This window comes from the organism of the source record quoted next, unplaced genomic scaffold, assembly GCF_019419815.1.
Source record: "Pyrus x bretschneideri cultivar Hongxiangsu unplaced genomic scaffold, Pyrus_bretschneideri_v1 Contig8, whole genome shotgun sequence".
In the NCBI taxonomy this organism is placed as follows: domain Eukaryota; kingdom Viridiplantae; phylum Streptophyta; class Magnoliopsida; order Rosales; family Rosaceae; genus Pyrus; species Pyrus x bretschneideri.
The window spans coordinates 3,389,967-3,460,701 of record NW_025999820.1 but is presented as its reverse complement, the minus strand read 5'-3'; the positions used below and the strand labels follow the sequence as shown (position 1 = coordinate 3,460,701).

At 36.9% G+C, this 70,735-nt stretch overlaps 3 protein-coding genes across 3 annotated transcripts; all 3 read right to left on the bottom strand.

The window, feature by feature from the left end:
- Nucleotides 1-8,942: 8,942 nt before the first annotated feature.
- Nucleotides 8,943-10,255, bottom strand: LOC103952660 (cysteine-rich and transmembrane domain-containing protein WIH2). The gene is made up of 3 exons (XM_009364314.3): nt 9,987-10,255; nt 9,736-9,901; nt 8,943-9,164 (listed from the first exon to the last, which is right to left on the bottom strand). The coding sequence occupies exons 1-3, from the start codon at nt 10,036-10,038 to the stop codon at nt 9,119-9,121; spliced, it is 264 nt and encodes an 87-aa protein (XP_009362589.1). The 5' UTR covers nt 10,039-10,255; the 3' UTR covers nt 8,943-9,118.
- Nucleotides 10,256-12,211: 1,956 nt separating this feature from the next.
- Nucleotides 12,212-16,330, bottom strand: LOC103952697 (the record flags this gene model as incomplete). Its single annotated transcript, XM_048575635.1, is given in 10 exon segments — nt 12,212-12,971; nt 13,299-13,704; nt 14,444-14,536; nt 14,621-14,683; nt 14,811-14,849; nt 14,851-14,957; nt 15,054-15,095; nt 15,098-15,204; nt 15,403-15,625; nt 16,189-16,330. Coding segments are annotated over 9 exon segments (987 nt in total), but the record flags the coding sequence as incomplete, so codon positions are not given.
- An 11,009-nt stretch (nt 16,331-27,339) lies between these two features.
- On the bottom strand, nt 27,340-31,340 carry LOC103952661. The gene is made up of 3 exons (XM_018648776.2): nt 30,426-31,340; nt 29,991-30,130; nt 27,340-27,889 (listed from the first exon to the last, which is right to left on the bottom strand). The coding sequence occupies exons 1-3, from the start codon at nt 30,679-30,681 to the stop codon at nt 27,731-27,733; spliced, it is 555 nt and encodes a 184-aa protein (XP_018504292.2). The 5' UTR covers nt 30,682-31,340; the 3' UTR covers nt 27,340-27,730.
- Nucleotides 31,341-70,735: the final 39,395 nt, after the last annotated feature.

The following is a 70,735-nucleotide window of genomic DNA, read 5'->3' as shown; positions in this document are numbered from 1 at the left end:
CAATATCTCAATGATGTCATATCAACATGAAATCTGAATGTGAGATTCTTTTCCAAAACTAATTGAGAATAAGAGGAGTAACTTCTTATAATGTCTTGCAAGGTTTTTTAACTTTTTTACATAAGAAAACACTTCACTTCCTCACAATATTGACATCTCATATGAACACGCTCTAGCTAAAGTGGAGCTAGACACAAACACACACAAACCATTATGGACCATACACAGAACTACCCCATGGACCAACACACGAACAAGAAGTGATGAGATCTGTTGCATGTGGTTCTCACTCAATCCCACTCCTCTATGAGTGAAGTGTGTTTTCCATGGGGCAGTCCTAACCAAGACTTACAAGTCAATGCATTTGGTTCACATCGTGGGAAAGTTCAAACAATGTAGATTTTTTGAATCAAAAGAAAATTGGTCACGTCGCAGGATATAATTAAAAAAGTTGCACTACAAAAGATGATGCGGTTGTATCCAGGGTCCCGCACATATCACCTCAAATTTGTTGACATTTCAAGTCACCAGGGAAGAAACCAAATGCAAACCCATGCTGGTTAACGCTGAATTAGGTTAATTAGCTCATATCGAAAATGGCGAGCGTAACTTTCTGTACAAGTACAGGGTCAAGTATTAAGTTGTGGATAGAGTTTAATTTACAATGGCAAAGGAATATGCTTTTTGGAAGAAAGATAAAGAAGGTACAAAGAATTATACTTAGTTAGATTACAAGATTCCAGTGGCATATACACACATGGAAAAGGATCCTCGCCTGGAATCCTAGGGATTCAGTGATCTTGTTCGTTCATCGTACATCGTGCGGTTAAAAATCATTTTAAAATTTAAAATTTAAAATCAAATATAAATCGTATCTAATGATTTTTGGCTGTACGATATACGATGAATAAACAAGATCACTGGATCCTTAGGATCCTCAAGAAAAGGATCCAACGAGGATCCTTTTCCCACACGCGCGCGCCGCACACACACACACACATATATATATATATATGTATGTATATATATATATATATTAGTAGGAATATGTTTTAGGGAAGTGTTATTAGCACTCTAAAAATCTCGTTTTACACTATTCACAAGTGTATTTTTCTTTCTAAATATAGAAAATTTGGAGAATTGAATGAGAAATTTGAAGTGCCAATAACAATTCCCATGTTTTATTCTTTGTATTAAGCTTTTGGGATTTCTATTTGGCGCATTTTCTTTCACTAGTTATAAACAGTTGAAACTAAATTGATTGAGATTTAATTAAATCTCAACCATTCACACATTAAAAAAAAATATATGCGAGTGACCAGGCTTTTAAGCCTTTGGGTTTCCCTTGTTGTATATTGTTGGGTTTTACAGCTCAAAATTAGGATGATGCAAAGAAGTATATTTGTGTTACCTATTTGGTTTTGGTGTTCTATTTGGGTTTGGATTTTGAATTCTTAGTTGTTTTCCTTGATGGAGAGATTTTGTTAATTACCTATTTGATTAGGATTTGTATTTACTTCCTATTAGGATTCTTATTGTAACCTAAGTCCTATGCACTATAAATAGGACCTTAGGGTTAGTGTATTTTGTGTGGCTCTTTTGTGTGGCAATTTGTTGAGAGTCAATTTGTGGAATTTAGGTTGTGAGAGTTTAAACACTCTTTTGTAATCTCCGTTTGTTTAGTGAAATTCCTTGACATTGATATTGGTACTTTGTTAGAATTCGCTTCCATTTGCGCATAAAAGTACATCAAGTGCTATCAGAGCCTAGTTTTCGGCTTGGGCTTTGCTTGGTAGTCACTATGAAGCCTTCTGTGTCTTTGGTGAAAGTTGATATTGAAAAGTTCGACAGTAATGACTTTGGTATTTGGCAATTGAAGATGCGTGCTTGTTAGTTCAACAACGGCTTTTAAAAACGCTAAACGATGTGAAGGCTTTGCTGAATTCGTGGACTGATGAAGAAAAATAATATGTTATGGAGCGGGCACTTGGAGCAATCCTGCTGACTTTATCGAATGAAGTCTTGCGTGAAGCTGGTAGCATCAAATCTGCATTGAAATTGTGGCTAAAATTGGAGAGCTTGTATATGACCAAATTCCTTGCTAAACGGTTGTATTTGAAGAAAAGTTTGCATACTCTTCGTATGGATGAAGGTACGTCAATTCATAAGCATGTTGATGAATTCAATAAACTTATGATGGATTTGAAAAGTGTGGATGACCAAATTAGTGATGAGGATTATGTGATAACTTTGTGGTGTTCTTTGTCTCCTTCGTATGAACAGTTTGTCGATACCATGCTATTTGATAGACAAAGTCTTAGTTTTGAAGATGTTAAAGTCGCTTTGAATTCTAAAGAGATAAAGAATAAAGTGTCTGACACACAAGATGGAGCTTTGGTAGTTTAAGGAAGAAATAAGGAAAGGAGCAAACTTGGAAAGAACATTTGTAGCTATTGTTATAAGGAAGGTCATTGGAAAGTAGATTGCCCTAAACTCAAGGGCAAAAAGAAGCCGTTTGATAAGTCTTTTGCTAGTGTTAATGCAAACATTGCAGAAGATCAGTTGTTTTGAACTCCTCTAAAGGTTTTGTGAGGAGGTGGAGCTTGGTACTCAAGCTCTTTGGGTGGAGTGCAATTCGCACTTTTTTGTTCATATGTTCAAGCTTTTGCTTGAATTTTGTTTCGTATTTGTTAGTTTCCGTAATGGAATTTGTTGGAGAAGGCGTTGGAGGAAATTTCAATTTTGAAGACTTTTGGATTTTTTTATTCTAGGTGGAGATCAGTTTCGAAAGAATTTGGTGCACATTTGCGTTTGTATTTTGGTATCCCAAATTTGAAGTTTGTATTTGACTTAGAAGTTTGCTAATTTCTCGCCGAGGTGGAGATTGTTGGGTTTTACGGCTCAAAATTAGGATGATGCAAAGAATTAGGTTTGTGTTACCTATTTGGTTTTGGTGTCATATTTGGGTTTGGATTTTGACTTCTTAGTTGTTTTCCTTGGTGGAGAGATTTTGTCAATTACCTATTTGATTAGGATTTGTATTTACTTCCTATCAGGATTCTTATTGTAGCCTAAGTCCTATGCACTATAAATAGGACCTTAGGGTTAGTGTATTTTGTGTGGCAATTTGGTGAGAGTCAATTTGTGGGATTTGGGTTTGTGAGAGTTTAAACACTCTTTTGTAATCTCCGTTTGTTTAGTGAAGTTCCTTGACATTGATATTGGTACTTTGTTAGAATTCGCTTCCATTTGCGCATAAAAGTACAACATATATAGCCTTTGAAGGCTTTGCTGTGCGGAGAAGACGAAGAAAGAAACGAAAAACAGGTCATTTGCACGGGCAAGTGTAGAAGACTACTAGGGGATGGGGAACAAATATCCTCTAGCTTTCTCTTTCTTGTAGGGTAGAATAAATTGTTCTCTGAAGTTGATTTAATCATCTACTTAAGGTAGACTTAAATAGACTTTAGAAGTGATTTAGTTCCCTTTCCTAGAATGATCGAATTTCCAACTAAGGTGGAAATTTACATCAAAATAGGAAACAATCTTATGTTTCCTAAATCAAGGGAAGATATTTAGACATGCTGCCTTTTCCTGTGAGTAACCCAAAAGGTGTGGAGGCATTTGTAGAGCGACAAATAATCAAGAAAATTATGGAGGCGACACATGGACTTTTGGGTGAAAAAAGACAAAATTACCCTCAAGGCACACTGAGATTTCCACACTCATGCAGCAGACAATAACGACTTAATTAAGGAAGAGTCAAAGGTGATCAAAATGATATTTGTTCAAAACCCTCTCATCACTCCTCATCAAATCATCACTCAAAGGGTAACTCTCAATCAGTCTATTTAAATTAGGATTGATTATCAGGTTAATTGCAATATATTATTTCACATAATATCTTGCAATTAACCTAAAAAAACTACCATAAGTGGCCGGTCCCTATTCTCCAAATAGGGCCAGCCACGCCCCTATATATAGTCTCATTTCTCCACCAAAAAACTAAGTTCATTCTCTCCCTAAAATTTCCTAAACACTTTCGCTCTCAAATTGTAACTTTGGCATCGGATAATCTTCAGCCAAAGCCCCCCCCCCCCAAAAAAAAATCATTGTGAGCGCGTGAGGCTCTTGGCCTTAATCTTAGGTATTATTGTTTTGCAGGTGCATTTTCATCAAATGAAAAGAATGTAAAAATTTACATCCACAATTATGTTTAGGAATTTTTACTTAAACTTTTATTTTCTCAAAATATGCTTCTAAAGGTTTGCCTCATCTTCACTAATTTTCTAGCCATTCACTCGCTCTAAATTTTGCAAGGGCTTATCGGAGTTCGGCCTTTCCTTGTATCCCAATTAATTTTATAATAAAATCTCAATTAACAAATGTCTTCCATAATTGTAATGCCTTTAGTAGTAGGGTCATTTCATCGTCAATTCATAGAGTAGGATAAAGCCAAAGATGCTAGTTAGCATCTAGCACTTATCGATAATTTGACCATCTCCACTAATTTGGTAGTAGCTGCTATTCACTAGCTCTATATTATATTTGATTGTGTCCTTAGACAAGACATGGAACGAATAGTAGCAATCCAGAGTGTCACTGCATTTTAAATAATCGAAATGAACAAATTTTGTGACATACTTTTGCGTTTTGGCATCTCTAATAATTGTGGTCGTGAAAAACAATCGCCATAAAAATCGAATTTGTTGGCGTTGGATTTGGGAGAGGGAGGAAAAGAAAAACAAGGAAACACACAAATGTGTTGTCTTTCAAAAGAATCTTTGATAAACAAGTTCGCAGGTTAAACGATACAAAGAGAGAGCAATTAATCAAGTTTTGGAGTGTTTTGGAGAAACTTTACAAGATAAATTATAACTTATATTGAATGATTATACTTCTAATTGTACTGAGGTTTTTTGTAATTAAACTAAACACTTGTCGAGCTATGCATGTGGTTAAGTGTAATTGGCAATAAGCCGATAGCCCGTCTTTAAAATCTTGACAAAATGAGCATTCATTAGCTGTGAACGTGCAAGAAAGTGTTTTCTTCTAGTGAATTTAAGTTAGTCAATTTATGAACTAACTATTGTTGGATATATGTCAACAATCTGTGATAAAATTATATATGTTAATAAATAATAAATACGAGTAGGAAATTAACAAAGTATGAACAAAACAAAAATATAAAACAGACAACTTGAAGATCAAGGCTTGCGTACCGCAATGTTCTTGAAATAGAAATATTGTCCCTACTCAGTGCTTGTAGTTCTACAGATGTCTGCTTCACCAGGATTCAACGATCAAGTTAGAATTTCAGCATCGAAAAACTTAACTTCTGGCAAATTTATGTGTGATTCTCTCAGTAAGAAGGTTTAGGAACGTAGAAGAAGAATTTGATAATTTCTGTGTTCTAAATGTCATGCAAACGGATGTATATATAGTGGGATTATGCCTGTTCGCAACAGGTATGAGAATGAGATGTGACATTCTCAAAGGTCCATTACTCCAATCACTATCTATAAGAGACAAAACCTTATAAAGTGAGGAAACCTTTTAGAAATGGCCAATGTGTGATAATGGAATTTCTACTCAAAATTTCGAACAACTATTAGTTTAATGATATGTCCCCTACACTTTATGGATCTTTAAGTTTAAATCGCCATTAAAAAAAAAAAAGTATCTTAATGGATAGCATGAAGCTATGTAAGATTCTTGGGCTAGAGTCTGCCTTGGAAGTATGTCTGCTTTCTCCTTCTGGGCTCACTGTTTGGTAGATTGGGAGCTTCCGGGTCTTTTCTTACAAGAGTAATTTGCTAAGCGTTTCAGTGCCGTTTGATTGAAATCAAAGGGGTGATACAGTAAAGAAAGGGTATGGCACAAGTGGGTCAAAAGTGATCTGCTACAATACATGAAGCGATTCAAATAACGCGAATGATGATATTAGTATCGCATACCGCCGCCACATTGACAACGTACATAAATGTATTGAAACTAGATATCGGGATCATATCAACAATATCAACATTCAAATTCGAGTGGATATGGACACTTTCGCCACCCACATAGACGGAGAACAAGTAGCAAGCTAACTCCATAGAATTCGGCAGATGGTAGAATTTCAACATGAAGTATACCCAATCAGTAGAAGGAGGAAGTCGGTAGTTCTCTTAGGAACTTGTTCCATCGCCCACTGATTAATCATATGGATCTGTTCATTTGCTAAGAAAATCGAAGGACCATAGCAAAGTTAGCAAGTTTTGACTGAGAAATTCTTTTGTACTATCCTTCATACATGTGCTCACGTGCGTGCAAAAGACATTTTTTTTTTTTTTTATTTCATTATTTTCTTTTTTATCACTGGCGCTACATGTAGGGATGGTTCGGTATAGGACCCCAAACTGAAAATGGGATCCTGAATCCCAAACCAAAAATTTTTGGGATGGAATTTGAAGACGAAACTCGAACCGAAATTTTGGTATTCCCAATTTTCGGGATTACTGAAATGTTTTTGGTATTTCGGGATGGATCGGGATTGTGTTTTGGGTTTTGGGCTTTTGGGCATAAATTTGAGATTTTTGGGTTGTGGCCTAACATTTGGGCCTTTGGGTTAAAATTTTGTTGCCCAATTTCACATCAATTGAAATTTAGGTTTTTAACCAATTGAAATATCAAAACTTTCTTACCAAGTCAAATTGATGTTCCAAAGTTCCAAACTATTTAATTTCATACTTCTATTTCTAATATAGTCTACTCTCAAATTACTTAAATTTAACATTCAACATGCATGCAACCAAAATAAATATACATATATATTTTCGGTTCAGTTCGGGATTCCCGAACCATTGAAAAAGTAATCCCGATTCTCGTACCAAAAAGTTCGGGATCAGTTTGGTATGGATCCCAAAATTTCGGTACTATTGGTTTGAGAATTTTTCGGTATGAGATTGAGATTTTTTTGGTTTGGTTTGGGATTTTCGGAAAAAATTTCCAGCCTGGCTACGTGCCTCTTAAGATATTTTGAACGTGTTTAAAAATAAAGAAAATAATATTTAATAAACAACTGATTGTATGATGGTTCGATACAACACTTGCAACTTTACATAATAAGTCATAGCTCTCATAAATTCAAAGAGTTGTACAATTGGACTAAATAAATAATATTAGAACATGCTAGAAGAAACTCGTGGATATTCCACATAATAGTCAGATACTAATTATAAAAAATTAAAAAAATAATAACTTAAAAAAATAAAAATCTTTGTTGTGACTAAAATTACCAAATTACCTTTGCATTATTTTTGGTTGCTTTTGAACTTTTTTGTTTGGAGGGCATTTCTATCCCATTATTATTAATTATAAAAAATTAAAACTCAAAAAAAAAAATTCTTTTTATGACTAAAATTACCTTTGTATTTTTTTTTTTTTTTGCTATTTTTGAACTTTTTTTATTTGAAAGGCATTTTTGTCCCATTATTTTTTGGTGAAGCCGCCCGTGACCCCGAATGGGGGCTTCCGGCTTTATGTATAGAAGTTTTGTTTGGTAACTATGCTCCTTTTTAAACGCGTGCAACTTACATGACGAAAAATTCTCATGGAATTGAGGTCAATGATGAATGCCTCTCAATTTGTCAAATTTTGTACTCGTTTTAATGATTTCTTAATTCAACGCCAAAGTTACAATTCGTTACTTATAACACAAAACCAATGCTCTCAGAAGAAAAAATAAATTGAAGAGGGTTTACAACAAGGATAATGTTACGGAGATCAAAATTTTTAAATCAAATGATGTAGTTGTAAATGATTGGATAATTAATTAAGTGGTGATTAAGATGCTTATTTCTTAATGGTGGATATCATTTGGTTTAAAAATTTAGTCTCCCTAACATTATCCTTACAACAAAAGACCTCGTTTACTAACTAGGAGCATTTCCTAATGAGATGTCTAAATGTCAAAATCAGCAATAACGGTAAAAAAAAGACTGGAGCAATGCTTTTCCAATTGAGAAACCAAATTTGATGTGGCATGACATGAAATAAAATATCTCCCCCATGCTGCCAAATTTGATAGCAGCTTCAGAAAAAAAAATTTATTAAATGCTTTTTTATTAAATTTTTTATTGATTTAAAACGTTTCGTTTTTATTTCTTTTCATTACCAATGCGATGTTTAAATATTTTTTTACTTTTTAATTCATTTTCTTTCATTACCAATGCAGAGAAGATAAATATAAATTTTTATTATATGTTCAAAATTTAAAAGATGTCAAAATATCACATAAAGCTATCAAATTCAAACCTTTTTAGTGTGGAACTAACAAATTAAACGATCATTTTTTATTTGATAAAACGATATATTTGGCGACTGTGCTTGGATCAACAATGATTTAGCATCGAACTCATCGTTCAAAAATTCAACCTAAGGCTCTTACTTAAAACTAAAAAAAATTGCTTTTCGAACTAAAATGCCCGTCGATCAGGTCGTTGATAACTTCATATCACCCAACCAACACATATCTAATTCATTCACATCGCCAAACATTAGAAAAGCACTATACTTGCCTGTACTCCACAATGGCACGAGTGGTAGGCCCATCCACTACCAAAATTCTTCTTCTTTGGGTGGGAAAAGACTGAAAGCGCTAGAGAATGCGTCCATTCTACGACAATTCATGGCATCCAACCAAAAAATAAACCAAAACATAAGACTTACAAGCGAAAACAACAACGTAACTTCAAAATGAACACATTTTGTTCATGAGAATTGTTTTTAAGCAACCCCGAGAGAGTCGATACGCCGTACTCGCTCTCAACCGTTAAATATAGACAATGTGATGGGTTCAATAAGCATAACTAAATCATAGTAAACCGTAATCAGCTGATAAACGATAGCTGATCACGGTTGACTGATTGATCAAAAAATAAGAATGATGATGCCGAAAATTGACATAAGCCTGCTGTTATTCAAATCGAAAACGTAAATTTACTCACATAAATCCAACATATAATTCCTCGAGTCTGCATTACATATTCCAAAACTAAACAACACTATTAAACACCAGACACTAATACTTGATCATAAGCTTGAATCATGAATGAGTAAATCGCCAAGATATCCCTCAGAAGCAAGCATCCAAGAGGCAACAACAGCAGAGTGCTGCTAAACTGCACGGTACATAAACAAACCATGTCAAAGATCGTACGCAAATGTTGCTGATCAGGCTTTAACTTCAAGGAAAAGGAAAACGAAACAATACGAAAAGGGACCGGTTATGTTCGAACTCCAATAAGTATCCCATTCAAAACCAACATGTAAATTAAGCATCAATATCTTCAGGCATAAAAGACTGCAATTTCTTAAGACTTTTACACAACAAAAATTACTCGAATATTATTAAAAAGAAATCAAAACAAACAAACAAAAGCGGAGAAATATTTGACCACCAAACAATCGTCAATTTCTTCAGCCATAAAAATAGACCTTCTTAGATTGTTTTAGTCAACAAATCACTAGCAAAATTATATAAAAAAATAAACAAAAAAAAAAGAGCAAAACCTTCATAGATTTTTAGGCAATAATCAATAATAAATAAAATGAGAGGAAACCAAATAAAAAGTGGAGATTAAGAACAGAAAACTCTGCAATCAAACAAAATATAATCTAGACAAAGAATTTAGAGAGAGAGAGAGAGAGAGAGAGAGAGAGAGAGAGAGGAGTGGGGGGGGGGCGGCTTACCATCCTTGAAGGCAACCGTCACTTTCTCTCCTAGGAGGGGGCTGCTGAGCATACTGGGGAGCATAGCCCTGCTGTGGTGGGTACCCCTGTGGAGGGTAACCCTGTTCAGGTGGATACCCCTGCTGAGGGTAACCCTGTGGAGGGTAAGCATCCTTCGGAGGATACCCTGTCCAACGATAAATAATATGAGTATTAAATTCCAAGAACCAAAACAAAACTGACCCAAAAGGTAAAATCGACATGATTCATACCTTGTGGAGGAGGAACACCAACTGGAGCTTGCTGCTGATTGTAGTAACTCATCTTCTACAACAAAAACAAAAAAGACTGGATATTTTTAGGACTCGGGAGAAATTTGAGAACTGGGTTTGGATCGAAAATTGAAAAAGTTGAGAGATTTGGAGGATTTTATAAGAATTGTGAAGGTCGGCTGAAGATTTTGAGGACTGGGACCTGTGTCGAAGTTTCGCTTGGAGTCTAACAAGCAGAAGCAAAAGGAAACCGATTATTTAGAGGAGGTTGTGATGTGTGCCGCGGTTTTCACACGGAGCATTATACACACAAAAAGAGGAGAGAAATATAAAAGTTTGTTGGCCCATAAAATGGGTGGGCATATCTAATGAGGGCAATATCTTTACCTCCAAATCGAATAAAAATCATCTAACGCAATAAAAAAATGTTATTTACTCGATTAAGAAAGAAAATTAGTTTCTTGTTTAGTCTTATTCTTTATTCTTTATTCTTTATTCTTTATTCTTGTTTAGTTGGCTAAGTAAAGGATAATTTTCTTTGCTTCGGAAAAAAGGATGGAAGAAAATAGTCGAATTAAAGAGCATTCAACAAAGATTGCATGTACTGTCAAACTTCGCTAGCTCATCTTACATTTAATTTAACAAATTTATTATTTGACCAAAAAAAAAAAAAAAAAAAAAACAAACAAACAAACATCACATGTACAGTTAAGGTCAAATTATAAAATACGTCTTCAATCTTCCCTCTTTGAGCTTGTTTATCGTAACAATAACAAAAATAGCTGAAACACATAATTACAATTATTTGAGAAAATGCAGTCTTTCCAACACTCCAAAAATGTCTTTGTGAAATATTTTTAAGTATATTTTGTGGAACACCAACTTTCTTTATGGTATCAGAGTAGGTTGTCTACGTGTGAAGCCAAACAATCACACGCGGTCCACGTCACTCCATTGTGTTGTCCACTTGTTAGACTTGAAAATTTGTCACACGTGAGAGGGCATGTTGAGAATAAGTCCCACATTGAAAGAAGGAGGGACTTTGCATGAACTTATAAGAGGTTCGGTTACTTTTCATGTTGCCAATTGGTTTTATGGTTGAACCTCAACTTTCTTCATGATATTAGGGTAGGTTGTCCCATGTGTGAATCCAAATGGCCACATGTGTTCTACATCATCCTGTTGTGTTGTCCACTTGTTAGGCTCGAAAATTCGCCACACATGAAGGAGTGTTGAGAATGAGTTCCACATTAATGGGAGGAGAGACCTTGCATGGGCTTATAAGAGGTGGGACTACTCTTCATATTGACAATTGGTTTTATGGTGGAACCCCAATTTTCTTCAATACTCTTTAACGAAATAATTTTTTTGAAATTGAAGCCTCAATTCCAGAAATGGAAAAAAAATCGGTATTTCTTTTTGGGGGAAGGAATATCTCTACTAATTAATGAAATTCTCTTTGTCAACCAAAAAGGGTGAAAAGACAACTTAGTCTTCTGTCACACAAAAAAAAAGATGGGCACTAATGTAATTTCACATGTCCAAATTTTATTGTTTTTCTATTGAAACCTCACCTACCGGTGATGTTAAACTACCTTTAATATTATAAAAAAAAATTAAAAAAAAAATAAAACCTCCCACTCCCCCCACGTTCTCTCTCTCCCTCTCTCCTTCTCATTTTCTAAAAAATATGTTTATACACACAAAGTGTATAGGCAAATGCTAGTTATTCATTAAGCTGATACATGACTAATGGTGTATTGTCTCTCTTTTGATAAAGAGTGTTACACCAAGTGATGGTGACACGGTTTCAACGAAAAGTAGACCCATTTTGACAAGAGTGTTTGTATTCACAGGAGATTCTTTTGTAATTCATTTGATTAAGATAACAAGTTTTTGTTTTTTTTTTTTTTTGTCTTTTGTTTTGTTTTGAAAAAAGTTTGACTATAGCAAACCTACAGCCAAAACTCCCTCAACTTTTATTAAACAAGCAGCCCAAAATTACAAGCAAACCAAGGGCTTTATTCAATTCTTCTTTGTTTTTTACCCCTCCCACCGCCCTTCTACTATCTCTTCTTTCTCCAATACACCCCACTCGTATTTCCAGCCCAAAAAGTGAAACCTAAAAACGAAATAATTATCAAACATGATCTTTAGATTTCAATGTCATGCATAGAGAGAGAGAGAGAGAGAGAGAGAGAGATAAAGTGATCCTTCCACTCAAGTTGCTCAAAAAATCATCCTTCTTTCAAGTTAGAGTAGAGTCAGAAAAGAACAGAGCCTTTCCATTCAGGTTGCTCAAAAATAATGAACTGCACAAAACTATGAATTTTACAACATCGTAACCCTTCCTGCTACCCTCTAGAGCCCATACTAAAATTTTACAGATCCGTTCCACACATTTTTGTTTTCTTCCAACTCGACTATGAACTACGGCAGCATTTTCTTGCGTGTACCATGCCCATGTTGACTTCGCAGAGGGCATGTTGTATGCCGGTTGTTTACCACAACCGTAGGAGCCACCAGTGGAGCGGCTGATCAGAAACTTTTCTATTGGTTCAGGGGGCGACACTGATTCTTTCTACATTTGAGGAGCACCATCTGTGATACTCAGGAGAAGAAGCAAGTTCTTGCAAGGCTTTTGTTGTCTCTCTGGTGAACTGCGTCCCACTCTTCCTTGGAGTCTTTTCTATTGGCGTGAGTCAATCTTTACGAAAATAGGAATGTAAATATTAGAGTCCTTTATTAGGAAGGATATCTCTTTGTGTCCTTCATTGTTTCCTTGGAGAACAAGGACTGACTGTATGTACTTATATACCAAATTATGCAATACATGAAAATTAAGCCGTAAATTTCTGTTTTTTTCTCCTTCGGATGTGGTGTGGAAAGTAGAAGGAAATAACCATGTATCTGACGGTTGAGAAGGTGGAGAATCAGAAATTTCCAATCTGCGGTGGTTCTTTTTGGGTATTTTCAATCGATTTCCTGCAGGATATTCCATATATGTCATGATTGACAACCCAAAAAACATAGCAAAAATCAAAAGCAGGTTAAGAAACATACATGCTATACTGCATATCATCTAATATATATGTTACTATAACTCCAAAAAAGACCAATTGACCGGCATGCATCAGATGAACAAAGCACAAATTGTCCCTTGGTTACCAGAATACTGAGAAACTGAGTAAACATTTATGGTATTCGCACGCATACACAATTATAGACATTTGGAGATGACCCCTACGTAACACTCTTCAATTAAAGATTGTTTGGTGTTTACTTAGATTGCGATGAAGGTGGTTAACTTACCCAGTAGATACTGACGAAGGAAATGTTGGCACATATTGGAAGGCGATGACTAAGCTCCAGAATTGGAAAGCCAGATATTTGCACACAAGACGAAGGAATCTCCATCTAAAAATTTTCTTTAGTATAGCGGAGACTACGAATCCAACTACAATAGCTTCTGTTGCCAGTAGGTGATCGACAGAACTCTGAAACAAAGTTGAAATTTTGATAGAGAAAACTTCGAGTGTAGACTTATCTAACGTACCTGAAAAATCACAGTAGCACCCAGAATTTTTATGGACCAATTAACAGACTGAGATGTCATTATCTCGATAGATCCATCTTCTGCCAGGACCAATTTGTGGACTGCCCAGAAGCCCAACCATGCTCCAGCCAGAAAAACAAAAGCCAGAAGAAATATAGCCAGCTGCAAATTATGAGAGAATTTCCTTAATTATTAGAGAATGAAGAATGTGTAGTCTACTTGTAAATTATTTCCACCCAAAAAAAGAGAAGCATTAGTCCCAACATATAAAACGTCAAATCTATATATAATAACTCGCCTATAGACTAATGGTGTGATTTCACGTGTATCTTGAGAATAAATCATAATTGACCAAGGCCAGAGCAAGAATAATTATTATCAGATGGTTTGCATAAAAAACCGACAGTGCGCATCAATTATTAGTTAGTACACACCTGAATAAAACTAAAATCCAAGATGGTAAGGGAAATGGAGTAGTGCAGAATTATAAGCACATCTTACCTGAAAAAGAATACAGAGTACAGTCAAAACCCAAAAGAAAAAGATGAAATGAATTAATACTTTATTGCAAAAATTGTTTACCAGTTCATATTTCATCAAAGCATGCAACTATATGCCCAAGTCAATGCAATGTGAGGAAATTTGTTCCCCCTAATAGAAAGCTGTTTATTGGTTATCACTATATAAGGCTGAGTAAACAAGCTATACTTCAGCAACAATACCAAAATATAAACATTCAAGAAAACGGGAAAACATGAATGATTTGATTTAAAAAATAAAGGTCTCAAGCCAAACATGACAATCATATGCAATCAAATAATCTGGATGGAAAAAGAGGAAGGCATTTTTCTTTATGGTGAAGATAGTAGGGCAACTAAAAGAATAATTCAAGATAACTTACAGGATTATACATGTCTTCGCTAACTCCAATCTCTGTGAGTAGTGTGCGCAATAACCCAGGTAGGTAGCTGAGGAGAAAAGATCCCAAACCAACCTGATAAATTATGAGAATTACATTGATCATTATCATGTAAATGAAAAGTGTAGAAACGTAAATTAACTGAGGTTTGGTACATACCACAGATGAGTACACAAAAATTGCAAGAGAATTCTTCCGACCAGTTGGGAGAAGCTTCATCCCCTGTAAACAACCAGAAAAATTAAACCGTCATACTCAGTTATATTATCTTGGATGATGTAAGGACTTCATTGGACGTTCAGCAATCTTATCAAGAAAAAGGATCACATCAGTACGGCAACTACATTACCTGAAAAAGTACCATCAATATTACAAGGACTACCCCAATTTGCCATTCCACTGCCGTAATAAAATACTAATGACTTGCTCAGGAGGGAAGCCAAGCTCATCATGATTATGCCCAATATCACAAATGTTACGTGATATTTAACAAATTCTGCAAAACAAAGAACACGCTCAATGAACTGGTCACCAAATGCAAGGATTACAGTAAGAGGTAAAATCGTGTGCACATTAGACTCCGGAGTGGTACCTTCTTCAATGGGCACCTCCAAGCTCTCTAAGGATGAATCCATACATCTATTAGTTGGTGCTCAAAAGGTGACATGGACCTTGACCAGGAGCCTTTGGGAACCTTCTGCCGAGAGCTGTGAGGACACATCCATATCCCAAGAGATGTATTTCTGCAACGAAAGAAAAAACAGATCATTCCACACAGAAATAACTTTACAGCAATACAAAACATATTTCAGAGACAATGGTATTATCATATCGCATGATAATGAATTTCTTCTCATTCAGTTAAGTAAGTCCTGTATGCACAGTGTCTGACAGGCAAGTAGTATTAAAAACTCACATGACCCATAATATTCACGACTCACCAGTGGACACAAACCTCGAAGGTCGGTATACGAGTGCTTGAATTTGTTCCTGATACCTTCACCTTCACCGTGTTGGCAAACTTCCAATATTTTTAAGCCATGAAACTTGAAAGTACACGGACATGAACACGTTCACACAGCACCCAAATGCCGGGCTTGGAACCAGGAAATTTTTTTACTGGCACCCCATGAGATAATTGTAACCCATCCGACTCGGAAATAACTGCAAATCAAAAGCATAAGAAAGGGATGACACGTTAAAAGTATAAAACTTCTCACACCCACCATCAAATAGGTCATTTCTATCTGCCTACAATTCAAAGCCACTAATCTCAGTAGCCTTTTTCAACCTTCACAAGACGTTCCGAAAAAGCTGTGATCTAGTATGCAGGCACATTTTGGTTCCCAAATGAAAAATCAATTTTAAACACCCAACAACTATAATGTAGCAGTCGTATCAGAAAAAAAATAATTTGACATAATCAATGAGAAACCAACTCCTAATCAAAATTTGAAATTTTCCACAATCTTAATTCTTCAGAAAAATTAAGAAACCAAATGAATAATTCTACTCCCATTTACTTCAAAAACCTGTACAATATGGGTTCAAATTTTAAACCTTCTTCTTTTCACTCGGTATTCTCAGAAACCCAATACGCCAACATTATAAACAAAAAATCAGTTTTGGGATTCATATGACTGTTTATCTTAAAAACCCTAGATTTCATTACTTCGTTGAGTTGGATAAGCGCAATAAAACTTGATGGGGAATTGAAAAGAAAGTACCTAAAGAAAGCTCATTGGAGGGCTCGACGGAGGAGGAAAAAGGGAGCGAGAGGAAGAGAAGCCAGAGAATGCTGACGAAGATCTGACGCGCATTTGCAGAAGCCCTTGGGCATTTGCAGAAGCCATTGGAGGTTACAATTATTCACACCGCATTTTACTTCTCACACGCTTTGATAATTTTTGTTCATTGATATTCTTCAATTTAACCGATCCGACGGCTAAAAATTAAAAAATAGGTGTGTAAGAAGTAAAATGAGGTGTGTGAATATCACATCCCTTATTATAACTTTTATAACCGTTTGTAGCTGAAGGGTAAAATTTTAACAGTTTGATGGGTTTGCCCAGGAGAGGATCCTGATCCGTCAGAAAGAAGGGGATAGGCGCGGGTAGAAAATGCGTTACGATATCAAGGGTATTTTTGCTATTTTGAAAAAAAAAGTCTCTATGGGCCGGGTTTTCGAGTCATTTCTAAATGGAATCAATTTTTGGCCACCTGAATGTGTCTTCAATATGGGAAATGTGCAAACCATGGCACAACCCAACATGGGTGAGCATTTTTTTTTTTTTTTTTCAGAGTTTCTATTGGCACTCAAAATAAAAAAAATGGATATATGTTTGGGTAAAAACAAACACAGTGGCTCGTTGAGTAATTTGTTTATTAGTATTTGTAAGCTTCATTCTTTGGTGTTCGAAGAGGCTTAAGAAATCCCTAAATTTGTTGTTTGTAAGGTATGCCACCGTTGACTTCTGTCAACATAATGATATGTTGTGTTTAGAATAGATTATATGTAAATGCGATACTTGCGTACAAGTAAGTAAAACTTCTTGATCAAATGATTGTTCCACTGTTTAGCTCAAGTTTGATTCTTTTTAATGCTTGCTTGTTAAAGACTTTAATTGTTTCTCGATGTCAGACCATAAACTACTAAGATGGGGTATAATGTTATATATAAACACACCACTTCAGTCATTTATGACAGGAAAGTAAGCACAGTAAGTAACAAGAGCAGTAAATACAACACTGAAATTGATATTAGTAATATTGAATATCACAAAACAAGTACATACACAAATGAACTTAAAACAATCGACAAAACTTTTATCGGATTGGTTTCAAGGTTGTTGGATTGGGTTAAAGATGCTTCCTTGTAAAGTGTTTCAACCAAGAGACAAACTTATCTAATGGCTGATAAAATGATATTATCCAAAGAGATGGTAATAGAGCAATTCTATTTGGTCTTAGAGTCTAAAGGAAGGAATCTTAGAGTTCTAATGTTTTGGTTTCAAGTGGTCTTTTGACAAGCCAAAAGGAATGAAGCAAGTAAAGGGAAAGAGATTTCGTTTTAAAGCTTGCGTCTTGTTTTGTTGAATGATTTGAGTGTCATTCGCTCTGAGATCTTTGCTTGTATATTACATTTCACTTCCTTCTTCAATGCTTCCTATGTCTTCACTTGAAGCTAACTTGGGATTATTTTCCAAAAAGTAATGCACCAATAGTAAAGTAATCCAAGATATCTGGGTAGGGAATCTATCTTAAGCTTAATCGAGAAGGCGGTTTATGTCTGATCACCTTCCCTCCAAAAATACCAAAATACTTTGCATTCAATGTTCCTAGCAAGAGAGAAAACTGAGACTGCCTTTCACAAGTCAAAAGTAATGTGGACCATGAAATGTTTATTTTAGACTAAATTAAAAGCTCAAACTCAATTTTCTTTGTGAATCATCTTATTAGGGCAAAACCAAAGCTCAAAAATTATTTTTAGTGTAAACAATCTCATTCTATTTTTTTTAAGGTTAATGTTTCAACCACATTTCCCTGATTTGTATTGTTCTCCTTGCTCATAAATGAAATTCAATTGCTAAGCTTGAAGCATACTGTTAGAGCCTAGACTGTACCAAGTTTAATGGCTTGATCTTAGATGATTCTTGGCTAGCATTACACAAGTGCCCCTACACTCCCGAGGTTCAGTAATCTTGTATAGGTTACAATATTTAATTCCAGAAGTGAAGAATTATGCTCCAACAAAACTAATTTTTGTTATAAATAGGCAAAAGTTAGAGAGATAATCTTTGTTAAAGACATGAACAAAACGGGTGCGAAATATCATATTGTTTTGTTTCGTAACTATAATACAAAAGAATTGCAGATAAAAAGAGGAATGAAGGGATACTGATATTATTACTTTCAATAATTTTCACTTTCAGTTGCTGTGTTGATCACCCACAGAGTGATCTATTTATAGAGCTACATCCGTAGGTTTATAGTGAAAGGAAAGTCACACCCGTGACAAAGCCAACAATATCCATGATTTTTCTCTTTTGAAAAAGTACCACACAACAAACTCCCTACTATTCACTACTATTCCCATGTGGGCATTCAATTATTCTTACAATTATTACAACACTCTCCCTTGGATGCCCACATATCAATATTAGTTGCCTTGTTAAAACCTTGCTTGGAAAAACCCAGTAGGAAAAAACCATAGCAAAGGAAAAAGAGTACAACTTTACCCAGATTGTTGATATAATGTTAAGCATGCTTATGTTGCCTCATTAAAACCTTGATAGAAAAACGCAGTGAGAAAAATCCTAGTCGAAGGAAAAAGAGTATAACAAGCATGTATGATGGATGCTCCCCCTGAATTATATCTCACTCTGATTCCGCATTCTTCAAATTTAGTTGATTGATAAGCCAACGTAATCCGATTCCCTACACTAGCTTCTGAGACGTACACTTTGATAGAGACTTGGTGAACAGGTCTGGTAGATTTTAATTGGAGCGGATTTGTATGACTTCAATAACTTTAGCCTTCTGAAGCTTATGTGCACTGCAAAACTTTGGAGATATATGTTTAGTCTTATCGCCCTTGATGAATCTTTCCTTTATTTGGGCAACGCAAGCTGCATTATTTTCATGGATAATAGTTGGGGTGTCTGTCTTTGAAGGTAAACCACATGAATTCGGGATATAATGGATCATTGATCTTAACCAAGAACATTCACGACTTGCTTCATGTAAAGCAAGTATTCTGAGTGATTGGAAGGTGTAGCAACTAATGTTTACTTTGTTGAGCGCCATGATATTGTTGTATCTCTATTAGTGAATACATATCTAGTTTGTAAGCGGGCTTTATGCAGATCAGAGAGAAAACCAGCGTCTACATATCTAACAAGAGTTTAGTCATTTGTGGATTTTTCGAAGTAGAAGAGGCCCACGTCTGTTGTCCCACGAAGGTATCGCAATACATCTTTGACTCCTTTCCAATGATGAATTGTTGGAGCAGAGCTATATCTTGCTAATAAGTTGACTGAAAAAGCTATATCTGGTCTAGTACATTGTGCTAAATACAATAAAGCACATATTGCACTTAAATATGGTCCTTCTGGACCAAGGACCATTTCATCATCTTATTTTGGAAGGAATGGATCTTTCTTAGTGTTCAAAGACTCAACGACCATTGGTTGCTAAGTGGATAAGCCTTATCCATGCCAAATTGCTTCAGGATTTTTTCAATGTAAGCTGATTGATGGACCAAAATTCCATTAGCACAATGCTTGATTTGAAGGCCGAGACAATATTTTGTTTTTCCAAGGTATTTCATTTCAAATTCGCTTTTCAGATATTCAACAGTTTTATTGAGCTCTTCAGGGGTTCCAACTAGGTTCATATTATCGACATATATTGCCATTATAGCAAATCCAGAATTTGATTTCTTAATGAACACATAAGGGCAAATGACATTGTTGGTATATCATTCTTTGATCAAATACTCATTGAGACGATTATACCATATTTGTCCAGATTGCTTCAGCCTATATAATGAGCGCCTTAATTTGATTGAAAGTATACCTCGTGGTTTATTAGTCGTTTCAGGCAACTTAAGTCTTTCTAGGACACTTTCATATATATGTCAGTATCTAATTTTCCATATAGATACACAGTGATGACATCCATAAGTCACATGTCAAGTTTTTCTGAAACTACCAAACTTATTAAGTAACGGAACGTAATTGCGTCCATTACAGGAGAGTATGTCTCTACATAATCAATTCCAGGTCATTATGAAAAACCTTGTGCAACGAGTAGTGCTTTATATTTTGCAATCTCATTTTTCTCATTGTGTTTTCTTGTGAATACCCATTTGTAACCCACAAGGTTTACACCAGGTGGGGTTTGGACTATTGGTCCGAAAACACTTCACCTTTCCAAGGAATTTAATTCTGCCTGGATTGCATCTTTCCACTTAGGCCAATTTTGTCTCTATTTGCATTCATCAACAGAGAGGGGCTCAATATCATCGCTTAATATGATTTCAATGGCTACTGCGAATGTGAACATGTCGTCGATGATTATTTCATTTCGATCCCATAATTCGTTAGTGCATGCATAATTTATGAAGATTTCTTTGCTTTCATGTACTTCTGTCTCTTCAGGGACATATGTCTCATCAAGGACATTTTCCTTTTTTGAAAGTTCAAAATCTTGAATTGTGGATTTATCATTCATTTTCTTTTCCTAAATGATTTCATTTGGGTTCAGTTGTGCCCTCATCTTTCTCTTTCGAAGGGCTGAATCTTCTGAACTTGGGGGTCTACCACGCTTCAAGCGTGCACTGAATGAATCATTCGCTGCCACTTTATTTTGTCTTACAGGGACATCAATTCTTCCAGGTGCATTTTGATGTGATATAAACTAGCACTCAACTTAAACTCTCTTGTTGACAATTGTAGTATAAATGCAAGTAGGGATCGTTCTAGGTCGGGAATTAAGAGGGATTGCTAATCTACTCTAAACTGACTTAAAAACACAAAAATAGGTTTGAAAACACTGAACTAGACTCAAAGAACTCAAAACAAACTAGAATGACTCAAAACAGCACAAAACAATCAAATAGACTCAAACTAGACACTAAAGGGTGATTTGGACGAATTCTAACTTTAACTTGACTCAAAACACTTAAAAACACAAATTGGACAGCTTTTAACTAATTTGACACAACAAAGTAAAGGGGATTGAGTTTTTCACGAATTTAAAGTAAAGACAAGTAAATTAAAGACTTAAACAAGTTTGGCACGAAATTGGGTGAATTGATGGGTGATAAGCTAGCTAGAGGGTCCTTCTCCACACATGACACACTTGCATACAAATCGATTTCTAGTTGCTTTTCCAATAAACCATGAACCTCAACGCCCAAATTAACCGTGAACAGCACTAATTAACCCTCAGATTTTCCTTAAGTCATTGTATTAAATGGGATACGTATTGGCAACCAAATTATTCTTCAATAGTTCCCTACATGAACAACATAATAGAGATATAATCAAAGATCATTAAGCTTTGTGAAAATCATAAGATTGACAAGACATTCGTAACTATGAACAGCATGATACTCCTGCCAAGAATTTACTTAACACGATTGTGATCAGCAACCTCCACTACTTGTGAATATTAGTTCATAACGATTATGTGAAACTCCCTTACATTCTAGCATCAAATTCATGCATGCAAACTATGTAGGCCTCCTTAATCAACATACAAGAATAAGTTATCAATCCAGCAGTTAAGTAAATTGCATTCATAATTTATGAAATCACAACTGGAGGTAATCAATTTTTATTGCAAATATAATCATGGTTTCAAAGTCTCCTCTAACTAAAACAAGTTTAGCTCCTCATGTTCACAATTAAACAAAGAAAACTTAAATTAAACATTGAAAACAAAAGATTGAATACACCTAGAAACGCTCCAACAATCCAATCTTGAATGGCAGGCACGGCTCCAAGGGGTCTTCTCTCCTATTTCCTTGCAAAATTATGGCACAAGGGTGTTTGGGTATGAAATTGGGTTGTGGTGGATGGATGGTGCGAATTCTGGTGGTGAAAGATGGATGAATGAATGGTTGTATGGTTCAATGAATATATGTGCGGCATAATGTGTATATAGTTTAGGAAAAAAGACATGGCATTAATTAAATGTTTTAGGAAAGATTTGGACTCTAAATCGTCAAGGAAAAAGGGTAATTAAATCAGAATCTAAGAGAGAAAAGGGAAAGGGATATGCGGCAACACCTAGGGAGAGAGGGAAAGTGACTTCCTTGCACGACAAGGAAACGAAAAGGGAGAATTGGTGCGACATCCCTCTTTGACTAGGATTAGGGCTTCTAGAACTTATATTTAAGTGTCCTAAATTAATTAGGAACCCCCTTTGCAACTGGAACATAAGTAGGAAAATATTAAGATTGACTAAGTCAAAATAAGGAAGTTTGACTCATGTTTCCTTCTTTATAGTTGATTCCTTTTCTTCCAAGTCTTGAATTGCTTTTTTCTATCTCTTTAGCAGATTCTTAGCCTTTCTTGAACTTTAATTCGTCCATCCACCTTGCTTTAAGCATGTGTTATCCATTCCAAGCCCAAAACTGCTCCAAAATGCTCCAAATTGCCTTTTCTTGCCACTTTAGTCAATTGGACCTACAAACATATGAAAATAGCTTAAATCACTATAATAAATAGAAACTAACTCACTAAATGCAAGGAATTAAACTAACTAAGTCATATAAAGAGTTGGTAATGATCTTACACATCATGGTGGATCCTGGATGATCCAGACAGTCATGCCAAAACATATAAATTTTTAAATCAATGAACTTCTGGTTCATGACAGTATGTTTTTCAATTGTCTTTATGTATGTATAATACAATCCACTCGATAAACCACGCAACTTCTCCAATATACGCTTCTGGGTGTCGTTGGAGGTAATGCATAGATATTCCACATTTTTTTGCACTTTTCGTTTCAATGTGGTATCCATTTAAATGTATGTCTTTAAAACTCAACAAATTTCGAGTAGATCGAGTAGTGTATAACACATTTTGTATGGACAATATTGTTCCATTTAGTAACATGATCTGGGCTTTTCCTGAGCCTTTAATTATATATGATTGGCCTGATGTTTTTGTTACCTTTACTTTTGTAAACATCAAGCTTGAGAAATATTTTCGATCTCGAAGTATTGTATGCATGGTTACCCTGTCTGCAAGACAAATATCTCCGTCATTGCTCTTGTTTTGATAATAACCATAGTTTTTATCCATGCTTTCTGAGTAAAGAAATCACAGTTAAAAACAGTTTATTCCTAATAAAAGGAAATTGAAATGCCACTTTTATTGAATTGAAATGCGAGCTTTAAACTACAAGGTCAGAATAATAAGAGTACATCAAACAAAAGTGATTCAATCGGATAGATTTACTTCATTCCCTCTTTCCACAATGAAGTCTGAGACATCTAGGTGAGTTGGGTTCAATTGCCCTGGTAAATCGAACATTGGATCATGTATATCCATCGGTTTAGCCTGGTCGATAAAATTGGTTTCGACACCTTTTTCCTTGAGGGAGGCTTGATACAGATCCACCAGATGTTTTGGGGTATGACAGGTACGCGCCCAGTGTCCATTACCACCACACCTATGGCAAACTTCTTCAGGATTTCTAGGAGTGTTATTCATATGAGTTTTGCCTTTCTGGCGATTTGCATTCTTGAAGCTCAGGCCTAAATTATGCCTTGGAACCTAGTTATGAAACTGGACACCATAGTTTTTGCCTTTCCTATTCCACTAACTTCGTTTGTGGCCACATCCTCGTTTGTAATTATTACCACGAGAAGATGTGGTGTTCACTTTGAGGGAAATAGCATTCATTTCTGGGAATGGTGTCGATCCAGTAGGTTGGGACTGATGATTCTTCATCAGAAACTCATTGTTTTGTTCAGCTACAAGGAGCACAGATATCAGCTGGTTGTACTCAATAATGCCTTGTTTTCTATACTGTTGTTGCATGAACACGTTGGAGGAATGAAATGTGTTGAAAGTCTTTTCAAGCATATCTTCCTTAGTGATGGTTTCCCCACAGAGCTTCATCTGGGAGTTGATTCTGAACATTGCATTATTGTACTTGGCTACCGTCTTGAAATTCTGGATCCTTAGGTGAGTTTACTCATAACAAGCCCTTGGAAGAATCACCATTTTCTGGTGACTGTATCTGTTTCTCAGTGCCTTCCAGAGGGCTAATGGATCTTCAACCATTAGGTACTCGCTTTTCAGTCCTTCATCAAGTTGGCGATGGATAAAGATCATGGCCTTCACTCAATCTTAAAAGGATGCATTATTTTCATCCTTGATGGTTTCTCTAAGATTCCCTACCTCCAGATGGATCTTGGCATCCACTACCCAGGTAAGGTAATTCTTCCCAGTAATATCTAGGGCAACAAAATCAAGCTTTGCCAAGTTCGCATTTTTTTTTTCTGAAAGAAAAATGAGATATGTAAGAGCTTGCAATAATATGCATTCTGGAGGAGTATAGTGTTAGAACTTCTAGTTCGTACAAATTTTTCATTTTGATCTTCAGACCAAAATGATAAGCACTCGAAACTTCAAACTCAAGATTTACATGATTAATGAGGAGGGCGATTGTACCACACCACTCTTATTGAAACAATATAGCAGGAAAATTTAAATATGCAGAGCAAGGTGGGCGATTATACCGCATTACCTAAAATTGCAGTAAAATTAAATCTGCAGTCCAAGATGGGCAATGATACCGCACCATCTTTGATCGCAGCAAAAATAAATAAACATTAGGTTAGTAATCAGGAGCTACACCAAACAAGAAATCAAAGATATGAGTAATTGTTATATTGACAAGTAGAAGCAGACATCGTGCTAGCAGTTCTTCACGAGGGTACATCTAGCAGATGAGGCAAAGGAGGAAAAAGAACAGTAAAATCCTTGGAGGAAACATTTTTCGCCGATGTGAACTGTTTAGGGTTAAAGAGTCGTGCTGATAACGTGTAATAAATAGACAAAAGTTAGAGAGATAACCTTTGCTAAAGATAGGAACGAAGCGAGTGCGAAATATCACACTGTTTTTTTCCGTAGCTATAACACAAAAGAATTGCAGATAAAATGAGGAAGAGAGGGATACTGATATTATTGCTTTCAGTAATTTTCTCTTTTAGTTGCTGTGTTGATCATCCATGGAGTGATTTATTAATAGAGCCACATTCGTTGGTTTATAGTGAATGGAAAGTCACACCCATGACAAATCCAACAATATCCGTGATTTTTCTCTTTTGAAAAAGTACCACACAATAAACTCCCTACCATTCACTGCTATTCCCATGTGGGCATTCAATTATTCTTTCAATTATCACAACAATTTTGATTTTGATTCCTGACAATTAGTAAATAGTTTCGTTGAACTCAATTTCATTTTCATTATGATTACATATAGTTTTTTCCTGTCAAATATAGATGGTTAATAACCACTTCAATAACAGTATCCAATTTTGCCGTCTCACTGAATCATTCCTACTTCAACTCCTTTTTACTATAATTCATTCTCATTTCAAGTCAGGTACGTAAGGAACGATTGATAAGTTCAATAGGCATATGCTTCCTATACAGTTTGTGTCATAGGCCTAAACTTTCACATTTATCCTTTCATGCGACTTCCACGTGTTATAATCTAAGTTTAAAGAACAAAAATGTAATTTGACATAATTTTATATTGCTTTTTAGTGCTTGCTAGCTTTCTATTGCCTCCTCAACACCCAGACAAAGCAAAGCACCAAGCGAGAATTTTGATTAAAGATGGGTACTTATCAACAACAGGAGATGAGGACAATTATTCAATCAAGAAACATGAACATGCATGTTAATTCAACATTTTTGAAAGAGAAAGTTAGTGGACCGAGCACTAAAAAAACCTTACTGTGCAGTGTAAAGGTAGATTCGACTAATTTAACCACAAACATAGTAAAGAAGTATGTTTTCTTTTATCAAGACTTTAAATTTTATCTAATTGCCCCACTTGAATGGCTTTACAGAAATTTAATTTTGGTATACATTGGTGTGTACCATACACCGATATTTGAGGCCACAAGACCATTCTTAACTGCTGGACTCTTGGTCGCACATTTAACACTCATTCCATCCATTTCCTATCCTAACATATACCGGAGTGTAGTAGAACTTTCTCCATTAGGGTCTACCCTCAATACCAATGTATTAGGTTTGCCGTGTGTAACTAGTAAGAAAATGAGTGAAATGACTAGATGCATTTGTGGGAAATTCTGGTATGAGACAGTGGCCAGGATTATTGGACCGAATGCCATATTAATGGAGAATTAAAGCTCTACAGCATATGGCCTCAGCCACAGTAAGCATGTAGCAGTATATGCTGCAGAAGTAAATGTCAATGCATCTCTTTGAAGCAAGTTTTTAATACTTGCTTAATATACACACTTTATTAAGAAACTCAAGCAACCTATTAAATCCATCAAATTCATTTAATTATTATCTTTTAAGATCAGGACCACAACTACTGTAAACATTTTAATTCTCGGGCATATATAAACTTTTGTGTTTAATTTACGTTACTAGATAAATGCTTATGTGATTACATTGAGAATTTGGACGACAAGAAAATTACTTTTAAGCAACATTAGTATATATGAATTGTTATTGGCACTCTAAAAACTTCATTCTACACTCCAAACTTTCTATATTTGAAAAGAAAAATACACTTGCGAAGAGTGTAGAATGAGATTCTTAGAATGCCAATAATACTTCCCAATATATATGAGTCTTTTCATAATCATTTTTTTTTTTATTTTAGTTTTCATTTTTTTGTGTTTGAGACATGCGAAGGTGTTTGAAGAAGAGGAAGTATTAAGAAGGGTGGTGACAGGACAGGAAGAAATACAAAGAAAACATATATAAAGAAAGAACTGCTAGTAGACTAAATTTGTAGACTTAATATGTAACTAATGATGTATCATCAATAAGAAATAAGCACGTTTATCAACGCTTAAGTAATAATTCAATCATCAACTTCCATATCATTTAGTTTACAAAATTTATTCCACACATTTAGTCTCCCTAGCTTTTACCCATAAAGAAAATTTTGAAATGAAAACAATAACTTACTAGATTTTGATTTTGAGTTTTTAATTTTATTTTTATTCATCTTTCTTTATAGATTTCTTCTGTATCCTTCTAACTCTTCTACTCTTTTATACCTTATTTCTTTCATGTATTTGTCATCTAATCTCTACCATAAAAATAAAAACTAAAAACTACAAAAAAATGAAAAGATTATCAAACAGATTCGTAGCATTGATACTAAGCTACCCATTCATTGTTTGATAAATACAAAGGAAGGTTGATTAGTCTAATAAAATGGAATCAAGTTCAACTTTGGGCAAGATAGTTTGCACCTAATTACAGCAAACTAAAGGGTTAACACAAATATGCAAGAGCGGTATACGTGTCCAAGTTGAATGAGTTATACATGACACCTAAACTCTGGAAACCCTATAGGCCATGGATAGCTTGCAAGGACGTGGAATAGTGGAAACTAATAACTATCAGTCTAAAAGAGAAGAGATATACGAAGATATTGGAAAAAGCGAAAGGAGGAGTCGCTGCTTCTGCTTGTTTTTATTGGTGGGAGAGAAATGAAGAGTTGTGCTGCATGCAAAATATTTCAAGTTCCAACCTCTGCAATACTCTGCAAGGCTGGCCTCCACTGCCCCACACCACCTCCACGTCCACCACCACCACCACCATAATTTCTTCCCACGCTTCTGTAGCTTCTGCCGTTGTTAGTGCTTGTGCTGCCACCGTTGCTTCCCACACTCTCCATCTGAAGAGATAAATAAATAAGTAATTTAAAAAAACATGCATCAATATCTTTCTAAATCAAAAGACCCCTAAATTTAATTAAGCAAGTTTGAAGCAAACCTAACTGAAGTTGTTTACCAGATTAAGTGTCATGCATTAACTAAACATGCTCTTCTAAGAAAAACGTAACTTAATCATCATATGGTTAGGAGTTGATAACCAATTCTATCAGTGCTAATATTGGTAAGGGGGAAAATGAATTCTCAACCCCCACCAAATATTTGTTGGACAAGAAGTATATCATTTAGCAAATCATAAAGTGATCAGTTGAACCTTTCCTCTGTCATCATAAATCTGCCAGTCCTTCAATAAAGGCATAAATGCATCCCATGAACCATTACAATGGAAGACTTATGGAACGATGACATAAGCCATGCCAATTATTGTACACTTTGAACAAGAAAAATAATTTTTGCATGCTCTTTTCTTTTTCTGCACATCTCTATATATTTATGTTCTTCTAGATTTCTTACTACGAATGTGAAAAATAAGTTTAAGTATGCATGTAAAGAAAAGAAATTTATTCACTACGAATGTGAGAAATAAACGTAAGTATGCATATAAAAAAAAAAAGAACGTGCAAATATTATTTTCTTTGAACATAAACCTTAAGCAAACATGTGCAGAAACCATTTTCATGTAAACATGTGTAGCTTTGATATGTTTTATAGCCCACACTCTAGCAACGACGTAGCCACCCACAAGGCTAAGGTGTGCTGGAGCCCAGCGAGTTTTTTTTTTATTTTTTATTTTATTTTTGTCAAACAGGGAGGTTTTCTGTTAGGATAGTGCTATCCATGCACTCAATTTTACTTCTCACACACCTCTCTCAATTTTTGGCTGTTAGATCGAATGAATTGAAGATGATCAATGACAAAAAATTAATAAGGGGGTATATTGGAGGTAAAAATAGATGTGTGAATAATACTATTCTTTTGTGTGAATAGCACTATTCAATAGAGGTTATTATTTAATGTATATTTAGTAGACAAAAGGTAATAAATAATACATTTTATGCAAAAAATGACAAATTAGCTCTATCCTCTACCACTTTTATCCTATTCGTAAAACAAAATGATCATTTATCCTATGTGCTTCTTTCAAGAAAAGAAAATTAACTTTTTTAAACCACAATAAAATCTCTTATTTCCGCAATTCCTTAATTACTTTCCGTTGCGATTTTTCAATGAATATCACCTTTGATATGTTCTTAATCTCTTTATTTACTTATTCTTGATTTAATTAGTAGGTTAATTATTTACATGATCCTTGAATTTATCAGTGAAAGTTTTATCTTTTATATATGTTATTTTTTATTGATTTGCATTTTTATGTAAAGAAAAATGGTAATTATATCTTATATGATTTTTCTTATAAATTTTTAAAAGAGATTGAATGAAATGTTCTTAATTGGCTAATAGAGATAAACATGAAGACTAAATTAACCAAATCAAAAATATGAAGATTAAATTGACCATATGATTATAATATAATGAACATTTTGATATTTAAGCCTAAATATAAAATGCTACTCCGACATGTTTCTTTTCCTAATGGAAACTTTTGACTGGGGTAAGATTCTTACATATATTTTATCCTGAGTGATGTATCTGACAAAAATAAACGTGTTACCATAAAAACCTACATTCTCGAGATCTGTGGATTTAAAAGTAAGATCCGATTCTTCGAATTGCAGACGATAATTTAATTAATTTCAGTAGGACACAGTAAAATCACCATATCTCCTCTGCACACAGATTAACCTTTTCTTTTACTACTATTTTTAAAAATCCGTACAGAAATTTGAAAGTATCCCTTTTTGGATCGCAAAGATGCCCTAACGAGTTGAAGTGAAAAACAAAATGAAGATGCCCACACATGCACATACATATCCCGTACTACCGAAGAACAAAACACAAGGTCTACAAAGTGCTTGATATCCGACCTTCTATCATTATCACATCAATTTTGAATGACCAAATTACCCTGATAATTTCATGTGATTCAACAATGATTGATGCAAGGATGGTTTGATTATGTAGGTCTTTAAAGTTTATATTTACCTTGATGGAATTGTTGTTGACGGACTTCAAATTCTGACCTGCCAAGTCCTTCATCTTCATTTCCACTCCAAGCTCACCTCTATGCTTCAGCAACTTCCCCAGCTTCACAGATTTTTTAGCAGCAAACTCCTTCAACACATCTGTTTAAATATATAAAGAAATATGAAATATTAAAATTAAAATCTTAACCAAAAATCCACATACAATTTTGGCGGATGGTCATACGGTGATTTTCTTTGCTGGAAAAACATTTATATTGTCAGAGAATCGGATATAAACGTAAACCTAGTTAATCTACCTTCATTTGTTTTGATGTGTCTGAAAACATGAACTTGTACTGCATAATCTAACTGAAACATTCTCTATAAACAAAAGAAAAGCTAATTGATTAAAACTCGTTTCTAAAAAACTGAAAAACGAAGCTAGAAACATGACCTTCGAAGCTGATGAAGCGATAAACCTGTCCAATGAGCAAAGTGTCGTCAGGCCTGAGAAGCTTGAGCTGCTTGATCACTGGAGCACCAGTCACAGACTTCATGGTCGGAGAGTTGACGACGAGAGCCACGTAGTGGCCGGGGTTGGAAGTCATGACCTCATGAGCGCCCACAGACCAGTAAATCCTCTCGATCTTGTTGTTCCCCGGATGCTGAATCACCACCGTCGCTGCCTCTGCCGCCTGACAATTCCCCATTTCAATGGCGGTGATATCGAACTCGTCAAGACAATATTAACTGGATGGAACTCCTTGTGATGGTGTAGCTCTAAATACGTATAGGTGGTGGGTTTTAGTGACAGAAAGGTAAAGTGGAGTATGGGGTTTAATTTGGGGTCCTTATTATTAGGGAAGGTCCGTCCTTTACACTGGACACCCAGCTGCAGACCCAGCAGTTGCTAATAATAAATGGAATCTGACTATTTCACGTTCACCAACCAAAGCACGTCAAGAATCAAAACTCAGAAGGGATGTGACAAACTGACAAACACAAAGCACCACGATCGTACGTCCAGTACCAAGGTCCAAGAAACCCTAAAAGAAAAAGAAATTGAAGCCGGAAATTCAAAACCAATGATTTGGCGGTGCAAAGGAAATTAGAGGGAGAAGGGTGTTGGGTGGGCTTATATAATGTCAGATTTTAGGAAGTGAAGGGCATATTATTATTATTATCATGGATTATGCTTGAACGCCGAACTGCAAGAAAAGGAAAAATTATATTAATAGTATGGGAGCTGCAGACGTATTAGATCTGCAAAACCACCTGGGTTGGGATCTTTTACGTTGTGGTTTAATGATCTTAGTGATCTCTCTGATCAAATTTAAAGGCTTCTTTTTCTGCTTTTGGTATGCAGAATAAGTACGATATGATTTATTCCATACACAATACACAAAACCTTTAAGTATTAGTATAGAGATTGACATAGAAAATGTCATTCTTATCCTTATTCGTTCTTCATGATCCCACGTGTGCATCGCGATACAAAATGCAAATGTTGAGAGGGACAGAAGAAAGATTTTTCATTAAACCCAAACAATAATACCAAGTACTATAAACAAGCCGACCTCAGAGTTTGGAAGCCCTGTTTAAGGCTTTAGACAGATGCTTATAAAATCTAAAATTTTAGTTACTCTATTTACTTTTATATTTATTTTTTTGGTTGTGTATACAGTGATACTACGCAAAAGAAAATAAATAAAAATGATGCATAGTGTGGTGGCTAGGTATCTATCTGCTCTCTCTATGTTTTTGGACTCAAAACTCCTTGCTTTTAAATACAAAAAATAAAAAATAAAAAAAAACATAAAAAGATGTATTCGAACCCAGTTGGAGCTATAAAGATAAGAAGCGAGAGAACACATACACTAAGAACTTAATTTGGTTATTCGGCCTTTAAATATATATGCTTTATATACATGTAAAATAAAATCGTAAATCAGGGCCCCTCTACTACAAAAGGGCCTTATAGTGTCAGTTGTTGCGTCGGTTTAATATAATATAGTGGCGAACAAGAGACTTGCGACATCCACTGAACATGACGTCGGATTTACTGTCACTTATAAGCACCATAAAATGTCTATGTCACTTTTAAACTAACGTAAAAATTTATTGTCGCTTATAACCGACACACATTTTAATAATTTTTAAATACTGGCGTCGCTTTTAAGTGACATAAATTATGGGTGTCGCTTCTAGGCGACACCAAGCGACACTAATTCTTGTTTTTAAATATTTTAAAGCCTACGTCGGTTCTGAGCGACATAGATTTTAGTTTTTTTTTAAATATTTTGAAAACTGGTGTCGGTTGTAAGCGACAAATTGATGGATACTCTGACACACCCCGACCGGAATTAAGGCGTGTTGGCCGTCACGTGAGGGTGACGTAGCCATGTGCACAGTGGGAAACAAAAGATAATAATAAAAGTACGAATAAATAAGAACCAAACTACTAAGTAAACTAGTTAAGGTAACACACTAATGTGAGACTAAGTGGGATAAACATAATCAGAGCACAAAAAACCTAAGTGCAGCCCAGAAGAATGAATACTAATTACACAACACCCAAAGGTGATCCTACATTTGTGATGTTCTGTCAGAACCACTGGCAAGTCCTCGTGAACCACCAAAGCTGCTTCTAACTAGAACCTGGAGGGGCGCAAAACAGAAAGTGTGAGTGGGCAAAAACAAAGCTTTTCAAAATCATTCATTATTGAAAGTTCTAACCCCTCGAAGTAAAAACCTGTATAGTTTCCTAGAAAATAGTATATACACATATATCGAAAACATGTCAGAAATATGTCATGTCGAATGCCTCCACATAAACTGTAAGTAACCCAGGTAATGTCAATCAATGCAAGTAACATGTCAGCCGGAGTCACCTAACGTGACATGTATGGCTGAATCTAGAGCTTCAATCCTCAACTCACTAACTATATCTGCACACTAGTCGGAACCACCTAAAGTGGTCCGGACGACAGGACTGGGTGTAAATAAATACGCTCAAGTGCTACGATCACATGAAGACTAGGCGAATAATCGCAAGTCACCTATGAGTCGAAACCACCTATAGTGGTTTGTACAATAGGACTGTGCACCTAACTTGGATCCAAGATGAGCGTGTGGTGTGGGAGGTGAACATCATGTGAAAGACTGTGCCCTACTCTGGGCGGGAGCACTAACACCGAGGGTGCAGGTTATGAGTTCTCTATGCATCTCACATAACCACTAATTCACAATCATAAACCATAAACTTACCTGGCACTTACCTATGCGTCCGCAACACTAAACATACATATATGCAACTACTAATGCATAAATAAATAGGCAAACACTATGCATGACATTTAAAACATATAAACATTCCATTTCATTTTCTGGGAAAAACCATAAGTATATAGGTATATACGGAAAATCAAAAGCCCACTCACTGGTATGTGGAAGGGTTGTAACCCCCTTGCCTCGAGTGACTGCGCTCGTCCTCAGGATGGGTCTCACCTATATGCGAAATAACTATAAAAACGTCAATTTAAAGCACATAGCCAAAACTAGGTAATAACTTCTCATACAATGGTGATAGGAGCATATTCATGCGACTTAATTAGCTTGTTCTCGTGCATTTATGTTGTGTTTACTTATCTATTTCAGTGTTTAAGGCCACTTTTGTGTATTTTCAGATTATAAGGCCAAAGTGTGCAAGAAGATGCAAATTGAAGTCTTTTGGAGCGAAAGAGGAATGAATGAGTTGAAGACTTGAAGAAACGACGAATTCCTACGCCAACGATGAATTCTTACCAAAACGAAGAATCCTACTCAAACAAGGCTTCCTATTTTAGGAAAGTTGACCCTAAGTTTCCCGTTTTGGTAACCTTTCCTAATTCTAAACGTCCATATTTTCTAGCCACTTTATAGGCCTCGTATGCACTTTAAGACACAAAACCAAGGCCCTAGCCCTATTTCCCTTCCTAGCCGCACCTTAGGGACCTCTTATTATTTTTCTTTTCATATTTTTCAGCAAAAAAATAAATAAAACAAAGCAGCCACAAACACCTAATTACTTTAGTAAGCCGTGGCTTCCCATTTTATTATTCAACCCTAATAATTCTTCCAGCCGTGCCTTTCATCCAACAGCCGCAACCATCCCTTAATTCAAAATCTGCCGTGGCCCCCCCCATTTAATCTCAACCTAATTCTCTCCAAAAGGCAGCAGCCACTTTTCCCATTTTTCACTCCATAATCGGTGCAAAACCATTCCAGCCACATTTATCATCACAGCCGCAGCAACATCTCCCATTTTATTTTTCTAATCCGTGCCTTCCCCATTTTTTTTCACCCTAATTCCTCATTAACCCTTTACTCCCCAAGCCGTGACTTCCACAAAAAACTGTCACACATTCAACACCATTCCATAACAGCCGCAAGACTTCAAAAAAATATTCTTTGCAGCCGCATATTTGGTCCCAAAACTGTGCAGCCATTCCACACCTTTTCTCCATCACAGCCGTGCAGATTCCATCACCCTAAGATCCCATTATTCAATTCTCCTCTAGCAGCCGCAACATATAGCCCTCCATTCCAGCCACTTTATTTCATTCCAGCCGTAACTTCACACCATATTCTCTCAAACAGCCGCAGCAAGAAGAAAGGAGGAAGAGGACTTAAAATCGCGCAGAAATTCAAGTGGATTCGTTGGGCGTTTTAGGTGTAATCAATCCTTTGTTCTTTATGTTTAAATTCAATTGTATTTTTCTTGTTGTGAACATGAGAGGCTAAATCCCCCTAGTTAGCTAGGGGGTGATTCGAAACCATGTTTATGCTTGCAATATGAATTGATTACTTTTGGTTGGAATTTCATAAGTTGTGGATTCAATTCGTTCATCTATTTGATTGATAACTTATTTATGTATGTTGATTGAGAGTGCACGCTTAGTTTTCATGCATGAATATGATGCTAGATTATGAGGGAGTTTCACCTAATAGTTACAATCTTATAATCACAAGTAGTGAAGGTCGCTTGAAAACGATCGCGTTGAATGAATTCTTAGCATAAGTTTCATGCAATTCATAGTAACGAATGTTTCGTCAATGCTTATGTTTTTCATAGAACTTAATGATTCTTGCTTGTATCTCTATTATGCAATTCATGTAGAGAACTTGTAGGGAATGTTTTGGGTTGTCGTATGCAATCATCCAACTTAATAACTTGTGGAAAAACTGAGGGTTAATTAGTGCAATTCACGGTTAATTTGGGGCGTTGAGTTTCATAATTTATCGAAAGACCAACTGAAAATCATTTTGTATGCAAGTGTAGCATGTGTGGAGAAGAACCTTCTAGCTAGCATTCATTCCATATTTCATCACATTCATATTTAAATTCTGCCTTTAAATTACAATTTGTGCATTTAATTTATTTTCGTCAAAACCTCAATCCCCCTTTACCTTAGTGTCTAATTTAGTTAGAAAGTGTCTTAATTTGTGTTTATAAGTATTTTGCATTCTTTGAGTCTAGTTTAGTGTTTTTAACGTTTGTTTTACGTTTTTGAGTCAGTGTCCAAGTGATTTAGTAATCCCTCCTAATCCCCGGTCTAGAACGATCCCTACTTGCATCTTTACTACAATTGTCACAAGAGGGTTTTAATTTGTGTGCTTACTTAGTTCGCATCAAATTTTTGGCGCCGTTGCCGGGGATTAGCAACTTTGCTAATCCCTTGGTTCTTTTATTTTCGTTTAGTTTGTTTTCGTTTTAGTTTCTAACTTAGTTTTATTTTCTTTGTTTGATGTTACTTTTGATATTTGCTTTAGTTCTTTTTCTTTGATTTTAGGTGCTTGAGAAGTAAGATATGGATGTTGCTAGCATTCAAGCTCAATTGGCAAATCTTACTTCTCAATTGTCGCAGATTGCTGAAAGGACCACAATACAAAATGTCCCTACATTTAGTGCGTCTTATAGGCAAGGATACCAAGCCAATCAATATCCACAAAGCGATTGGAGTGATCATTCAAACTCTATGTGGTGGAAAGCTCAACAAGTTCAACATGAAGCATATTGGCAGCCATATGAGGAGTTCTGTTCAAGATCTATGCAGCCGCCACAACCTTATATGCAATATGCTCAATCAAACTCAGGTTCATCAATAGATTATAATCAAATTCTTGATGAATTAAACTCTTTGGTGCAGGGTTCACAAAATCAAGCTAAGGAGACTCACCAAGAAACATATTGGCAACCATATGAGGATTCATATGCACCACCACAGCCTTCCCCTCAATCTTCACATCCAAATTCAGGTATATCAAATTTTTATAAGGAAGTTATTCAACAACTGAATTCTGTGGAGCAGGGCAGGGAAGCTCAACCATTTCAACAAAACGCAGTTTGGCGACCAATTGAGGATTTCTATCAAGCAAAAAAGTTGGCTGAGTGGAACAGTCAATTTAGGCAGAATGCAGAATGCATGGAACAAATTCAAGAACAAATGGTTGAAGATGAGCCCATGGATGAATTGCTACTGCTCGAAGAGGAGGAGGATGCACAAGGCACGGCAAGGGAAGAACAACCCTTGCTGCAACCTCCCAATATTCCTACACCACCCCATTCAAGTAAGGTTGTTCCAAATTTAATTATTTCTAACTTTGTTCCCCCAAATGCACCCTTCCCTGGCAGGTTCATGCAATCCATGAAAGATGAGGGGAAGAAAGACATCTTGGACACCTTTCCAACAAGTCACGAGGAAAAAGTGGTTGAGGAGCATCTTGAATTCATCAAGGAGGAAATTGGAGTGGATCACACAGCCACAACCTTCAAAATGTCCAATCTAAATGAAAACATCCCTTGTGCGTTTGTTGAATGTGCTGCGACTTTAGAGCCAATATTGCAGCCCATAGGTAAGCCACCAACTCAAATTCCAATTCCCACTTCAATTAATCGTGTGTTACATTCTTCATTGCAGGCACCTACTCAAATCCAATTTGGTGAAAGAGTTTACATGGATCTTAGGACAGATCTCTATTCCACTCCATACAAAGATCCAATTCTTGAATGTTTTGAGAAGCATTTCGTGGAGGATGTACTTAAGTTCTTATTGGAGCATGTAAGTAAGCCACCAACTCAAAATCCAAAGTCGTTTTTGACTAATATGTTGTTGATGTCAATAATTAGGGCACCCACTCTTGAAATTCAACCATTGCCGGAACATTTCAAGTATCATCATCCATTCAATGATCAACTCCATGCCGTGGGTTCCATTAAGGCATGATTGTGTTCTTCGTCCGACTGGAAGACGTTAAAGCAAGCGCTTCGTGGGAGGCAACCCATGCAATCAACAAAGGAAGAACTTGGGAATCGCTCCACACTCAGATTTGCGTCCCTAAACCCTTCCCTTTGTTGCTTACTTTATGTTTTGTGTAATGTTTTTTTTTATTGTGTTTAAAACATTGAGGACAATGTTTAGTTTAAGTGTGGGGGGGTAACATTCTGTTTTGAGATATTTGTGCATGAAATTCGTAGGGTTTTACCACCTAGCATGTCTAAACTTGTTTCCCACTGTTTTTAAGTGTTTTTAAGCTATTTTAGAGTGTTTAAGAGTGTGTGGATTTAAAAATCCGAAAATACCATAAAAATTTGAAAAATTGTTTTGAAAAACCCAAAAATAGTTGTTTTTGTGTGTTTGTTTGTGTCGTAGGGTACCTTCCAACACAATGATGAGGATTTGGTTTTTAATTGCATGATAGTTAAAGAAAGTTACAAACATGGTTGGACGTTTGATATACTCTTTGGTTTATGCTTAGTTGTAGTTATAGTTTACGAATTCACATGTAATCACAAATGATAAAAATCAGTTTTTGTATCATGCTTGAAGGAAGGAACTTAAACAAACGCTACATCCCTGTGAGACTTGAGCCTAAACGTTATTTGGAGAGTTATAATCTTTGCATCATTGTTTTCTAAGTCGTTGCACGATCTCATTATTCTTTGCTTGGTTACTACTTAGAAGGCGTTTTATCACTTAGTTCCAAATGCTAGAACTCATGCCCATTTCATTCAAAGCATGTCATTGATTTGCATACCACATATTCAAGATGAAGTTGTGTAGTGACCACCATCAAAGCCAAACAGCCATGTGCCCTTCACTCATTTTGTGTTTAAGTTTAACCCCATTGAGCCGTGTTAGCCCATATTCTTTGTTAACCCGCATTATCCTCACCTAGCCTAGATTAGGACCATCCTTACCCTTGTTCTTGAAGCATAGTAAGCAATGAATTCCTTTTGATTAATGTGTTGCAGGAAATAAGTGTGGGGGAAGGATTATTGATGTGAGTTATGTGCCATAGGCACGAGTAAAAAAAAAAAAAAAAAAAAAAAAAGAAAAGAAAAGAAAAAAGTGAAAAAAAAAGAGTTGAAAATAGTTGAAAAGTATTGGTTGTTGAAGAAAGGGCCCAAAACAATGAATTAGGCCCTAAGAGTTGTTTAAATCTCCCCTGTTTGTCTAAAAGTTGATTTCTGCATTCTAAGGGAATTCTAGGTCTTAATTTCATTACTTTACTTGCTATCGCTTAAAGAACTTTTGTGTATCCCTACCTTTCCTTGTGATCCAATACCCCAAGCCCCGTTACGACCCTTGACTTCTATCTTGAGTGTTGTGCATTTCAATTGTGGAGTTTGAATTTGGTATGAGCATATGGTGTCACTGGTTCTCGCATCTAAGTAGTAGCATTCCATTCATGAGATCATATCCAAACACGTTTAATTACTCTAGAAATTGCTTTCTTAGTTATAACATATGTGAGTACTAGTCTTTCATGTTTACATCAATCTTCTCACATATAACTAGTGTAGGGTGTGTAGTCAGAAAATCTGAGTGAAAATTGAGTGCATAACTAGTGAGGAATTGAGGGAATTCTCTAAGGCATGTTACTACATTCAAAATGTGTTTTAATTGATTAAATGCGAACTAGTGAATGGTGACTATGATTAAGTATGTGCTCGAGGGGAAAGAAGACTAAAAGCTATGTGAGTAATGATCTTTGACATGTCATGTTTCATTGGAAATCCCTGAGGCAATCGTTGGAAGGTTTAGGTTTTGTTTGTTTGTTTTGTTTCGTATTGTTTTCTTTAGTTGTTTTGTTTTGCTCGAGGACTAGCAAAAGTTAAGTGTGGGGGAATTTGATAGGAGCATATTCATGCGACTTAATTAGCTTGTTCTCGTGCATTTATGTTGTGTTTACTTATCTATTTCAGTGTTTAAGGCCACTTTTGTGTATTTTCAGATTATAAGGCCAAAGTGTGCAAGAAGATGCAAATTGAAGTCTTTTGGAGCGAAAGAGGAATGAATGAGTTGAAGACTTGAAGAAACGACGAATTCCTACGCCAACGATGAATTCTTACCAAAACGAAGAATCCTACTCAAACAAGGCTTCCTATTTTAGGAAAGTTGACCCTAAGTTTCCCGTTTTGGTAACCTTTCCTAATTCTAAACGTCCATATTTTCTAGCCACTTTATAGGCCTCGTATGCACTTTAGGACACAAAACCAAGGCCCTAGCCCTATTTCCCTTCCTAGCCGCACCTTAGGGACCTCTTATTATTTTTCTTTTCATATTTTTCAGCAAAAAAATAAATAAAACAAAGCAGCCACAAACACCTAATTACTTTAGTAAGCCGTGGCTTCCCATTTTATTATTCAACCCTAATAATTCTTCCAGCCGTGCCTTTCATCCAACAGCCGCAACCATCCCTTAATTCAAAATCTGCCGTGGCCCCCCCCATTTAATCTCAACCTAATTCTCTCCAAAAGGCAGCAGCCACTTTTCCCATTTTTCACTCCATAATCGGTGCAAAACCATTCCAGCCACATTTATCATCACAGCCGCAGCAACATCTCCCATTTTATTTTTCTAATCCGTGCCTTCCCCATTTTTTTTCACCCTAATTCCTCATTAACCCTTTACTCCCCAAGCCGTGACTTCCACAAAAAACTGTCACACATTCAACACCATTCCATAACAGCCGCAAGACTTCAAAAAAATATTCTTTGCAGCCGCATATTTGGTCCCAAAACTGTGCAGCCATTCCACACCTTTTCTCCATCACAGCCGTGCAGATTCCATCACCCTAAGATCCCATTATTCAATTCTCCTCTAGCAGCCGCAACATATAGCCCTCCATTCCAGCCACTTTATTTCATTCCAGCCGTAACTTCACACCATATTCTCTCAAACAGCCGCAGCAAGAAGAAAGGAGGAAGAGGACTTAAAATCGCGCAGAAATTCAAGTGGATTCGTTGGGCGTTTTAGGTGTAATCAATCCTTTGTTCTTTATGTTTAAATTCAATTGTATTTTTCTTGTTGTGAACATGAGAGGCTAAATCCCCCTAGTTAGCTAGGGGGTGATTCGAAACCATGTTTATGCTTGCAATATGAATTGATTACTTTTGGTTGGAATTTCATAAGTTGTGGATTCAATTCGTTCATCTATTTGATTGATAACTTATTTATGTATGTTGATTGAGAGTGCACGCTTAGTTTTCATGCATGAATATGATGCTAGATTATGAGGGAGTTTCACCTAATAGTTACAATCTTATAATCACAAGTAGTGAAGGTCGCTTGAAAACGATCGCGTTGAATGAATTCTTAGCATAAGTTTCATGCAATTCATAGTAACGAATGTTTCGTCAATGCTTATGTTTTTCATAGAACTTAATGATTCTTGCTTGTATCTCTATTATGCAATTCATGTAGAGAACTTGTAGGGAATGTTTTGGGTTGTCGTATGCAATCATCCAACTTAATAACTTGTGGAAAAACTGAGGGTTAATTAGTGCAATTCACGGTTAATTTGGGGCGTTGAGTTTCATAATTTATCGAAAGACCAACTGAAAATCATTTTGTATGCAAGTGTAGCATGTGTGGAGAAGAACCTTCTAGCTAGCATTCATTCCATATTTCATCACATTCATATTTAAATTCTGCCTTTAAATTACAATTTGTGCATTTAATTTATTTTCGTCAAAACCTCAATCCCCCTTTACCTTAGTGTCTAATTTAGTTAGAAAGTGTCTTAATTTGTGTTTATATGTATTTTGCATTCTTTGAGTCTAGTTTAGTGTTTTTAACGTTTGTTTTACGTTTTTGAGTCAGTGTCCAAGTGATTTAGTAATCCCTCCTAATCCCCGGTCTAGAACGATCCCTACTTGCATCTTTACTACAATTGTCACAAGAGGGTTTTAATTTGTGTGCTTACTTAGTTCGCATCAAATGGTCAAATGGAATGTTTGGATATACCAATGTGATCTACTCAATCTCACGAACATCCTCATATTTTTAAAATAATTTTCTGAGACCCCATGTGCTAGGCACACTGACGGCGTCAGTAATATTCCGTTAAACCCTAATAGATTCCGTTAAAACTGACTGACGGCGTCAACATATTCCGTCCAAAACTGACGGAATATACCGCCTTCTTCTCCGGCGAAACACTGGTCGCCGGAAACCTAGAAAAACTTTAAACCCTTCGTTCTCACTCGTTTCTTCACCAATTTCTATGAAATTTGCACCAATGAAAAGCTGGAAATGAGTAGAACAATGTTATACATGTTTGAAACCTCAAAAGATCACGAGATGTCGTCGGAGAAATTCAAGAAAAATCGGCCAAACTCGCAACTCACGATCCTGACGTCCAATTCCACCCAACGAACCACCCCGAGCTTCCTAAGGACCTCACTAAACTTCCTAAAAGCTTCAAATTCCCTGAAAGTCAATAATTCACATGTGCATGAATAGTGACTAAATCGGAGATTCTTGGTTCGACATGAAATTGAAGGATTCCTTACCTAAAATTGGTATGGTTGAACTCGTATGATCTTCAAGAACAGAAAAATACCATTTTTCACTTTGATCTGCAACGTTTGTAAAGGTTTTGAACCTCGTCCGTACAAGTGAGAAAGAGAGAGAGAAAGAAAGAGTTCGAGACAGAGAGAGACACGGGAGAAGATGATGTGGATGTGGGTGTGTGTGTGTGGTCCAGCTGCAACCAACAAAACCACAAAACAATCACCCCAAAATGACAAATACCCACCAAGGGTAAAATCATCATTTCACACTTACGGTACGAATAATTTGGGACGGGCTGTCACACCCTACCCACCTTAAAAAAAATTTCGTCTCGAAATTCATAACAACTCAAACTAACCACTAGTAACCAAAGAACAAACGAGGATATAAATCTTTCATCCGGTCTTCCGTCTCCCAAGTAGCCTCATCCGCGGAGTGATTCCTCCACAAAACTTTCAATATACTCACAGTCTTGTTCCTTAGAACCTTTTCCTTCCAATCCAGAATCATTACTGGTTCCTCGTTATATGTCAAATCTGGGTTAATTTCCAATGGTTGAGGAGGTATCACATATGACAGATCCGCAACGTAATGACGAAGCATAGACACATGAAAAACATTATGCACTTTAGCCAGCTCAGAAGGTAACCCAAGCCTGTAAGCCACTTCACTAACTCGCTCGGTGATCATATATGGTCCGATATACCTGGGACTTAACTTACCCTTCCTTCCGAACCGTACAACACTTCTCCACTGTGAAGGCTTCAAAAACACCCAATCACCAACTTTATACACCCTGTCAGTGGCATGATTGTCCGCTAAGCTCTTTTGTTGATCCTAGGTCGCTTTCAGGTTAGACTTAATTACTCGAACATTCTGAGTAGTCTCATCTACAATTTCTGGACCCACCAAAATTCTTTCTCTGATCTTCAACCAATATAAGGGTGTACGACAAGATTTACCAAACAGTGCTTTAAATGGTGACATGCCGATACTCGAATGAAAGCTATTGTTGTAGGCAAATTCCAATAAATCCAATCGCTTGTGCCAAGCATCACCAAACTGCAATACTGAAGATCTCAACATATCCTCCAACGTCTGAATGGTCATCTCTGATTGTCCGTCTGTTTGAGGATGATATGTCGTACTGTAGAGTAATCTCGTACCCAAAGCTTCCTGAAAAGCCACCCAAAATTTAGAAGTAAATCTTGGGTCACGATCCGAAACAATACTCACTGGAACACCATGGTACTTCATAATCTTCGATATGAATAATTCAGCTAATCGACTTAAAGAATACTTTTCCCTCACTAGAATAAAATGCGCTGACTTAGTAAGCCGATCAACTATCACCCAAATGCCATCAAAACCATTATGTGTACGCGGAAGCTTGTACACAAAATCCATAGTAATATTTTCCCATTTCCACTCTGGAATGGGAAACGGCTTGCAGCAACCCAAACGGCTTCTTCCTTTTAGCTTTAACTTGTTGACAAATGGCACACTTACTCACATACTCAGCTATCTCTCTTTTCATACCTGGCCAATAATAAAATGGTCAAATGGTATAATACATTTTAGTACCTCATGGATGCACCGCATAAGCTGAGATATGCGCTTCATCAAGAATTGCTTTCTTTACTTCCAAATTATTCGGCATAAATATTCTACTCTCCTGTATAAGCATGCCATCCGATTCTTGAACTCTGAAGTCTTTCTTTTTCCCCTGATTCCTTACTTGAATTATTTCCTAGGTTTTTTCATCAACCATTTAGGCTTCAAGTACACGATCAATTAAAATCGGCCTCACTTGAAAATTAGCAAGGCTACCACATGATCTTCTACCTCTAACCTCACTCTAGTTGATCTCAAGTCTGACAGAAGAGGAACACGACTAGTGTACAACGCGTTAGTACGGCCTTGAGATTTTTTGCTAAGTGCATCAGCAACCACATTCGCATGACAAGGATGATAATCAATCATGCAATCATAATCATTAAGCAGTTCCGACCATCTCCGTTGACGAAGATTAAGGTCTCTCTGAGTGAAAAGATATTGAAGACTCTTATGATCCGTAAAGATTTTACATTTTTATCCATAAAGATAATGTCTCCACATCTTCAAAGCAAAGATAATGGCCGCTAACTCCAAATCATGCGTAGGGTAATTCAACTCATAAGACTTTAATTGTCGTGAAGTTTAAGTAATCACCGTACCATGTTACATCAACACACATCCCAGACCATTTAAGGAAGCATCACTGTAGACTTTGAAATTACCACTATCATTCGGGAGTGCCAAAACAGGTGCATGAGTGAGACAATACTTCAATTGCTGGAAACTCTGCTCACAATTATCATCCCACTCAAATTTAACATCCTTCCTAGTTAGCCTCGTTAGTGGTAAAGCAATCACATAAAAATCCTTTACAAACCGTCGGTAATATCCTGCTAAGCCAAGAAAACTCCTCACCTCAGTGACAGTTCGTGGTTGCTCCCAATTCTCCACTACTGTTACCTTTTGAGGATCCACCAAAATACCTTGAGCATATATGACGTGTCCCAAAAATGCCACTTGATCTAACCAAAATAGGTACTTGCTAAACTTAGCATACAGTTGGTGTTCCCTCAACCTTTTCAACACCAAAGTAAGATGTTAAACATGCTCAGATTTAGACTTAGAGTATACCAGGATATCGTCAATAAAGACAATGACAAACCTATCCAAATATGACTGGAATACTCGATTCATCAAATCCATAAAAGTTGCTGGTGCATTCGTCAATTCAAATGGCATTACCAGAAACTCGTAATGACCATAGCGAGTCCTAAAAGCTATCTTAGGGACATCATCACTACTGATCTTCAACTGATAATAACCAGACCTCAAATCAATCTTAGAGAATACATGGGCACCTCGAAGCTGATCAAACAAATCATCTATTCGCGGCAATGGATAACGGTTTTTAATTGTTACCCGATTCAATTGCCGGTAAACAATGCATAACCTCAAAGTCCCATCTTTCTTCCTCACAAACAACACTGGAGCTCCCTAGGATGAAGTACTAAGCTGAATAAAACATTTATCTACTCATTCCTGCAACTGGATTTTCAATTCCCTCAACTCAGCATGAGCCATTCGATAAGGAGTTAAGGATATATGATTAGTACCTGGAAGCAAATCAATGGTAAACTCCACATCTCGATTTGGCGGCAATCTAGGTAAATCGTCAGGGAAAAAATCAGGAAAATGCCTGACTACCCTTACATCCTCCACGCTACTAGGAGCAACATCGTTCAACACTACATGGGCTAAGTATCCCTGGCACCCTTTTGATAACAACCTTTTTACTCGCACAGCAGAAATAACGTCATGTCTCACCCCACTTTGCTCACCCACAAAACTAACCACAGGTAATCCAGGATGATGGAAGGTAACTGTTTTCTCGTAGCAATCAATATTGGCACGATTAAAATGCAACCAATCTGTGCCCAAAATCACATCAAAATCAACAATATCTAACGGGATAAGGTTAGCTGGCATAGCTACATCCTCCACCATCACTGGACATCCTGGATACACACAATCAACATAACATCTCTCCCCTCTAGGCATAGCAAACTCTAAATCATACCCTAGAGGTGTAGGGTGAGGCTGCGTCACTTGAGCAAATGTATGAGAAATAACAGAATGTGTCGCACCACAATCAATCAATACTCTAGCAAAATAACTAAGGATATTTAACGTACCCATAATCAAGTCAGGATTATTCTGAGCATCTTGCAGAGAAATATTGTGGATGCGCCCCTGGGTCTGCTGCCGTCCACCATGACCTCTACTAGTCTGACCATCTTAACCCTGCATATTACGCCCCTGACTAGGCTGACCAGACTGCCTTGAAGATCCTCCACTACTAGTAGCAATCTCTCCCTGCTGAGGCTATCCTCCCTGGTACCACTGAGATCCACCCGCATGAATAAGAGGATACGACATATAACCTCCAGAGTACTGAAGATACCCACTCTGAGAATAAGGATCTTGGGGATACGGATATTGCTCTAGAGCATAAGGAACGGCATCACCCTGATAATAGTAGGCGCCACCACAACCCATCTAACCATAACTACCAGGCACTGGAACTTGTTGGATCGGCGCAGGTGGTGGTAAGAAAGACTGCTGGGGCCTCTGCTGATTCTAAGGACAATTTGCAGCTCTATGTCCCATTTTCCCACAAGTAAAACATCCATTGATGCCTCTCCTGCACTCTCCAAAATGCAGATTGTTACATCTGCGGCACAACAGAGCTTTTCCTTTACCAATATCGCCTTGTCTCTGGCCTCTAGGACCCCCAGAAAATCTACCACATCTTCCTTGACAAATGGCACTAAAACCTCTGCTGGAAGAACTGGAACTGGCTCCATTTCGCTTAAAACTCTGAGTCTTGCGAGGTCCTTAAGATGCTTGACCTTTGCCTTTATCGTTTTTCCTCTGATTACCATTTTTTTCCTCTTCTTCACTCTTGCTAGGCATATTCTCAGAATCCTCAGTCCTTAACAAAATCTCATAGAACTCCTGATAAAAGTCGCAAGAAGTAGTGGTCACTATAGAACACCACTTCTTCTTAGTACCCAATCGAAAACGACGAAGCATCTCTACTGGATTAGCAGCAACCTTCGGATAATAACGAGATAAATCAGTGAACCTCCTATAATATTCATTTGTCGTTAACTTCCCTTGCCTCAATCCAATAAATTCTTGCTTCTTACGATCAATGTACTCAGGGGGCACAAACATTTTCCTAAACAACTACTTAAACACTTCCTAATTAGCTCTTTCCTCTGGGGCCAAATGACGAACCTCCTGTTCCTACCAGGATGACGATTCTGTACCCAAGAACCATGAAGTCGTCTCTACCCACCTTTCAACAGAAAGATTTCCCTAATTATGCAACACTCGAAAAGTCTTTTCAATATGCTCAAGCCACCGCTCAGCTCCCTCAAAACCCTCGTGGCCTTCAAACTTATCCAGTTTTAAATTATACATGATCTCCAAAGGAGTCCTCTAGGGAGGGCGGAGCGCCGACTGAATAGCGGTAGCAATAGCTTCCCTTAATTGAGCTATATTGGGGAAACTAGGCTCAGCAAAGCGACGTGGTTTCCTACGAGGTGGCATAATTCTGACAGAAGACACCAAAACAATTAGACCACTCACAAAATATGCAGGACTGCCAAACCTATGCTTTAATACCAAACTGAAATACCTCGACCGGAATCAAGGCGTGATGGCCGTCACGTAAGGGTGACGTAGCCATATGCACAGTGCGGAAGCAAAAGATAATAATAATAAAAGTACAAATAAATAAAAACCAAACTACTAAGTGAACTAGTTAAGGTAACACACTAATGTGAGACTAAGTGGGATAAGCATAATCAGAGCACAGAAAACCTAAGTGCAGTCCAGAAGAATGAATACTAATTACACAACACCCAAAGGTGATCCTACATTTGTGATGTTTTATCAGAACCACCGTCAATTCCTCGTGAACCACTAAAGCTGTTTCTAAGTAGAACCTGGAGGGGCGTAAAACAGAAAGTGTGAGTGGGCAAAAACAAAGTTTTTAAAAATCATTCATTATCAAAAGTTCTAAACTCTCGCTGTAAAAACCTGTATAGTTTCCCAGAAAATAGTATATACGCATATATCAAAAACATGTTTGGAAATATGCCATGTCGAATGCCTCCACATAAACTGTAAGTAACCCAGGTAATGTCAATCAATGCAAATAACATGTCAGCCGGAGTCACCTAACGTGACCTGTATGGCTGAATCTAGAGCTCAAATCCCCAACTCACTAACTATACCTGCACACGAGTTGGAACCACCTAAAGTAGTTTGTACAACAGGACTAGGTGTAAATAAATACGCTCAAGTGCTATGATCACGTGAAGACTAAGTGAATAATCACGGGTCACCTACGAGTCGGAACCACCTATAGTGGTCTGTACGACAGGACTGTGCACCTAACTTGGATCCAAGATGAGCATGTGGTGCGGGAGGTGAACATCACGTGAAGGACTGTGCCTTACTCTGGGCGGGAACACTGACACTAGGGGTGTAGATTATGAGCTCTCTATGCATCTCACATAACCACTAATTCACAATCATAAACCATAAACTTACATATGCGTCCGCATCACTAAACATACATATATGCAACTACTAATGCATAAATAAATAGGCAAACGCTATGCATGGCATTTAAAACATATAAACATTCCATTTCATTTTCTGGGAAAAACCACAAGTATATAGGTATATACGGAAAATCAAAAGCCCACTCACTGGTATGTGAAAGGGTTGTAACCCCCTTGCCTCGAGTGACTGTGCTCGTCCTCAGGATGGGTCTCACCTATATGCAAAATAACTATAAAAACGTCAATTTAAAGCACATAACCAAAACTAGGTAATAACTTCTCATACAATGCTCAAATGGGATGTTTGGATATACCAACGTGATCTACGCAACCTCACGAACATCCCCATATTTTTAAAATAATTTTCTGAGACCCCACGTGCCTGCGAGTGCACGGACCTACGCGCCCCCATGCGCGGCCACATGTCAGGCACACAGACGGCGTCAATTAACGCTGTCAGGAATATTCCATTAAACTCTAACAGATTCTATTAAAATTGATTGACAGCGTCAGCATATTTCGTCAAAAACTGATGGTATATACCGCCTTCTTCTCCAGTGAAACGCCGGTCGCCGAAAACCTGGAAAAACTTTAAACCCTTCGTTCTCACTCGTTTCTTCACCAATTTCTATGAAATTTACACCAATGGAAAGCTGGAGATGAGGAGAACAACGTTATACCTGTTTGAAACCTCAAAGATCACGAGATGTCGTCGGAGAAATTCAAGAAAAATCGGCTAAGCTTGCAACTCACGATCCCGACGTCCAATTCTACCCAACGAACCACCCCGAGCTTCCTAAGGACCTCACTAAGCTTCCTAAAAGCTTTAAATTCCCTGAAAGTCAATAATTCATGTGTGCATGAACAGTGACCAAATCGGAGATTCCTGGTTCGACGTGAAATCAAAAGATTCCTTACCTGATATTGGTATGGTTGAACTCATATGATCGTCACAAACACAAAGGTACCATTTTTCACTTCGATTTGCAATGTTTGCAAGGGTTTTGAACCCTGTCCGTACAAGTGAGAAGGAGAGAGAGAGAGAGAGAGAAGGAGTTCGAGACAGAGAGAGACACAGGAGGAGATGATGTGGATATATGTGTGTGTGTGGTCCAGATGCAACCAACAAAACCACAAAACAATCACCCCAAAATGACAAATACCCACCAAGGGCAAAATCATCATTTCACACCAATGGTACGAATAATTCGAGACGGGCTGTCACATATTCTCCCTGGTGTTTTCTTCTTCTTTTCTTGCATTTTTCTTATTCGTTCTTCCAATTTACAAAGCCTCCCCGTGTTCTCTCTCTTTCACCTTTCTTATTTGTTCTTCCAACCTCATTTGTTCCTTTATCACAACAGTAAGTTTTTCTTGCTTGTAATATTTTTATTTTCTCCTCTTATGTTTAATTTTTAGTTACAATTTATTTTTGTAGGGAATTTATTTGAGCTGGTTGAGTACATAAAGAATTGATCAACGACGGAATTCTTCCACAAATCAGGTTTCTATCACTAAATTCTTTAATTTTTAAATTGTATAATACACAAGTTTATTTATTTAAAAATTGTAATTTAAGTACTTATATAAATTTCTACTATTTTTGTTAAATTAATAAAAATTTAGTTGAATTAATTAATTTTGTCACTTGAATTGTTATGAGAAAATGGAATGAATAATATTTATAAGCATTTATGTTAAATTAGCAATATTAAATCTAACATAAAATTATAATATTGAGTAATATAAGAATATATTATGTTAAATTAATTTTTTTTGCACTCTAATTGTTATTTTAATTTGTTGTTATTTTGATAATTTTTATTGTTATTTACTAGAATGGATTAGATGAGCATAATTTGAATTGTTATGAGAAAATGGAATGAATAATATTTATAAGCATTTATGTTAAATTAACAATATTAAATATAACCTAAACTTATAATATTTAGGAATATAAGAATATATTATGTTAAATTAAATTTTTTTTTTTTGCACTCTAATTGTTATTTTAATTTGTTGTTATTTTGATAACTTTGATAACTTTTGGTTGTTATTTACTAGAATGGATTAGATGAGCATAATTTTGATAACTTTTTGTTGTTATTTTAATTTGTTTTTATTTTAATTTGTTTTTACTATAATAGGTGTTGAAAATTAAAAGATTGCAATCGTGATAGAGTTCGAGGGTTGAAAGATAGAAATTGAAAATTCTAATAGTTATGCCTACATGATAGGGATTGAAAGATTGTAGGCATCTTAGTGTCAACGTAATATTTTGCCTTCGTAAAGTGTTAAAACATGGACAAGAGTTGGTTGATGATACCCCGAAGTTCTGAAGCGTATACAACTAGCATTAATTTGTTTTTGGATCAAGCAGTTGCAAATGGTGTTGGTCCTGATAAGTTTAGATGTCCTTGCAAAAGATGTTGTAATCGATATACTTTTGTTAGGAACACTATTATTGAACATCTCATATTGTATGATATGGATAAAGATTATTAAAACGCTTGCTGGCGACATCATGGCGAGCAAAACATTGGAGAGCAAAATGTGGCAATTGGAGAAGAAGAAACAGGAGATGAGGTGATTGGCATGCATGATTTTCTTAATGATGTATTTGTTCAACCATTAACAGAAGAAGGTGTTGGGCCGTCTACTGAACCCCTTATTGGGGAAGGGCATCCAGAAGAGGTGGAGACTTTTTTTAGGTTGCTTGAAGAGGCAGATCAAGATTTATGGCTGGGTTGTAAGGAGTTCAAGAAAGTGGAAGCAGTTGTAAGACTGTATCAGATCAAGTGTTTAGCGGGAATGCCTGACGAGATCTTCACCACTTTACTGGAGTTAATTAAAAGAATGTTGCCTGAAGGGAATTGTTTGCCTGAATCCTGTTATAAGGAAAAAAAAACTTATAAATGACTTGGGTCTGACGTTTATGAAAATTGATCCATGTCCCAATGATTGCATGATCTATTGGAAAGATACTTTGGATTTGACCGTGTGCTCGATTTGTGGTAAATCAAGATATAAAATTACTAATGCAAAAGATAGCTCGAGGAAAAAGATCGCAGCTAAGGTTATGTAGTATTTTCCTTTAAAACCACGATTGCAATGATTTTTTATGTCGAAGCATATGGCTAAACATATGAGGTGGCACGCAACTGAATGTCCTAAGGATAAGTTTATGAGACATCCTTCAGATTCTCCAGCATGGAAGCATTTAGATAATTTATATCCGGATTTTGCGTCAAAAATTCGAAATGTCCGATTAGGGTTAGCCAGTGATGGATTTAATCCTTTTGGGAAAATGTGGAATGACCATAACACATGGCTTGTGGTGCTTTTTGTTTATAATTTGCCACCTTGGATATGCATAAAGCAACCAAATTTGTTGTTGTCTTTGTATATACCAGGACCGCGCAATCTTGGTAAAGAGATTGATGTATACATACGTCCATTGATTGACGAGCTGAACGGGTTATGGGAGGTGGGCACTCCCACTTATGATGCGTATTCTAACCAAAGTTTTACGATGAAGGCTACCGTTATGGATTATAAGTGATTTTCCGGCTTATGGAATGTTGTCAGGATGGAGTATACATGACTATAAAGCCTGTCCACATTGCATGCATGATAAATAATCTATTTACTTGCCGGCAAGTCGTAAGATTTGTTATATGGGGCATCGACGCTTTCTTGAAGATAATCATCTGTGAATAGTGATATGCTTATGTTGGTCATGTCTTGTCAAAGCACATCGTCAATAGCCTTGTTGCAATGGAAATTACACAATTGTTCAGTCAGGAGCCTCTCAACTTCTTCTTGAATTTGCCTATGATGGGGCAGTGGAACTTTCGATTGTCCATGATCATGACCTGTTAGTGTCGATCGTTTTTCCATATGCTCGACTCGTCAATGCCATAACTGTGGTGCATGTGGCATGTTCTTGGCAAGTGAGCGGGTTGCTCATAGGCTGCCTGTTGAACTTGAGCCGGATTGAGTAACTGATTCTCTCCGTCTATCGTGCTACCTACTTCGATGTAAGGTGGAGAATGCTCATTGCGGGCCTAGCTGTGAATGAACATTTAGCTTAGAAGGTTATCCATGTTGATAATTTGAGTGTCGCCTCAAATGTGAACGTATACTCATCATGGGCTTGATTGGGAGTGCACACTCTTTCGCACTTTAAGATAAGAGTATATGTTATCCTGAGGACCCAGGCGGGAGTGTAAACTGCCAGAACGCTCAGTTTGTGGCTGGTTAAGGGACTACTTGCCGAGACACTGCTAGAGATGTTCATCATTTGCCCTTGTCCTGCTTCTGGACACCTTGTCTAGGGCATGCTGCATCTCGGTAGGCTGCCAAAGCTGATTCACCAAAGTCATCTGCTGCACAAGGCGCTTGTTAACTCTATGACTTGTCGGGACAAGTGTTGTTCACTATGCGGGATGAAATGGCTTAGATGGTAGGTTTCTTTATAGATGGTAAGAGTGTAGTGGACTCCGGGTGTAAAATTTGAGTCGAGATAGGTCAAATTCGCAGAAAACTTAGGGTGAAAATTCCCTAGTTCAATCGTTGGTCCAGAAATCTAAAGTTGGGACGGTTAAACCGATTTTGGAATGGTTAGGATCGCCAAGTGGGCCATAGAAATGGGTCGGGCCGCGAAAGTGGACCGAGCCAATTGTGAGGTGTGGTGTGGTACTGAGAGCATGTTGAATCTATGCTGTTGGGGCATCAGCTTGGGTCTAGAGGATTGTTGGTACGGCTTGGGCCTGCGCTGCTAGGGTAATGGCTTGGGCCAGCTCGTGACTAGCCTAGCTCAGCTACCTTGCGGCATGGGTTGCTTGGGTCGCCTCTTGGGCTACTAGCGCAGTTGCTCCCTGTTTTCCATGGACTTGCTACCATAGAGCTAACCTACTCCCCACTTCCACGGTGGTCTCCGTGGCTGCCATGGTGGGTGTGCTCCGTGGTGGCAAAGTTGCTCATCTTGCCATCGTGTTGAGCCTTGTGGATCGTCATGGTGGGGCTACGTCTCTTCCTTCATCATTCGATCTAGATCTTTGAACGTATGAAGTTCCGTTCATCGTGGTTTCTGAATTTCCTGTCATTGTATTTTTTCCTTACCTCTATTCAAAGAATTAAAAAATTATAGGAATAAGAAAGTACAAAAAATTTACGAACAAGCGAGAAATGCGAACCTTTGAATGCAAGAGTCTTCTTCGAGCGTGTGAATCAAACTCTCAATGAAAGCACCAATTTGTGGATGCAAATTTCCGCCATCTTCTCATTTGACGAAAATGGATCTGCAAAATAATAACACCTAAGATTAAGGCCAAAAGACTCACACACCCATGATGAATAGGGGGCATTGGTCGAAAAATCTCAGATGCCAAAGTTAGAATTCTGAAGGAAAAAAAAAATGTGTTTAGGAGTTTGTGAGTAGCAAATGGCTTAAAGTTTTAGTAGGATAATAGGGTTATTATAGAGGAATGGCCGGCCATATATGGTGTTAATTGAAGAATAATTGCAAGATATTATGTGAAATAATATCTTGCAATTAACATGGTAATTAATCTCAAATTAAATAGGATTTTGGGAGTTACCTTTTGAATAAGCATTTGATGAGGAGTGATTATAGATATTTGAATAAATATCATTTTGATCACCTTTGACTCTTTCTTGATTGAGTCATTATTGTCCGTTGCATGAGTATGGGAATCTTAGTGTGTCTCGAGGGTAACTTTGTCCTTCTCACTCAAAAGTTCACATGTCACCTCCATAATTTTCTTGATTATTTTTGTCCCCACACATCACCTTCCTTCCACCATCAAGGGAAATGTTATCTTGTTAAATAATTTGAGTGTAACATATTATATCACCATTTGTCCTTTGTTACCACGGTCTAGTGATAATTTTTTTCACTTATAAGTGAGAGGTTTTAAGTCTAAGTCTTGTAAATTGAGTTTGTAATACCAAATTATTGTAAGTGATCCATTGTGTGTTATAACCTAAATCTCCACCCCCTAATGCATATAATATTGTTGTATTCAATATATAACATATTATGTTATCCTATTTCAATATGAACTACCCCTTTTGAAGAGTCTCCCCAATAAAGAAATGTTCAAATAACCTTGTCTTGGGACACCTTGTGAGACTAGCTTTGTGTTTTGACTCAATGATCAGAATAATTTCATTCAAAATCATGAAAAATAAAAATAGTCAAATTGAAAACCACTAAGATATATAGTTGTTGCAAAAACATTAAAATAATAACCATTTTAATTGGGTGATTAAATGATTTCAAATTTTTGTCATTTTTTCTACAATGACCGTTGTTTATTTATTTTTTTCGAAAAAAAAGAAGAAGAAAAGGTCATTGTAGCAATGACCGTTGTGGGAAGACATAAGAATTAAATGATTCTGATTATATTATATTAATGAATGGGTATACAAGGTTAAGACAAGGATTGTTTGCCCTCCCACTTCCGGTGCCCTCTCGTACTCTCCTGTTTTGTGTGGTCACGGTTAAGCCACGTCAACATTTTATATTATTTTTTTAAGACAAAAATGAATAGTAATATAAAATGTTGATGTGGCTTAACTGTGACCACACAAATAGGAGGACACCTGAAATGGGAGGGTAGACAATCTGTGTCTACAAGGTTATCCCTCTAATCTCTCTCAACTGGAGCTCCCCTTTAAGCAATAATTGAGATTAACAATTTATAACATAACTAATAACTTTATTTAGTAAAAATTATTATATACTAATAAATTTATTTAGTAAAAATTATTATATTGTGCTTTTGCAAGTGGTGGATAGGGATAGGCAAAATACTTGCAGTTATGGCTAACCGCGGTTACCCGTTCATTTAAATTTCATGGTTACGGTTATAGGTAAAATTTAGATAAATAAACGGTTATAGGTATAACCGTTTATCTTTGAAATTAAAATGAATGATTATGGGTATTAACTGCGATTATAAAAAGGTAATTGTTTACCCATTTATTTTATATATGTAAAATTTGATGAGGAAGGGGAACTGGGGAAAGCTTTCGTGTGGGAACATTTTTCCTACCCGGTTTAAATTTTGGTGTACGAAACTCCCTAACAACTGTGCTGCCGTGTGTCCCACAAGATACCCAAAGTTAACCATCAATAATTAATAATTTAAATTATCTATTAGTACATTTATTTTTCTCATGCCAACGATAGCTGGCTCAGTTGGCTCAATTAACCATCAATAATTAATAATCTACATAATTTAAATTATCTATTAATAATCTAAATTACCCATTTATATATTTCGAAAGGAGTTACGTAACCTAAGAATACTTAGCAAATATTATATTATTTTCATTAGTAACAGTTAAAAATATCGTCCATAAACTATTATTTTAATTATTGGAATGATATAAGGACTCAAAAAATTAAAATACATAAATATATGATGAATGTACCTTAATTGTAAAAAAAAAAAAGAAGAGAAAATTATGATTTATTTTTTTAATTTATTTTTCAAGTGTAATGGCAAAAAAAAAAAAAAGATAAACAATTTAAAAAGGGTAAATGGGTAAACGAGTATTAAACAATTACAGTTAAATGGGTATGCAGTTATGAGTATGGTTAATCGTTTATAAATGGTTATGGGTATAACCGTTTAGGCAATTACCTAACGGGTAAACGGTTATGTGGGTATAAGTATAAACGATCATGAATAAATAATCACGGTTAACCACCTGACATAATCGTTGCCCATCTACTAATAGACTACCTTGGTGAATAGGGCGTTACTATTCAACCCATTGCATTACAAATCTGAACATTCTCCCCATCCTCTTTTCAAAAAATGTGTTATTAAAATGATCGGACTTGTTTGTGTCATGTTTTTCAAGCTTTATTTGGTCCATGTTCATTATTGGGCATTATTTGTTATGGCAAATGACTCCATTCTCATTGAGCTTTTCCATTGACAAACGAGTCCACAGTCATTGGGCTCCAACTTGCGAATGCCTAATTTTTTATTTTTTTTATTTTTTTTATTTTTACAAATGATAGTGTTATTGGGTTAAATTATTAAATGTTAAAAAGAGAAGATGATCAATCGGGATCGAACCCGCACAAAGTGCATATGCATTGTTGATTTTCATTACTACAGTAAAACATTATCTGTGAATGCCTTATGCTTGAGAAGCTTGAATTTTTAGCCTAATTTTGTGCTCACTTAGAGTAAGAGGAATTTTCTTAATTTCCATCTATCTACGAGATTTGAACTTAAGACACGACACGTTCTTTTATAATAACACAAAACACTTTTGAAGAAAATAATTTCGGAACCAATTCTTAGTAAAAATACAGCGAATTCTAAAAAAGCACTTAAAATGTTTCTAATATATTTTTACGCCACCCTCACAGCCATTTAAGCATAGCAGGTCTTATTTAAAAATAAAAAACAAAATAAAAGTAAACTTGTTCTAGCCTCTCTCAAACACACCCGTATAGGTGTGTACCGTTTAATACTTAACTCTTACTCTTAATAAAATTGACTGAATGCAACAACGCCAGTTACACAACCATTAAAGTTTAAAAGAAAATATATATTCGAATTAATTTAAGGTTCAGTTTAGTGTTATGGTGCAAGTTATGTTACCCTATTGTAATTACGTTTCATGTCATTAATAACACTTGGCCTATAAAAGGTCAATCCTGTTATTTGTTCTTTACCATCCTCGGCATCATCATTTGCAACCAAAAAAAAAACATAAAGTTGAAGAAAATATGGCAAGGTTGAACAGTTATCAAACTTGTGCTGCAATCTTGATTTTCGTGGCTGCAGCTATGCTAGTTTTACCTGGACGTGCAAATATATCACCCACCTCGGCAGTTCAAAAATATACAGAAGATTGCGAAAAAAGAATTACAGTCGAGTGTGGAAGAGAAATATATTATGCTATAACTGAGGATTGGCATCTCACCGAGGGTTGTTGCTCTCAACTTGTATCAATCGGTGAACCATGCCACAAAGCATTAGTGCATAAATCTTTTGCGGGACCTCTTGTCATCAGGAGTGCGCAAATTTGGGAGTTTTGTGTTGATATCTCGCCAGCTTCTTCTCCTTCTATAGAAGCATAACTAATGTTTTTTATGTACTCTTTTTAAATCAAAATGTAAGTTTTTTAAATCAAAATGTAAGTCCGAATTAAATAAAACCGATGTTTTTGACATGGAGTCTTCAATTTAAATTCATATACTAAAGTTTTTATAAAATATATTGTCTGTAACCTTCTCATTCATCTGGTGACTGGTACAGAGCATACTTGAATGCCCTTGAATTTTCTGTACCCAAATATTAGTACAAAAAACGTACCACCTCCTGAATTGAATGCTGATGTGAGGTGGTTTCTCATAACCAGATTATTTGATGATGAACCAAGGGTTTTGTTTGAGAATAACCATGTTGACAAGGAGACTTTGGGCGATATTGAGGAAGATTCTATGCTTTGTTTTTCTGCAACCGGTTAGTGTTGATGAGGAGGTGGGTTTTGAGGAAGCTGGAGGTGGTGGTGAGGAGGCTCTGGAGACTGGTGTAGAGGGTAAAAATCAGGAGGGTTAGACTGCGGTGATTCCAAAGTGGAAGCAGAAGGTGAATAGAAAAAAGAGTGTATGGAAGCTAGGAATGGAAGGGTCTATCACGATGTGGTAAGAGGCCACAGGCAATGGGTACCAAAAGCTGATCTCGTGCAAAAGTGGAGGGTGACTTCTGATAAGGACTCTGAGGCCTCTGTGTAAGTGAACCTTTTGATAACTTTTCTATTCCTAATATAAGTACTGCTTGTTGGGGAAACTCGGATTCATTCTTTATCTCCTTTGCCTTTAGATGTTGATTGTTATAAGCCTACTCTAGTTGATAATAATGTCCAGGTTTTGGATGCTTCTTTAGAGATTGATTTAAACTATTGGGTACAATCTGATGATTTGTTTCGATTGTTTATAAATGATGATTTATTGTTAATGAATCTTTGGGGTCAGGATGTAGTGGTTAGGGATGGGAAAGTAGATGCCAGTAACTGCGAGAATCCAAATGAGGGTGTTGAGAAGTTTATGGATGCTAGATAGGAACCTGCCGAGTGCAAGTAGACCTGTGATTGGAATGTTGAGTCCGAGAAAGTGTATAAAGGAGGAGTTTGCTGCAGAAGCAAAAAGTAGCCATTGTCTTGAAGAGATCGACTGATGAGGAGCATGATGTGGTTTTATTTTTTATAACCATCAAAATTTTGAGTCCCGTTACTTAATTTTTGAATGTTTTTTTTTTGTTTGTACGATTTTTTACGCATGCTATCTTGGAATATATAAAAACATGTTTGACGGTTGAATTGTTGAAATTAGTTTCGTAGAATGCATATCCGATCAATTTGGTAGATTTAACAAACACTTAAGAGTTTATTTTATATTTCCAATAAGTACAATATAAGATTTTGTGGTATCCACTAATATAATATTTTAAATTGAAAATCGAATTGATTCATTGTATTCTTACAAGGTCGAGGAGCGTAGCTGTAAAAAATCATCAAAATTGGAGCTAAAATAATTGTTAAATTGTGATTTTTTGTTCCGCTACCTAATCTCTAAATTTTTAATTTTTTTTTTTGCAATTTTTTACGTATGTGATCTTGTAGTATATACAAACAAGTTTGATGGTTGGATCTTCGAAACTAGTTTTATAGAATGCATATCTCTGTTAAATTTGTGCCTAAATTTTGAAGTGGGAAAAATAATTTGTGGTAAATTTTTATTTATGTTTTTGAAGTAGAGATTAGGCAATATTTCGGTTGTGTGATGACATTTCATTGTACAATTATCTTTTTATTTCTTTATCATATATTTACATGGGCTATTATCTATTTAAATACGTATTATCTATTAAACCAAATAATTATTTATATCTTTGTTAAAAACGTATTCTATTTAATACATACTAGCATTTGCTTACACACTTTGTGTGTATGAACATATTTTTTTAGAAAATGAGGAGAGAGAGAGAGAGAGAGAGAGAGAGAGAGAACGTGGGGGGATGAGTGGGAGGTTTTTGTTTTTGGTTTTTTATTTTTTATTTTATTTTTTAATTTTAAATATTAGAGATATTTTAACATCACCCATAGGTGAGGCTTCAATAAAAAACAGTAAAATTTGGACCGGTAAAATTACATTATCGCCCATCATTTTTTTTGTGTGATAGAAGTAAGTTGTCTTTTCATCATCTTTTCGTTGACAAAGATGATTTTATTAATTAATAGAGATTATTTATTAAACCAAACAATTAATTTGTTTTTTAAATCGTGACGAAATTTTGGGAGGGAATTTTGGGCGGGATATTTCCCTCCGTTCTTTACATGAAAAAGCGTGTTGTCGGTTATATCCGATGGCAGTACAAAAGTGTATTGGATAAATTTTTTATATTTTTTTACAGAAAAAGATTGTTGTTGGTTTTAACCGATTCTACATGATAAAACCCCTTTCTCTTCCTTGCGTCGCTGCCTTCTCCCTTCCTTAGTTTCTTCTCCTTCTCGCTACATTCCTTCCCCCTTTCCTTCTCATCTCCTCATTTTTTCCTTCTCCTTCTCTTTTCCCCTTCTCCTTCTCGCTTCAATCACCATGGATGAACAATTCGAGGAGCAACATTCTAAAACTAGTACGTTTTAAATTATTTGTATTACGTTCATTTTGTGTTTTAAATTTGATTATGTTATTAAATCAAGTCTGTATTTTGAATCTTCACTTGAGATACCTTATCAAATATTATGCATAAATTGAAAATTGGTCTTTGTTTAGAGCTTTTATGTAGGTTTTGTTTTTATAATATGCATTGTGGAGCCAAAAATAATCCCAAAAAATATAGAGCTGACACGTGGATTATTTCCCAAGAAAGACAAAAATGTCCCTATTAAATGAGCAGGGAGCAGTCTCTTTCACCACGCGTAGCTCAAGTAAAGTAGGCAGAGATCAACAACTGCCTAAGGCAGCCCTACCCATAGGAAAAGTCAAAGGTAATTATGATAGAATAATTCCTTATTCTTTTCATAAGTACATTCCTAATTAGAAAATACCTTTTTCAAGTAAATTATCATAATTCCATTTATTTAGGATATTTACCTAATTATTCTAAGATATTTATTTACACAAATATCTTAAATTATTCAACCCAAAAATACCACCTAGGGCTGGCCACCCCTAAACCCTAGAGGGCTGGCCCATATTCCTCTTCTCATATAAATACTCCATTTATCTCCAAAATTCAGTAAGCTTTAGCTACTCCTAAAGAGGTTTTTTGCTTCCCACAAACACTCAAACACATTCTTCTTAGAATTCTAACTTTGGCATCGAAGATTCTTCGGCCAAAGCTCCCTATTCATCGTGGGCGCGTGAGGCTTTTGGCCTTAATCTTAGATGTTATTATTTTGTAGGTGCAAATTCGTCAATCAAAGGAAGGTGGAAATTTGTATCCATAAATTGGTGCTTTCATTAAGAGTTATGATCTGAAGACTCGAAGAAGACTCTCGTTTTTTACTTCATTCATTTATAGATCTATAACTACGATGGTAGGAAATTTAGAAACTACAACCAATGAAACCCCCTAAGTTGAAAGACATGGACCAACCGATGAAGATCACGATGTGGCTTTATGCCGTCGCTCACTAAGGGCTTACCACGATAAAGACTGCACCTTTGCCACAACGAGGTACCATGGACCATGCCAGCAACAGCAATCACCGCTATAGTGGCCCACGGGGCAGCCTCTACTTAACGTGAGGAAACCCTAGGCATGAGGTCCTATGACATAAGTAGCTAGCAAGTGCAGACATAAGTAGTTACTCGTCCTCGACGGCAACCTTTAGGGCCTGCCACTTTCATTTGGACGCGAGTTTCCCAGACTGAGGCAGCCCAAGCCACGCCAACTGAGGTAGCCTAGCGCCCATGCGCCCGACCTGCTCCCGCAGCCCTCTAGATGATCCAACATGGTCCCAAACCAGTTCAACTAGCCTAGATCCAGATCCCAAAATCGAGAACCAAGGGTATTTTCACCCCACCTTACTGTAGATATGACTTATCTTGGCTCAAGCTTTGCACTCGGAGTCCATTACACTTCCACAACTCAAGCAGACGTCTACCGTCATAGATCTTCCTCTCCAAATGACAAACAATACCTATCCCAATAGGTCGCTGAACTGACAAGCACCCTCACGCAGTAGACTACCTTACAGAGTTAGCTCTTGCAGCGCACCGAAATGCAGTGTGCCGAGACGAAGTGTATAAAAGTAGGACAAGGACAGGTGATGACGTTTATTTCAAATGGTATCCCAGCAAGAACCTTTCAACCAGCTATGAATTGAGCGTTTTGGTAATATCCACTCTCCCTTGGGCCTCTGAGATAGTGCAGACTCTTGTCTTAGCGCGTGGATGAGCGTGCACTATCAGTTAGGATCCCATACGAGCATAAATTCACAGTTGGGGCCATAGTTTCGATAATCAACATGGACAACCTTCCAAGCAAAGTGTTCATATACGGTTAGGCCTGTAAGGAGCATCTTTCACCTCACATCAGAGTAGGTAACACGGTGGATGGGGACAAGCAGTCACACAATCTGGCTCAAGTTCAACTGGTAGCCTACGAGTAATCCAAGAATGACTACATGCATAGCAGGCATGATATCGACTAGCTGAGCATAGGGAAGAGCAACCAAGGCCAACATGTCTCTAGGGCCAGCAGGAAGTTCCGCTGCCCCGATAGAGGCAAATTCAGGAAGAAGTAGAGAGGCTCCTAACTGAGCAATTTTACGGATTCCATCGCATTGAGACGACAGATGAAGCCCTTCGTAGGGACATGGCACACATGGCCAGATTAGCTTTTATGGACAAGATCGAGTAGAAGGAACCTCCGCGTAAGTTTAACACGCCACATTTCACCCTATTCAAGGGAGGTGGAGATCCAGAAAGGCACTTGAAGCACTACCGCAGCGATGATCCTCTACGGGGCCAATGATGCCTTAATGTGCAGGATATTCACCACTACTTTGCAAGACGAGGTGCATGATTGGTTCCATACCCTGCCTCCACAGTTCATCCTGTAGTTTCGATAAGCTTTTCGGAGTTTTCACTAAGGAGTACTTATTATACCGCTGGATCAAGAAGAAGTCCGATCATCTCTTCAACATCAAGAAGAATCCAAATGAGTTGCTCTGTGACTATGTCAAGAGGTTTAAGGTGTAGAAGGCGAAGATAGTCGGTTTCAATGACTCGATTGTTAGTGCAGTCTTCCAAAATGGACTCATACAGATCATCCTCTATTTAGAGAATTGAAAAGCACGCGCCTTGGGATGAGGCCTGATGAGCAATCAAGGTACCTAAACAGCCTCAGAAAAAGTTTAAGGTAGCCCATAAGAAAGTAGACAAGAAGTAGTCCAACAACTGAAGAAGGCAGGGGCTAAACGTAGAGACCGGTCTCTGGCAAGAGGAGGATCCAGCAGTCTATAGCAATCTCCTAGGTTCAAGTAGCCTACGCCAAACCTAGACCCATTATTGGTTTCACCGAGCAGGATGCTGAGGGAGTTGACTTTCCACATGACGATGCTATGGTAATGTTCGCTCAACTGGGACACGCTATAGCCGATAGAGTGATGATGGACAACGCACAGTAAAGCTACTTCAGCTATCTGTCATTCAGAAGATGGGCCTAGAAAACACCATAACATTCTGAACCAAGGTACTTACCGAATTCAACGGATACATCTTGATTGCTATTGGCAACATAACACTCGATGTAAGAACACCACTAATAGTCTCAAAGCAGACGTTCATTATAGTCAGTGACCTATCTCCCTATAACAGGATTCTGGGAAGGCCCTGGTTAGTGAAATTGAACGCCGTAACCTCCATTGAGTACCAGAAAATCTGATTCTACATCCTAGAATGAGGAGTCGGAGAGATTAAGTCTGACCAAGCCGTATCCCGATGATGCACAGTGCAAATGTTGAATAAGTCAAAGAAAAAGTCATCTACCCCCGTAGGAGCTACCGAGGTTGAAAATGACGAGCCTGCTACCAAATAGCAAATACAGTTGGTGGATCAAGATGATGGTATTCAGGAGGACACATGTTGAGCCAGAGAAGACGGCTAGAATCGGCTCACGACTGAGCCTAAAGGAAAAAGAAAAGTTCACGGCCTTCCTTAGGGAAAACTATGACATTTTTGCATGGTCACCCTCCGACATGCCTGGCATTGATCCCAATGTAGCCTATCACAAGCTACATGTTGACCCCGCTGCCAAACTGGTAATCCAAAAAAGAAGACACTTCGTTCAAGAACGAGTAGTGATCATTGAGGCATTGATAGACAAGCTACTGGAAGCCAGATTCATCGAGGAAGTGGCGCATTCAGCATGGCTAGCCAACGTCATGCTGGTAATGAAAGAGAAAGGTAAGTGGAGAGTATACGTAGATTACACCAACCTTAACAAGGCTTGCCCGAAAAATCTGTTCCATGTCCCTCGAATTGACTTACTGGTGGACTCAACTGCAGGGAACTAACTGCTCAACTTCTTGGACGCATATTTGAGCTGCAATCAGATTGCCATGTTTGAGCCCGGCAAAGAGAAAACTACATTTGTGATCGAGCGAAGCACCTACTGTTACAAGGTTATGCCTTTTGGCCTCAAGAATGCAGGAACTACATATCAAATGTTAGTAAACATGATGTTCAAGAAGTAGATTGGGGTTACCATGGAGGTCTACGTCGACAACATCATGGTAAAAGGAAAGCAGCGGTCAGACCACCTCAGAAACTTGTTAGAGACATTTAATATCTTTAGGAAGTATAAGATGAAGCTCAACCATGCCAAATGTACATTTGAAGTCTCATCAGGGCCATTCTTAGGGTACGTCGTAACCCGGCGAGGAATTGAGGTACATCCTAAGTAGATTAAAGCAATGTTGGAGATGAAATCCCCCACCACTTTGAAGGAGATCCAAAGTCTAACCAAACGAGCAACCGTGCTCAACCGTTTCCTCTTGCGCTCAACTGATCGATGCAAGCCATTTTTCAAGGCCATCAAGAAAACGCAAAGAGACAAGTAGGACACCGAATACAAGAAGGCATTTCAAAACTTGAAGAAATATTTCGCATCCTTTTCGCTACTATCCAAGCTGGAAACAACTAAAGAATTATACATTACTTGGTAGTCTCAGACGTAGCAGTAAACTCTACCCTTATACGAGAAGAGCTAAGGGCTCAACTGCCAGTATTCTACACTTCTAAAGCTCTCATCTATGAGGAAACAAGATATTCGAGGATCGAAAAGCTAATTTTGGTGTTAGTTATTGTAGCTAGGAAGCTCAGACCATACTTTCAAGTGCATACGATCGTCGTTTTGACTTAGTATCCCCTACGATCTATCTTGCATGGTCCAGACACTTCTCAACAAGTGATGAAGTGGGCGTTGAAACTCAGTCAATACGACTTGGTTTACCAACCCCGCACAGCGATAAAAGCTCAAGCCTTGGCAGACTTCATAGTAAAGTTCACTGCTGTCCTGGAAGACGTAACGACACATCCTAAAGACGCCCTCTAGCATGCCTTGGCTGAACCAACCCTTTATGACAAAAACTTTTAGTGCCTGCACGTTGACAGTTCATCCAACTACAAGGGTTCTGGAGCAGGCTTGGTTTTCATCACCCCCGACAGCTCGGTGCTCGAGCAGACAATCACTCTAGGGTTCAAGGCATCAAACAACAAATTAGAGTACGAGGCCTTATTGGCAGGCTTCCGAATGGCAAAAAATCTGGCAGTCAATAAGCTCGCAATCTATTTCGATTTTCAGCTTATCAGTAGCTAGACTACTGGGGAGTATGCAGTAAAGCATCCAAGGATGGCATTATACCTCGAGAAAGTACGAAAGCAGCTTGAGGCGTTTCAGACTTACACCCTCACACAGGTGCTAGAGGTAGACAACACTCATGCGGACGCTTTGGCAGCCTTAGGCTCCGCTTTGGACTGCCAGTTTAGGCACTTCACCCCAATTGAGTATTTAGGAAAATCGAGCATAGAAGAAGAACCAGCAGCATAGGTATTATAAATTAGTACAACCCTAAGCTGGTAAGATCCCATCATCAACTACCTAGTCAATAGGGCACTCCCTGCAAAAAGATTGGAAGTTAGGAAGCTCCAAATGAAGGCAGCACGTTACTACATGTGGAACGGCATTCTTGTCCGAATGTTTTTTTTAGGCCTACATCTCCACTGCCTAGCACCTTCTGACGACTTAAAAGTTATGAGCTCAATCCATGAATGAGTTTGTGGAAACCACTCAGAAGACCAATCCTTAGCACAGAAGGTTTTCAACGCCAGCTACTATTGGCCCACCGTGCATCAAGAAGCTAAGGAATTCATTCAAAAGTGCGACAGCTGCCAACGCTTCAAGCCTGTACCCGCACTGCCTGCCAGCGAGCTTAACTCACAGACAAGCCTATGGCCATTCATGCAGTGGGCAATCGACCTGGTAGGGCCCATACCGCCCCCTACTAGAGGTAGGGCATAGGTGATTGTGGCTACCAGCTACTTCATCAAGTGTGTAGAAGCCGAGCCCATGACCATTACTACTCAATCAGACATAGAAGTGCTTCATATGGAGGAACATCATCTACTGTCTCGGCATCCCTCAATCTATCGTCATCGATAATGCCCTGCAATTTGTGGGCAAAAGACTTGGCAAAGTTCTTCCAGAAATATGGCATCAAACAACACATGTTTACGCCTAGATATCCCCAAGGTAATGGGTAGGCAGAGGCATCCAATAAGACAATCCTAGACAGCCTCAAGAAATCCTCACAGATAAGTAGGGAAAGTGGCCAGACAAACATCTCGGTGTTATATGGGCGTATCACACAACCAAACGACGAGCAACTGGTGAAACTCCTTTCTCATTGGCATTCAATTCAGAAGCAATCATCCCTTCCAATGTTATCGTGCCGAGTATCAGCACTATATTGCCAACTTTGGAACATAATAGAAATGAGATGGCAGCAAATCTAGATCTGGTAGAGGAAGAACGCGAGAAGGTTATCACCCACATTGTAGCCTAGCAGCAGTAACTCCTCTCTAGTTACAACGAAATGGCAAAGATTAGGCAGTTTCAGCCTGGAGATCTAGTCTTAAGAAAAGCATTCATGACTACTTAAAGAGAAGGCTCCAAAAAGATGAATCATATCTAGGAAGGTCCTGTACAAAGTCAGCAGAGTAGGTGGCAAAAATAGCTGCACCCTAAGCACTATGAACGACAAAGAGATCAACAAGCGGTGGAATGCCTATAACCTGGGGAAGTACTATGCATGACCTCCCACTTCTATCTCCAAAATTCAGTAAGCTTTAGCTACCCCTAAAGAGGCTTTTTGCTTCCCACAAACACTCAAACACATTCTTCTTAGAGTTCTAACTTTAGCATTGGAGATTATTCCGCCAAAGCCCCCCCATTCATCGTGGACGCGTGAGGCTTTTGGCCTTAATCTTAAGTGTTATTATTTTGTAGGTGCAAATTTTTCAAACAAAGGAAGACAAAAATTTGAATCCACATGCATAACAAATGTTTTTTTTTATTATTATTCACAAGGAGCAATACCTCAACGAAGAACTTGGAGCTGTGGAATCCCAAAATGGATAGGAAAACAAAACTATTAATTTGATTCCATCGGAAAATGCATAAGTTCGAATAGTGATCATTTTTCAAAGTTTATTGCTTTTGATGTTAACAATCCTCAAAATATTCCTTTGACGAAGGATTGACGCTTGATTAAGGAAGTTGAATGTATGTATATTTTTTTTTCCTTACAAATTGTATAATTAGTAAAAGATTATAAACATAATTAACGAACTTATATGTATATATGAATATTGATAGGAGCATATTTAGGCGACTTACTTAGCTTGTTTTCGTGCATCTATGTTGGTAATTCATAGTTATTTTAGTCCTTTATGCTTCTTTTGTGTGTTTTCAGGTTCTAAGGGCTTAGGGAGCAAGAAAGTGCATTTTGAGGCTATTTGGGGCACTTTTGGGCATGGATTGGATAGCTTAATCATGGAGCAAAGAGGATGGACGAAATTGAAGCCTTGTATGCTCTTTGGGGACATCAAACAAAGGGCCTAGCCCAATCAAACAAATCCTTTGAGCCATGGAAAACCTCTAGCCCAATCAAACATATTATGCCATGCAAACCAACCTATTTTAGGCCCATTCTATGTACTTAAACCCTAGCCCTTTAAACTAGTCCATTTATCACTTATCACTTCCATTCACTTATCACTCACCACATATCATTCATTTATCACCACATATCATTCATTTATCACTTATCACTTCCATTCACTTATCACTTATCATTTCCATTCACTTATCACTCACCACATATCATTCATTTATCACTTATCATACTCATAATCATCTACACATTTCAAACATATGCATTTCATCTCACATGCACACCCACCTCTTTCCAAACTAATTCACATGCATACCTATTCTTTAAATCAACACACGCATTCACACACATGCACATCATTCACTCACATTTCCACCATTCATTCTTTATTCCACAAACAAGTCACATGCATTTCCACCTTCCTACTTCATCATTTCACCACATTCTCCCTCTTTAACTCATTTCATTATTCATTCACTTTGCATTCATTCAATTCCACCCCACATGCACCCTTTATTCTTCATCATTGCAACCATGGCACATTTACACCAACAAAACAACTCCCATGTCATGGCCTACTCATATTCCCATTTCCTTTCCAACATCTCACATGCATTTCCACCTTCCTACTTCATCATTTCACCACATTTTCCCTTTTATTTCCACATGCAATTCTTCATCATTGCAACCACAAACACCTTAAACAAATACCCATATGCATCTCCACTCCTCCTATAAATACCCTTGCATTCATTCATTCAAAAAGCATCTCATTCACAACACAACAACACACCACAAACACATTCCTTTCTCCTTAGAATCCAAAAACCATCTTCCATTTCCACCATTCCTCATCCATTTCCATAATTTCCCAACACTTCCATCCCCCCAACCAACTATCCCTAGACCTTATGCTACAATAAAGAGGAAGATAAGAGGGCCTAAACGTTCATACAATTCAAGATTGAGTTGTTGGAATGTTTAGGCGTTTCTTTGATTTCAATGTTTAATTTCAATTCTCTTTGTTTTGTACGTATGAGGAAATAAACCCCCTTTAGCTAGGGGGTGATTCGAAACTATGTTTATGTTTGTAATATGATTTGATTACTTTTAATTACGTTTCATAAGTTGTGAATTCAATTTGTTTAACTGTTTGATTGATAACCTATTTATGTATGTTTATTAAGAATGAATGCTTAATTTTCATGCATGAATTTGACGCTAGAATATAAGTGAGTTTCACGTAATAGTTATGAACTTATATTCACAAGTAGTGGAGGTTGCTTATAAACAATCGTGTTAAACATATTCTTGACATAAGTTTCATGCAATCATAGTAACGAATGCCTCGTCAACACTTATAGTTTTCATGATGCTTAATGATTCTTGCTTGTATCTCTATTATGCAATTCATGTAGGGAACTTGTGAGGAATGCTTTGGATTGTCGTATGCAATCATCCAATTCATTAACTTAAGGAAAACTTGACGGTTAATTTAAGCGGACCTAATTAACCCGGGGCGTTGAGAATTCATGGTTTATTGAAAAGCAATTAGACATCGTTTTGTATGCAAGTATAACATATGTGGAGATGAACCCCTTAGCTAGCTTCCCATCCATTCATTTCCGTCAAATCCATATTTACAATTTGTTTTGTTTCCAAGTTTCCATTTTTAGTTTAAAGTCGTCCAAATCCAATCCCCCTTTACTTTATTGTTCAATTTAGTTAGAAATCAATTTAGTTTGTGTTTTTAAAGCATTTTGAGTCTTTTGGTTTGTCTTAGTGTTTTAACGTTTAGTTTCACATTCTTTGAGTCTAGTTTAGTGTTTTATCTTGTTTTTACGCTTTTGAAGTCAAATCCAAGTGGTTAACAATCCCTCCTAATCCCCGGTCCAGAACGATCCCTACTTACATCCATACTACAATTGTCAAAAAGAGGGTTTAATTTGTGCGCGTATAATTCTCGCATCAAATATATATTATGATGGAATATTATTAGTTTTGTTTATTATTATTTATTCAATTACTAGTTTTGTTTATGATTATTTAAATTGTCGTTTTTATATATTTTTTTATTATTAATATTTTTTCTGTCGGTTATGGACGACATAATTGTCCTTGTATCACTAAATTTCTCAAAATTTAGTGTCGATTGAATCCGACAGAAGGATTAATGCCGCTTGTAGCTGATGCATTGTCTCCTATCCGACACCCTTTTGCTTTTCTTGTTTAATGGACTTTCCTTTTTCTTGGTGGATTAAGAGTCCTATATGACAACAAAAGCCTTTTCGTGACACAAGCAATGCTGTCGGTTCTTTTATTAGCCATTACATGAATTTCTGTCGAATTTTTTGCTAATTTCCGACATAAATGGGCTTTTTTGGCATTTTTAAAATGACATTACTGGGTACTTTTGTAGTAGTGAAGGACCGTCGTGCATAACCTTTGATTGAAACGCTTTTCCTTGCCACCTAAGACAAGCATTTCAAGAATTAAAATTCGAGCACAACAACGTATGTGAAAGGACATAGGTAAAGGAAAGAGATGTACTTGTTTGTTGAGATGTTGCAGGAGCTGCCTTCTCTTGCCCATTCCCTCACTTGTCACTTTTTCCATCACAGTTATTGAATGACTTTCTTTTCTTGGCACTTTTAGAGAATTCCCCAGAGACATTGCCCTCTTTTGTCATTTAGGGTAGGTTAGGCTTCGAGCTGAGGGTTTAAAGGAGAGGGGCAAGCGAAGATGTGGATGGCAAACCACCCCTAAACTTGAATTTTTGTATCGGCACAAGCTAAAGTGGCTCCACTTTTTTGCAAAAACAAAAAACAATGGATAAGCTAAACAAGAGACTTAAGAAATAATTTACTATTGTAAAAATAAAAAATAAAAAAAGCAACAATTAACTTTAAAGTTAAACCAACTAAAAGATGTAACAATCCAATTAAGTAAGTAATATAATCAAATTCGATCCCCAGCAACGGTGCCAGAAAGTTGTTAGGAAATTAGCAACTTAAATATTAAGCTACTAATTACACGTTTTAAACTCACAAGTGCACAAGATCAAACACATAGTGTAGAAAGCAAGTACGAGAACATTCCCACGAGGATTGCACTAATATGTACTAGAATATGATTCATTTATAAGTGAGAGCTCAACCAATTCTTAAGGAGACGTTAAGAAGAAAAAACCTAATAAAGTAAGTTAATATGGTATAGTTAACTTATTTGTGGCCTCATAGTAAAAGATCTAGTGATATTTTTATTCATTTATAAGTGAAAGGTTTTAAGTTTGATTCTTGCTAAAAACGAATTTGAGTAAAATTATTATGGCTAGAATCTTAGGACTAGTTTGGTGTTGTTGTGCTATTAAAAAAAACAATGTTTATGCTATGTTATGAGAGTAAATAGTTGTTGAGTGTTTGGTAAACTTATTTTTTGTAAAAGTGCTTTTAACAAAAAAAAAAAAAATGTACAAGTGTTTGGTA

What these genes read in the sequence shown, in the direction of transcription:
- LOC103952660 (XM_009364314.3), bottom strand. Translation starts at nt 10,038, where the DNA reads ATGAGTTACTACAATCAGCAGCAAGCTCCAGTTGGTGTTCCTCCTCCA. An exon ending in TGGTGTTCCTCCTCCACAAG is followed by an intron (nt 9,902 to 9,986) that starts GTATGAATCATG and finishes ATCGTTGGACAG; the next exon opens with GGTATCCTCCGAAGGATGCT. An exon ending in GACGGTTGCCTTCAAGGATG is followed by an intron (nt 9,165 to 9,735) that starts GTAAGCCGCCCC and finishes TGTACCGTGCAG; the next exon opens with TTTAGCAGCACTCTGCTGTT.
- LOC103952661 (XM_018648776.2), bottom strand. Translation starts at nt 30,681, where the DNA reads ATGGGGAATTGTCAGGCGGCAGAGGCAGCGACGGTGGTGATTCAGCAT. An exon ending in TCGCTTCATCAGCTTCGAAG is followed by an intron (nt 30,131 to 30,425) that starts GTCATGTTTCTA and finishes ATATTTAAACAG; the next exon opens with ATGTGTTGAAGGAGTTTGCT. An exon ending in TCAACAACAATTCCATCAAG is followed by an intron (nt 27,890 to 29,990) that starts GTAAATATAAAC and finishes TTATCTCTTCAG; the next exon opens with ATGGAGAGTGTGGGAAGCAA.